This window comes from Coregonus lavaretus (assembly GCF_964263955.1).
Source record: "Coregonus lavaretus genome assembly, chromosome: 25".
Lineage (NCBI taxonomy): Eukaryota > Metazoa > Chordata > Actinopteri > Salmoniformes > Salmonidae > Coregonus > Coregonus lavaretus.
The window spans coordinates 36,515,415-36,587,503 of NC_140012.1; the positions used below are offsets into that span (position 1 = coordinate 36,515,415).

The following is a 72,089-nucleotide window of genomic DNA, read 5'->3' on the forward strand; positions in this document are numbered from 1 at the left end:
TCTTACCAGGTACAGTATTTTTCAAAAAAAATTTTACCTTTATTTAACTAGGCAAGTCAGTTAAGAACAAATTCTTATTTACAATGACGGCCTACACCGGCCAAACCCGGATGACGCTGGGCCAATTGTGCGCCGCCCTATGGGACTCCACGGCCGGTTGTGATACAGCCTGGAATCGAACCAGGGGGTCTGTAGTGACGCCTCAAGCACTGAGATGCAGTGGCTTAGACCACTGCGCCACTCGGGAGAGTATAACAGGCAGGTAGCTAGAGGTCTAGCTCTGTGTACCATAATGAACAGATTCCACAGCATATGGAAGTGACAGCCGTGAGAGTCACAGGCCAGGAGAGAGAGACAGGGGTGTAGTTGACACAGAGACGTAGGGATACAGAGATAGAGTGATACAGAGGAGATATAAAGAGAGAAAGCTGTCCCATAGAGAGAGCAGCAATATGCAGAGAGAGAGAGAGAGAAAGAGAGCCACAAGTGGTTATCTCCACCCTGCTACCACGAAAATACTTCTAACCTGCCACCATACAGCGGGTAAACACAAATATTTCCTGTGACTGTGCCTCAAAACCAAATGTTTACCTGTCCCACCACTCCACCCTGGACTTGAACAGCCTTTACGACCAGGTCCACCTATACAAGGCAGCAGTGCCCACCTTCACCAGGACCCTAAAGGACATCACCCTCAACCGCAGCCCCAACACCTAACACAGGAGCAATAGATCAACAGACACCCCGCCCAGACCAGCGAGACACTCTCCCAAACCTGCGGGACCCCCCCCCACCCACGCCGAGAGGACCTACATCCAGACCACAGCATCACCAGCCACATCCACACCCCCACCCCAACCAATCAATACACCCCAAACCAACCATGCCCACACCCCATATAGGCCCCTTCAGATCAGAGCTATGCCCCTCCTGCCCCCTCCATGCCCCCCACTCCCGCAAAGAGGGACTCAACATGAAAGTCACACATACGCCCAGGCCGTGAGCAGGCAAACAGGCCCAACCCCACTCTTACACTAGCCAAGCCAATGGCATGTACCAGATGCTCAGCAGGCTCTGCTCACACTTACTGGTATGAGGCCAAACCACACGACTAACAACATCAAATCAAATCAAATTGTATTTGTCGCATGCGCCGAATACAACAGGTGTAGACCTTACAGTGAAATGCTTACTTACAAGCCCTTAACCAACAATGCAGTTTTAAGAAAAATAAGTGTTAAGTAGAAAATTATAAGTAACAAATAATTAAAGAGCAGCAGTAAAATAACAGTAGCGAGGCTATATACAGGAGGTACTGGTACCGAGTCAATGTACGGGGGCACCGGTTAGTCAAGGTAATTGAGGTAATATGTACATGTAGGTAGAGTTAAAGTGACTACGCATAGATAATAAACAAAGAGTAGCAGCAGCGTAAAAGAGGGGGTGGGGGGACAAGGCAAATAGTATGGGTAGTCATTTGATTAGCTGTTCAGGAGTCTTATGACTTGGGGGTAGAAGCTGTTAAGAAGCCTTTTGGACCTAGACTTGGCGCTCCGGTACCGCTTGCCGTGCGGTAGCAGAGAGAACAGTCTATGACTAGGGTGGCCGAAGTCTTTGACAATTTTTAGGGCCTTCCTCTGACACCGCCTGGTATAGAGGTCCTGGATGGCAGGAAGCTTGGCCCCAGTGATGTACTGGGCCGTACACACTACCCTCTGTAGTGGCTTGCGGTCGGAGGCCGAGCAGTTGCCATACCAGGCAGTGATGCAACCATTCAGGACACTCTCGTTGGGGCAGCTGTAGAACTTTTTGAGGATCTGAGGACCCATGCCAAATCTTTTCAGTCTCCTGAGGAGGAAAAGGCTTTGTCGTGCCCTCTTCACGACTGTCTTGGTGTGCTTGTAGTTTGTTGGTGATGTGGACACCAAGGAACTTGAAGCTCTCAACCTGCTCCACTACAGCCCCGTCGATGAGAATGGGGGTGTGCTCGGTCCTCTTCTTTTTCCTGTAGTCCACAATCATCTCCTTTGTCTTTATCACGTTGAGGGAGAGGTTGTTATCCTGTCACCACATGGCCAGGTATCTGACCTCCTCCGTTGTCGGTGATCAGGCCTACCACTGTTGTGTCATCGGCAAAGTTAATGATGGTGTTGGAGTCATGGGTGAACAGGGAGTACAGGAGGGGGCTGAGCTCAGGGGCCCCCGTGTTGAGAATCAGCCTGGCAGATGTGGACACTTTATGGAACACAAAGCCCAGGCACTATCTCATCCTGGAATATTCAAGGCCTGATGTCATCTGCCAAACTTAAGGAAAGCTTTGATTATGTACAGACACAGTGAGCATAGCCTTGCTATTGAGAAAGGCCGCCGTAGGCAGACCTGGCTCTCAAGAGAAGACAGGCTATGTGCACACTGCCCAGAAAATGAGGTGGAAATTGAAATGCACTACCTAACCTCCTGCCAGATGTATGACCATATCAGAGACACATATTTCCCTGAGATTACACAGACCCTCAAACAATTTGAAAGCAAACCCAATTTTGATAAACTCCCATATCTATTGGGTGGAATACCAGTGTGCCTTCAAAGCAGCAAGACTTGTGACCTGTTGCCACAAGAAAAGGGCAACCAGTGAAGAACAAACACCACTGTAAATCAACCCATATTTATGTTTATTTATTTTCCCTTTTGTACTTTAACAATTTGCATATAATATGACATTTGAAATGTCTTTATTCTTTTGGAACTTTTGTGAGTGTAACATTTACTGTTATTTATTTATTTATTATTGTTTATTTAACTTTTGTTTATTATCAATTTCACTTGCTTTGGCAACGTAAACATATGTTTCCCATGCCAATAAAGCCCTTAAATTGAAATTGAATTGAGCGAGAGAGAAAGAAAGAGAAACCAGACCACTGAGGCCAAAATACCAGAGGAACCAAGCTGGAACATTTCAATCTACAGACAGAGGTCATGCTTCTCCCCCTCTCTCTCTCTCTTTCCCTCAAACGCTGCTTTCATTCTATCTCTTTACAAGGGACGAGGTAAAGGTCTGTCGTGTGTGTGTGTGTGTGTGTGTGTGTGTGTGTGTGTGTGTGTGTGTGTGTGTGTGTGGAGGTTAACCCCCATTAGATTATTTACGGTTCTCAATCTGTCTGGTCAGGCCTCAGGACACAGACACCTATGGTACTGATAAGGAGAAGTACATTTATCCACACACTGACACAAATATTCCAACAGAACACTCCCACAGACCACAGATTACTTTAAAATCTCATTTAACCCCCTAGAGTCGATTGAATCACCAGTGTGTCAAACAAATCTCCATCAAAATCCATCATTTTAAGTTGGAGATATCTGTGTTGGAAGAGCGGTGTTTGTCAGACCATGAGACATCCCGAAAATCGGTCTTCTCCCGAATACGTCTGTAGCGTCCGAATGGTTTGACTTACAAACTGTGACCACTCTATGGAAAGGGGAGACTCTCACAAACACGATGGTGGTCTCCACTTTGCTCTATGTCCCCCACAAGTGTCAGAGAACTCGTCTGAAGTCAGTACGTTGACTTGCCAACTTCTGTTTGTAGAGTCCAAACCATATAAACTACAAACTAATGTGACCCCACCGGTAAACATTTTCTATGGAAGTATGAAGGTAGTTTTGTGCCTACCCAAAAAAGGGGTTAAATATGTGTAAAAAAATACATACAGTACATTAGGAAAGTATTCAGACCCCTTGACTTTTTCCACATTTTGTTACATTACAGCCTTATTCTAAAATGGATAAAATAAAAATAAATCCTCATTAATCTACACACAATACCCCATAACGACAAAATGAAAAATTTCCAAATGTCTTAAAAAGAAAAAACAGAAATACCTATTTTACATAAGTATTCTGACCCTTTGCTATGAGACTCGAAACTGAGCTCAGGTGCATCCTGTTTCCATTGATCATCCTTTTGATGTTTCTACAACTTGATTGGAGTCCACCTATGGTAAATTCAATTGATTGGACATGATTTGAAAAGGCACACACCTGTCTATATAAGGTACCACAGTTGTCAGTTCATGTCAGAGCAAAAACCAAGCCATGAGGTCGAAGGAATTGTCCGTTGAGCTCCGAGACAGGATTGTGTCGAGGCACAGATCTGGGTAAGGGTTCCAAAACATTTCTGCATCATTGCAGGTCGACCAAGGACACAGTGGCATCCATCATTCTTAAATGGAAGAAGTTTTGAACCGCCAATACTCTTCCTAGAGCTGGCCGCCTGGCCAAACTGAGCAATCGGGGGAGAAGGGCCTTGCTAAGGGAGGTGACCAAGAACCCGATGGTCACTCTGACAGAGTTCCAGAGTTCCTCTGTGGAGGTGGGAGAACCTTCCAGAAGGACGATCATCTCTGCAGCAATCCATCAATCAGCCCTTTATGGTAGAGTGGCAAGACGGAAGCCACACCTCAGTAAAAGGCACATGACAGCCCGCTTGGAGTTTGCCAAAAGGCAGCTAAAGGACTCTCAGACCATGAGAAACAAGATTCTCTGGTCTGATGAAACCAAGATTGAACTCTTTGGCCTGAATGCCAAGCGTCACGTCTGGAGGAAACCTGGCACCATCCCTATGGTGAAGCATGGTGGTGGAAGTATCATGCTGTGGGGATGTTTTTCAGCGGCAGGGACTGGGAGACTAGTCAGGATCAAGGGAAAGATGAATGGAGCAAAGTACAGAGAGATCTTTGATGAAAACCTGTTCCAGAGCGCTCAGGACCTCAGACTGGTGCGAAGGTTCACCTTCCAACAGGACAACGACCCTAAGCACATAGCCAAGACATGGCAGGAGTGGCTCGAGACAAGTCTCTGAATGTCCTTGAGTGGCCCAACCAGAGCCCGGACTTCAGCCCGATCGAACATCTCTGGAAATACCTGAAAATAGCTGTGCAGCGACGCTCCAAATCCAACCTGACAAAGTTTGAGAGGATCTGCAGAGACGAATGGGAGAAATTTCTCAAATACAGGTGTGCCAAGCTTGTACCGTCATACCTAAGAAGACTTGAGGATGTAATCACTGCCAAAGGTGCTTCAACAAAGTACTGAGTAAAGGGTCTGAATACTAATGTAAATGTGATATTTCCGTTTTTTATTTGTAATAAATGTGCCAAAATTTCCACAAAACTGTTTTTGCTTTGTTATTATGAGGTATTGTGTGCACATTGATGAGTAAAAAAACAACAATTTAATCTATTTTAGAATAAAGCTGTAACGTAAAATTTTTGGGAAAAAGTCAAGGGGTGGTCTGAATACTTTCCGAATGCACTGTATATTCTCTGTGCTTTCTTATATCTCTTAGATATAGGACAAACACCTCAAAACCTTGTTTCTTATGATATATTCTTTGACTGTCTTTTTTGCCATTTATGAATGTGTTATTCAATGCGTTTTCTCTGAGCTATAGTAGTGATTGCCAAATTCAATATTTTATCAAATACATATAAAATACATTTTTTATGTTCTTTTTTCATACCGAAAGTGGTCCTAAAATTCAAAATCAAATAGCTAAATTATTTATAGTAATCTCATCTTCAAAAATTATATATGTCAGCTTAGTGCCTGAATGTATCTCACAGGAGAAAGCATTCTAGCGAGTGAAACAGCGCCCCTCTGTCTCGCTACGTGTAGGCCATCTATCTGATAATGTCTGGTCCAAACAAGTATGACTTTGTTGCCGCACGTAGCATTGAATGCAAGGGAAGCCAGAGAGCATTTGGCCTCCCTTGACAAAAAAAAGGTATAAAAACAACTTGAATTGTTGCATGTCGTTTTGTTGTCTGCTAGCTAGCTAAAATTGGGCTTTTTCTAAATTAGCCATGGATGGAGATAAAGATTTGCACTTGTGGTTTACTTAATTCTCCGCACTGGCCAATGATTATAACGGCGATTCTGATCCGAACATTAATTCCAACATTGTTGTGCCCCCTGGCCTGAGAGGATGGAAGTTCAATATGTACAGTAGCTAGATGTAGAAGGCTAATGTTAACTAGCTAACGTTGCCCATGAATGGAAGTTAGGCTAGCGAGCAAGCATTTTAGCCAGGTAAACATAAAGGCGTGTACAGTATGAAATAGTGATAGACTGTTTCATCAGCATGAAAGACAGGAGGATGGCATTGGCGTTTCTCTACAAGTAGGGTGAGTCAACATGCTTTTCTACGCGCACCCACACACACACACGCACACACACGCACACACGCACACACGCGCGCAAACTGAAATCAGAAACATGGACAGCCACATCATATTTAGCTTACGTTGATTGGACTATATAGTTTTTGGTATCTTTTAGTTGTCACTGTATTAGACTAAGCAGAGGTGATTTGATGATGTTGAAATGTTGAAGTTGAAATGGTGCTGGAATGGGGGGGGGGCTTGGCTTCCTCAGTGATTTTACCCATGCACCGCTACTGGTTCACGGTAAGAGGGTCTTTCATGGTTTACTGCTGCGTGACAGGAGATACACGCAGGCACACGCATATGGTGACAGGAGTTAAGGTTTTACACACAGTTCATATGGAGCAGGGTGCTATCAACACCAGAGTTGTGATTTTGATTTCCACATGTAACAAATATACTGGAAATGTGGTAGTGTGTTAGTTCCTTATCCAAACAGAGGGGTTAACACTATCTACACTGACTTAACCTATGAAGAGCTTCTGAACACAAAGATCTGGTCCTGTGTTACAGATGTCAACCAATGCGTTGGGCTTTGATGAGCACTGACTGATCTCTGTGTGTGTGTGTGTGTGTGTGTGTGTGTGTGTGTGTGTGTGTGTGTGTGTGTGTGTGTGTGTGTGTGTGTGTGTGTGTGTGTGTGTGTGTGTGTGTGTGTGTGTGTGTGTGTTTGTGTGTGTGTGTGTGTGTGTGTGAATTATGGATCTGATGAGCAGAGGACTGTCACTTCTACCGGCTGTGGTGTGGTACCAAAAACAGTGCAGGCATCCCTTGGCTCATCAGAAGCCTCCTTCCTAAGTTTGAGTTATTCACTGCGTTAGCACACTCCGCCAACCCTGATGTTCTAGCAGTGTCTGAATCCTGGCTTAGGAAGGCCACCAAAAATTCTGAAATGTCCCAACCCCAACTACAACATTTTCCATCTAGATAGAACTGCCAAAGGGGGTGGAGATGCAATCTACTGTAGAGATAGCCTGCAGAGCTCTATCATACTATCCAGGTCTGTGCCCAAACAGTTTGAGCTTCTACTTCTAAAAATCCACCTTTCCAGAAATAAGTCTCTCACTGTTGCCGCTTGCTACAGACCCCCCTCAGCCCCCAGCTGTGCCCTGGACACCATATGTGAATTGATTGCCCCCCATTTATCCTCAGAGTTCGTACTGCTTGGTGACCTAAATTGGGATATGCTTAACACCCCGGCCATCCTACAATCCAAACTAGATGCCCTCAATCTCACACAAATGATCAACGAACCTACCAGGTACAACCCTAAATCCGTCAACATGGGCACCCTCATAGATATCATCCTGACTAACTTACCCTCTAAATACACCTCCGCTGTCTTCAACCAGCATCTCAGCGATCACTGCCTTATTGCCTGCGTCCGTAACGGTTCCGCGGTCAAACGACCACCCCTCATCACTGTCAAAAGCTCCCTAAAACACTTTAGCGAGCAGGCCTTCCTAATTGACCTGGCCCAGGTATCCTGGATGGATATCGATCTCTTTCCGTCAGTAGAGGATGCCTGGTTGTTCTTTAAAAGTAATTTCCTCTCAATCTTAAATAAGCATGCCCCATTCAAAAAATACAGAACTAAGAACAGTTATAGCCCCTGGTTCTCCTCAGACTTAACTGCCCTTGACCAGCACAAAAACATCCTGTGGCGTACTGCATTAGCATCGAATAGCCCCCACGATATGCAACTTTTCAGGGAAGTTAGGAACCAATATACACAAGCAGTTAGGAAAGCAAATGCTAGCTTTTTCAAACAGAAATGTGCATCCTGTAGCACTAACTCCAAAATGTTTTGGGACACTGTAAAGTCCTTGGAGAATAAGAGCACCTCCTCCCAGCTGCCCACTGCACTGAGGCTAGGAAACACTATCACCACCAATAAATCTACAATAATCGAGAATTTCAACAAGCATTTTGCTACGGCTGGCCATGCTTTCCACCTGGCTACCACTACCCCGGCCACCAGCTCTGCACCCTCCGCAGCAACTTGCCCATGCCCCCCTCCCGCTTCTCCTTCACACAAATTCAGACAGCTGATGTTCTGAAAGAGCTGCAAAATCTGGACCCCTACAAATTATCTGGGCTAGACAATCTGGACCCTTTCTTTCTAAAACTAGCCACTGAAATTGTCGCAACTCCTATTACTAGCCTGTTCAACCTCTCTTTCGTAACGTCTGAGATCCCCAGAGATTGGAAAGCTGCCGCGGTCATCCCCCTCTACAAAGGGGGTGACACTCTAGATACAAACTGTTACAGACCTATATCCATCCTGCCCTGCCTCTCAAAAGTTTTTGAAAGCCAAGTTAACAAACAGATCACCGACCATTTCGAATCCCACCGTCCCTTCTCCGCTATGCAATCCGGTTTCCGAGCTGGTCATGGGTGCACCTCAGCCACGCTCAAGGTCCTAAACAATATTATAACCGCGATCGATAATAGACAGTATTGTGCAGCCGTCTTCATCGACCTGGCCAAGGCTTTCGACTCTGTCAACCACCGCATTCTTATTGGCAGTCTATATAGCCTTGGTTTCTCAAATGACTGCCTCGCCTGGTTCACCAACTACTTCTCAGATAGAGTTCAATGTATAAAATCAGAGGGCCTGTTGTCTGGAGCTATGGCAGTCTCTATGGGGGTGCCACAGGGTTCAATTCTTGGGCCGACTCTTTTCTCTGTGTATATCAATGATGTCGCTCTTGCTACTGGTGACTCTCAGATCCACCTCTACGCAGACGACACCATTTTGTATACATCTGGCCCTTCATTGGACACTGTGTTAACAAACCTCCAAACGAGCTTCAATGCCATACAACACTCCTTCAGTTGCCTCCAACTGCTCTTAAACACTAGTAAAACTAAATGCATGCTCTTCAATCGAACGCTGCTGGCACCCGCCCACCCGACTAGAATCACTACTCTCGACGGGTCTGACCTAGAGTATGTGGACAACTACAAATACCTAGGTGTCTGGTTAGACTGTAAACTCTCCTTCCAGACTCACATTAAGCATCTCCAATCCAAAGTTAAATCTAGAATCGGTTTCCTATTTCGCAACAAAGCCTCCTTCACTCATGCTGCCAAACATGCCCTCGTAAAACTGACTATTACCGATCCTTGACTTCGGCGATGTCATTTACAAAATAGCCTCCAACACTCTACTCAGCAAATTGGATGCAGTCTATCACAGTGCCATCCGTTTTGTCACCAAAGCCCCATATACTACCCACCACTGTGACCTGTACGCTCTTGTTGGCTGGTCCTCACTACATATTCGTTCCCAAACCCACTGGCTCCAGGCCATCTATAAATCACTGCTAGGCAAATCCCCGCCTTATCTTAGCTCATTGGTCACCATAGCAACACCCACCCATAGTCTGCGCTCCAGCAGGTATATCTCACTGGTCATCCCCAAAGCCAACACCTCCTTTGGCCGCCATTCCTTCCAGTTCACTGCTGCCAATGACTGGAACGAATTGCAAAAATCTCTGAAGCTGGAGACTCTTATCTCCCTCACTAACTTTAAGCATCAGTTGTCAGAGCACCTTACCGATCACCGCACCTGTACACAGCCCATCTGAAATTAGCCCACCCAACTACCTCATCCCCATATTGTTATTTATTTTGCTAATTTGCACCCCAGTATCTCTATTTGCACATCATCTCTTGCACATCTATCATTCCAGTGTAAATACTAATTGTAATTATTTTGCACTATAGCCTATTTATTGCCTTACCTCCATAACTTGCTACATTTGCACACACTGTATATATATTTTCTGTTGTATTTTTGACTTTATGTTTTGTTTTACCCCATATGTAACTCTGTGTTGTTGTTTTTATCGCACTGCTTTGCAATATCTTGGCCAGGTCGCAGTTGTAAATGAGAACTTGTTCTCAACCGGCTTACCTGGTTAAATAAAGGTGAACAAATAAAATACAAATAAAATAAAAAATAGGCTCATTACAGATACGGTCTGAGGAGTTCAGAGGTCAGGGCGGATCCAAAGCCACAGTGACAAGTGCAAATTGGACACTGCAGTCAGTGTCAACACCTCCCCCAAATCACACACACACACACACACCTTCCATCCACCGACACACACACACACTTCCCCCAAATCGCTCCAGCAGTCCAAGATTGTCCAATAAACCTTGTCCAGACAGGCTGTGTCCTCTTTTACATCTTCCCCCCTTTCCTCCCTTCTCTTCACCCTCTATTATCCCCCCTTTCCTCCCTTCTCTTCACCCTCTCTTATCCCCCCTCTCCTCCCTTCTCTTCAAGTCAATGTAAAGGCCTGTACTCTGCCCCAGTAGCTGTCTACCCTAATACCACACTAACATCAGCCTTAACGGTACTTGTTCAATCACCTTGATGACTATATAATGGTCCTGGAGTATGGAGAGTTTCTATTGTTAACTAACCTCTCCATAGAGACCAATAACCTTCTACATGATCTGCACACACAAACACACACATTTACATCATTTAGCAGATGCTCTTATCTAGAGCGACTTACAAATTGGTGCATTCAACTTATGATAGCCAGTGGGACAACCACTTTTTAATATATATATATATATTTTTTAATGGGGGGTGGGGGAAGAAGGATTACTTTTATACTAATCCAGGTATTCCTTAAAGAGGTAGGGTTTCAAGTGTCTCCGGAAGGTGGTCAGTGACTCCACTGTCCTGGCGTCGTGGGGGAGCTAGCAGGCCAGAGGTGGATGAACGTAGTGCCCTCGTTTGGGTGTAGGGTCTGATCAGAGCCTGAAGGTAAGGAGGTGCCGTTCCCCTCACAGCTCCGTAGGCAAGCACCATGGTCTTGTAGTAGATGCGAACCTTAACTGGACGCCAGTGGAGTGTGCGGAGGAGCGGGGTGACGTGAGAGAACTTGGGAAGGTTGAACACCAGACGGGCTGCAGCACACACACACACAACTTTAAACGCTTGACTATCAAATAATATAATCTACATGACATAGGCACAGACAGACAATTTACATGTCTAACCGCCAAAGAGTGAACGTCTACAAAGTACTGTACATCACACATTTAGAGATGCACAGAAATCCTTCCTGATTTAGCAAGAAGGTTTGGGGCATGAAATCACATTACAAATCCCAGGTAGATCAGCTAGTATACCTGACCTACACATGAATAAACTAAGTGAAACACATAAAACCCACTTCAGTTTAACTCTACTCACAGTGTGAACGGCCGCTCATGTAAAAGACAACCATACAATCGCCACGTGTGTGAACATACAAGCAGCCCTGACATACACTTCTGGTACAAAAAGGAGTTCTTAGAAATGAAATACGGAATGCATGAAATATGCAGTCAGTTCTGACACAAGGGTTTCTCTCCTCTTCTCTCTCCTCTATTCCCACAACATATTTTATTCATCTGAGCTATTCTAGAAGCTGATAGAACAATATATTGCGTATTTTCCACTACTCTACTCCTCACCACTGATATACAGATTAATATTTTAAAAGGACGTTCAAAAAGGGAGAAACCTATTTCTCTCTCTCTCTCTCTCTCTCTCTCTCTCTCTCTCTCTCTCTCTCTCTCTCTCTCTCTCTCTCTCTCTCTCTCTCTCTCTCTCTCTCTCTCTCTCTCTCTCTCTCTCTCTCTCTCTCTCTCTCTCAATCCCTCCAAGCTCTCCTTCCTCTTACAAGATGTCTAGCAGATCTGCTAGCAGGCAGGACACACTTAAGGAGCAGATTTTCTTAATTTTCTACTTGATTTAATAATTAGGTGAGAGAGGCTCTGCAAGAGTGAGGGAGGGCCAGTGCAGGAGAGAGAGAGAGAGAGAGAGAGAGAGAGAGAGAGAGAGAGAGAGAGAGAGAGAGAGAGAGAGAGAGAGAGAGAGAGAGAGAGAGAGAGAGAGAGAGAGAGAGAGATGATCCAGTCTGCAGAAAACCCAGTGTACCCAAACCAACAGAATGTAGGCTAACATTTCTTTACATCTCGTCTAGAGGGAGTTGAATTAACAATAGATTATTTTGCGATCCAGAAGATGCAAGTATGCAGTTAAATTCAGCTTGAATATACAAAGGCAATACCACCACATCAATTTGACATTTACTGATTGAATCATCTCACAGTAACATTTAGTCATATTAGACAGGACATACAGTCATAACGTCAACTGTTAGCTGTATTAACCTAAACTTAATCACTTGAGCATTTCATACATTTCATTCATTGTCTAGCCACATTTTACTGTGAGCATGTATAGACACACACACAAACACACACACACACACACAATACCAGCTGTAGAAATGATGGACATGTGAACGGCATGCATCTGCTCCTGCTCTTTCCAGTCCCTCATGCCTATTTATACATGACTGGAATGTCATTGCGCACACGCACACACACACACACACACACACACACACACACACACACACACACAGAGAGAGGTATGGTATAGCACAGAAGTAGATACTCACATTCTCTCTGTGTTGCGGGGTATATTCCGGGGCATGTTTTTGATGCCCAGCCCATGGCAGTCAACCGTGGTGCCACTGCAGGTACACAGGGCAGGGCATGCGCTGGCATAGCCTGTCACCAGGGCACAGAGAACCAGCACACACACCCAGTATCCAGGCAACCTCCCCACGCCTGCCCCAGAACAAGCTCCTCTCCCGGGCATGATCTCCACCACTGCAGCCTCCTGCTTCTCTAAACCTGGCTCCAAAAAAACCTTGTTTTCTCCTTCTTTCTTTCTCCCTCTTTCTCCTTCTCTCTTCAAAACCCCAAAGTCCTACTACACAGTGCAACTTTTCTACAGTCAGTGTGTAGGCTCTTGTAGAATGAGAAAGAAATCTAACTGTTCCAACAAAAAATTGGGCTAGAAATAAGTCCTCAGTTGGTAACAAAGCAGATGAGATGTTTTAAATGTGCTGCAGTCTCATTTTTCTTCTCCTGTTGGTGTTTTCTGAAAGGCTTGATTTTCTTCTCTTTTTCTCTCCTCCTTTCCTTGCAAAGTGAACTATCCACTTCTCTCTTCTCTTTGTGGAGTTGTTCTGTTCTGCACTCGTTGGCTCACGTCTCTCTCCGTCCCGCTCTACTCTGCTTGTCTGATGAGGGGGGAATGGGGAAATAGCAGAATGAAAACAAGTCTCTCTCTCTCTCTCTCTCTCTCTCTCCTACACACACAGCAGTCATCCATCACTAGGATCTACTAATAGCAGACCCCTGACTCCACCCCTCCCCCTCTTCTCCTCCCTCCCTCCTCACACACCTCCCTTCAGAACCCTGCATGAACTCTCTCATTCAATCTCTCTCACACTATCTCTCAATCTCTCTCATTCTGTCTTCTAGTCCCTCATTTTCTCTCTTATTCTCACAACTCTCTCTCCATCCTTTATTCTGTTTCATTCTCTCCCTCCTGTCTATTCTCTCTCTCCCAGGCTTGCCTCCAGGCAGCCCCTATAGAGCAGGGAGCAGTGACCTGTGTGACACTGTTCAATTTCTGTCCCCAGTGTGGGGGGGGGGGGGGGGGGGGGGGGGGGGCGGTATATACAAACAGCATTTACATTGATGACATCACCTAACAAGGACTTGGACATTAGTGGACTGTTGAAGTCCTTAGCGGTGGCAAGGAGGAGGTTAGTTTCCAACCTCTCTCCACTCAATGAAATAAACACTTCTGATTTAAATACACCACTGTCTTGGCTTGGCCTGGCTCAGCTTGGCCTGGCTCTGCACAGCTCACTGTGTCTAACCCTCCACTTCATCTCTTCCTGCCTGCGCTGTGGTGGAACCATCCTTCCCAGGCCTAGCCAGCCAGACACCACACATCGTAGAGAGAGAGAGCTCCATCTGGCCCAGAAAAAGTGTTAGTGGGGTCCTGATTACAAGGTAGAGGGTGGTGTTTAGGGAGTAATGAGGGAGTCTCTCTCTGTCCCTCTCTCTGCTCCCTCCGCTCTCTCACAGAGCTGTAAATGAAATGCACAAAGATACACAACACACACCTCTGTTTGTCTCAGACGTCAGAAGGGATGACACCAATTTGCACTTAAGAGGAGAATTGTCAAACAGCAGACAGAACCACAACTCATATAAGAAATAAAGGAAGCAAACTGGAAGTCTCAGGAACATTTGTCTAACTTTATTTTCTGTAGTAATTGTGTAGTAATTTAGTAGTAACTAGAGCTCACCAAAGAGAGAACATAGAGTGGTGTGAAGTTTTATTTTGAATCATTTTAAAATAACACTATGTATACTTTGGTGGTTGTGTGTGGATAATGCATGGTTGAATGGGTCTAACCTAGAATGTCTACAGTTAAGAACAAACTGTGTCTGGAGAACCCATTCTAAATAAAAACCCTGAGTTTGACGTGGTAACTATGTACAGTAGTGAACATTGGTATGTCCATCACGGTCGCTGCTGTCCTGTTGTGCATTTACAGGACCTGAGAGAGAGAGAGCAGGAACCTGCTATACTTACAATACACAATACAACACAGATGTCCACAACGTATACTTACCATACCAAACGTGTAACAACACAGACACCATAATGACTCACACATTCCTCTCCTCTGCATTGTGGATGACTTCTCATCTTTCTTTCATCCCCCTCTCCTTACTCACAGGGCTACCAGGAGAAAAGTCAACTGGAGACACAAATAGTCACATTCCAGGAATAAAAGTCTAAATTAAACTGAAAGGGAATGATTTGAGTCACTTCATGTTCACAATTTCATAAACTGCCAGGGACAAGATGAACACACTTATTGAGATGTATATTCACTTTTTCTCAACATCTCACAGTTATATCAAAGTAGAGACAGTGTTCTAAATATTATATACATGTTTCCAACCTGAAAAATGTATTTAAGAAAATATTGAATGCTAAACATCCAGCGGTGGATTCAGGTCATCTTTACAAAAGGCTGAGCGTTTGCATCTCAAGTCCTCCATCTTGTGGTTAACAATTCAACTGCACTCAGTCACTACAGACCAGTGACTAGTTCCAGGAAGTTCAGAAGACAAAACACATCAAACTCACTAAATACCTATAAATAAATGAAATACTCAAACATGTACATTAAAAATTACCTGGCCATGTTGTAAACTCTTCAATCACGGTCAACCTTCAGCATGACATTGTCTCAGTTTAAAACATGGCCTCTGTTGATGATCAATATTTCACACAACCAATAACAACAACAGGAAATACATATGTTTCTTTGATTATCTTGTAACGTCAGTTTGTTGCATAGCTTCACATTAGCACCAATAATGACAGACATTCTGTTGTACATGGTGCCCTCCCAGACCCAGTAGCATGTAACACATTCACAGATAACAGTTTGACACAGAGCTCTGAAGCTCAATAGCCAGATCAGTATCATGGCATCGTTTCACGTTGTAATGCTGCTGACACTGTAAGGAACATATACAGGCAAATGTTGAAACTAGAAAAGGAAATCCTGACATGGATTCAAGTTATTCATATTCCCACAACAGTCCAAAATTAATGTTAGTAGAAGATTTATGTGAAGATATGGTTGAATCTAGTCAGGAATCAGAGGTCAATATCTTTGAATTTGAAAATAGGTAGAAACAGAATACCAATGCAGATAGGCCTATACATGTAACAAAACTAGAAAACATTACATTAATATTGTAGCACAGACTGCATACCAAAACATTTGTTTGTAACAGTATCAAAACAAAGAACATAAAAAAAAGGATATTCCATAAAATATTGCATAAAACATAAGTAAAAGAACAGAATAAAACCATATGATCATTAAGACACAGTGGTTGTACTCTGAGACAGTAAAAAACACAAAGAAAAGATTTCAAATGAAAAAAGTTCAATAGAGAGAAAATCAAAGTGTTGGAAATAAAGACGTTGGCTAAAGTACTCCCAAAAAATAAACGGTGAGTTCACATTAGTTGTAATAACACTACACCATTAGCTACTTCTAGACCTCACATCTTGGGCCCAGAGGTTTTCCTTAACACGTGACCAAACCATCTAGGGCCCAGAGGATTTCCTGACCAGGAACAACCCTAGTCATTGCCCAACATTCCATGTTCCAAGACTTCCCTCATCTCTCCCTCCATCTTTCCTTCACACTCATCCCAGTCTCTCTCCTCAGTCTCAACACATTAGAACAGCAACATTGATGATTCTACTGCCTCCACAGCTACACCAACTGGAATACATTAGACTATCTCAATGAGACCTACAGGCTTAAATAAAGATTCAATAAAAGATCTTCAATCACACCTCAACGTTACTACTTTACTAATAGAATTTTAAGGCCCTCAAAACACTTTGCTTAAATTACCAAGTCTAGAGTCAATCTGAATTAAACCATCACTTTGTAATTTACTACAATGTAGCGTAAACTCCCTAGAGATCCAGCGTATTCCTACCTAACTGAGAAAATACTGCCTACAGCCAAATAATACCAATATTTGATACAAATAAAAACACTATTTGTCCACATTGCATGCTTTACACAGTAGTAACATTAACTCAAAACGCATGCAGAAGTTTAAGACAAGTAAAACACAATATATAGGTTGTAGTTTAGTTCTCATTGGTTGTTCTAGTCAGTCTTCATAACTCTTACTTGACCTGAATGACCAGGTGTAAATGAGATGTGTCGTCTCTTTCCAAACAGAACAAGGAAGAGATTAAACGAATTAAACTGTATTACATTTAGAACGTATTAAAACCTTGTAGAGCACTGTTTTGGTGCTTAGCACACTGGCCATGAATGGCAATAATGGTTTTAAGACACTTTACACATTATTTGTCTTGTACATTACTTTGTTAAAAGATTCATTTTAAAACCATGTTAGAGAAAATGTTGTTGTTTTAAAGGGGAATGGAAACACTAGGATTTAGAAAGCCAGCTAACTGTAACTCGCCATATTGGCATTGTTGCGTCACTGGCAGGAGAACATTTATGAACTCCCAAAAATGGCTGAATTTACCGAGTAGCTCAGAGTCTGAGAATTAGTTTATTACAGAGAATTAAATAATGTTAGTTAGGGAGCCAATAAACCTACTGAAGCCGTTCATGTTTGAACCGATCGTTTCCCCAGATCAAAGAGTTTGTTCTCGTATCAGTAACAACACAGACATGCCGCCTGAAACACCTCAGCTAGAGGTTGGCGTTGCCAAACACAAACTGGTGTGAGTGCGGATGCTGCCAGATAATGGCTAGAGAGTATGAGTGTGTGTGTTGTAGAGAGATGGTGGTGATACAGCACAAAATCCCAGCGGATGGTGGCTGTATTACATCCAGTCAGAGGTTCCTGTAAATCTGTCTGGATGGCGATGTATTTATTGGACGTGTCACTAATCCTTATGAAGGACTTCCTGGCAGAAGAGGTTACTCGACCAGTCAGCAGCCGATATACCAGTTAAATCATTTGTGAAATGTTGCTTGATTATAAATGGTTGAAGGTTAATATAAGTAGTGGGTAGGTGCTCAATATATATAATCAGTATCCTATAAAGATTTTTATCACCAGCGCTGTTTGGTGCGATGATAAGACATTGACCTTTTGATTAGACGACCGGAGTTCAAATCGCAGACAGCATCATGATTCATGAAATCTCATTCTAACCAATAATGGGGCGTGCTCATTATCAATAGGCTATGATTTAGTTTAGGTATCAGACTAACTTTTCGTATGATTTTGTTTGCTGAGCATACAGGCTGGCAGTTTATCGCCAGTTCACCCTATGGGCACAAGGGAGAATTGGACGAGGTGTACGGCGTCTCATCCTTGCGTGTGTCGTTTCTTCCATAAAGCGCAAATACCCAGAAGCAAAGGTATTTACATAGGGTTTGAATAAAACCAGTTCATTTAGTAAATCTTGCCTGTTGTAATTATTTTCGAGACATAGACCTAATGCCTGCGCCTTATGTAAAAATAGTATTAGTTAGCTTGTCCACTATAACAACAGGTTCACACATAACCAGATAAACTTGCTTTGAAGATAAAACTACTTTCAACGCGCACTAATCCTGTGTACCTGTTGCTAGAGTAGTGACTTCAACTAGCTTTGGCTTCCATCTATTGGAAATGAATGGTAACTACACTGGGCAGCTAGTTTTATTTATTATTTTTCATTTTTTTTAAATTATTATTATTATTATTATTTTTTTTTTTTGTCATTTAGCAGACGCTCTTATCCAGAGCGACTTACAGTTAGTGAGTTATTATTATTATTATTTATTTTTTTATCGAACCCACAACCCTGGCGTTGCAAACGCCATGCTCTACCAACTGAGCTACATCCCTGCCGGCCATTCCCTCCCCTACCCTGGACGACGCTAGGCCAATTGTGCGCCGCCCCATGGGTCTCCCGGTCGCGGCCGGCTACGACAGAGCCTGGATTCGAACCAGGATCTCTAGTGGCACAGCTAGCACTGCGATGCAGTGCCTTAGACCACTGCGCCACTCGGGGGTGACTCAAAGTTGACTTCCAAATATATACGCAATTTAGCAGACTCCTTTATCCAAAGCAAACTGGGTACATGGTAGTAAAAACATCATAGAAACATGATTACAATTTTGATATCACGGATGGTCAGTCCTTGCATTTATATCGCTGTCTATGAATTTGAGAGTGGTTACATTTCTCCAGCCCCATCCCTCAGCTTTTTACCGAAAGAGGAGCAGGGATACACTGTTGTTTCTACTGCTGATTGCCACTTTAAGAAGTCAAGATGCAGATTAAATACACACCTAAATATGTTACAGATACTATAAAAATGTCCCATCACTCAGACAGAGAATACACAGCATCCAGCACAGGAAAAAAAATCAATCAAATGTAAAGCCCTTTTTACATCAAAGTAATAACCACATTGGTTATAGAGGGTGCAACAGTTCAACACATCAGCAGCATTTGTCAGTTGGCTTTTCATAGCTGAGCATTCATAGGTTGAGAGAGAAAGTCAAAACAGCAGGACCGGGACAAGGTAGCACATACGTTGAAACGGGTAAAACAAATCAATGGAAAAACAATTCCACTCCGATTCCCTTGTTGAATGGCCTGCTCCTTGTCCATTTTCGGAAGACCAACCCGCTCACCCAATAGTAGATCTTGGCTCGCACTGTGATGATTGTGATTCTGAGCTCTCAGGTTCATACAGCGAGTTATGGTCAACACTGATCTCACGCACAAGCACAGCAAATACAGGGACATTTCATTTTCAGCAAACATTAGCTATGTCAACTTCAGTCTAACTAAATGAGGTGGCGCTAACAAAACATTACAAAAACAAGTCTGTCTATAAAATGTATTACTGTACTTGACAATCTGAGGTGCAAGCTACCTACAGTGACTACCTAATAACTGAGGTACATGCAGAAACTGTGTTGCAATTTTAGCTGCAGTTGACTTGCTTGCTAACATTATTTGTTGGGGTGTGTTACACAAAACACTTCAGACGCAATTAGCTAGTTACCTTCAACTAGAGTTGCAACAAAGTTGTCCAGTGTCTAACGCTAGCCTAGTCAACAAGTCATGACCGGTTAACGTTACCTCTGGCTCCATTGCATTGACTCGCGTCGCCTCCTCCGTTCAGTCGCTTTTCCTTGACGACAATGTGGCGATGATGGTCGGTCGGTAACCCCTACACCATAACCCTCGAAATGTCAAATGGAGGCGCAAGCAGAGGGATTCAACGTAGGCATGGAGGCGCAAGCAGAGGGCTTCAACGTAGGCATACGACTCCTTTCCATTCGGAAACTCCCGGTTGCCGCATCAAAAGTGCCCTTCATCGCGAAGTCTGCCTCCGCGAAGTGCCGTCTGCAGATCCTGCTAGCTCGAGCTGGCACGTCCTTCCTCTTCAGGACATGGAGCCACTTCTTCAAAAGTTGTGGGTCCTTGGGCAGCCGATGTAGTTTACCAAGGGGTTTTTTATGGAGCCAATTCATACAGCCTGGCTCTATACAGTTTGTCGTAGTAAATATATAATGTTATAGCTTGGTCTGACTAAAATCTTGTGCATGACCCATTTTGTGTTGGGCCTTTGTATTCAATACAATGGACAAAAGAGTCCTATCTTGTCAGCCTTGTCAGCAGGTGGCCAAGGACAACACCCACGCCATAGGTCTCTCAGTTCTTCCAACTCACGAGTTCTTGCTCTGAGGACACACACACACACACACACACACACACACACACATCATCACTGATAACACACACACACACACACACACACACACACACACACACACACACACACACATCATCACTGTTAAACACACACACACACACACACACACACACACACACACACATCACTGTTAAACACACACACACACACACACACACAAAAATCCCCTTCTCTTAGGCTGAACATCTGAAGACAGAGAACCCGACTCAGAGCCAATGCAACAGTGACACTAGCCTGGAGGGGACCTCGCCCAACTCATCAGGACCAATCAGAAGATCAGAACTACTAGATTCAACCTACTTCATTTTATTGTATAAAATGTCAGCACACAATGTTTTGGGGCTCTCTTCAGATAGCTCCCTAAGAGTTTGACGAACGGGTCCGTGCACGCGATTCCAGATATCTTTACCTCTGAATAAACTGCCTTTATTATACCATTATCCACCTTGTCCAAAAGTCTCTACTTGGTCTCAGTTCTCCAGTAAACTTGTATTATCAACAAGTTCATGTTTGAATTACTACTTGTTGTTGCCATCTTCGTTGTCCACACCTAACCTCACTCTCTTCGATTCACTCCACGTGAAATCTCAATACCACATACAATTTGCTGATTCCTGCCAGTGACGCTGTGGCGTCAGTCGTTATTATGGCAATTTAAAATGGCGCTGACCGTAGCTCAAATAAACCTTAGCTCGACGATCAAAATACTAAATATAGAGATGTTAAATGCACATGTTTAGTATTAGTTGATTGAATACATCTCTTTGCTTAGATTTACTTCCTAAAGTGTTTCCATTCCCCTTTAAGTGAGAGGAGAATGTTCTGTGGGTGAGCTGAGCTGACTGCTGGACAGACATCTCCTGCATTGGCGAGAAGTACATCCTTTTAGGAGTTAACAAATCCTGAGAAAGAGAACAAAAGAAAGACGGTGAGAACAACCCCGTGTATTTTAGAGTTATGTCCGTTCTACTTAACCTTTGAGCTAAACCCATCCGACGTCATCACTCAAATAAACCCCATTGGGGAGAGCTGAGGCAGGGAGTTCTGGCACTCCATCCATACCCCACTTCAGTAGTCATGGATTAAATAGGTCACCATGGCTGTGGGTTGGAGCCCTTAATATGTCACTCTGGATGGGTAAAAGTGTCTGCTAAATGACCATATTATGAACATATACTATAATTATTATCATATTAGTAATGGGGGGACGACGCCGTCACCCACTGGTTTATATCTGTGAATCATGAGGCCCACCATTCTAAAGGACAGTTTCATTTGTTTGGTTTGAAGCTGAGACAAAGTAACACTTCACTATACCACCCCTATTACTAACACACACACACACACACACACACACAGGATTATCTATTATAGTTCCTTGGTGTCCACATCACCAACGAACTATCATGGTCCAAACACACCAAGACAGTCGTGAAGAGGGCACGACAAAGCCTATTCCCCCTCAGGAGACTAAAAAGATTTGGCATGGGTCCTCAGATCCTCAAAAATTCTACAGCTGCACCATCGAGAGCATCCTGACTGGTTGCATCACCGCCTGGTATGGCAACTGCTTGGCCTCCGACCGCAAGGCACTACAGAGGGTAGTGCGTACGGCCCAGTACATCACTGGGGCAAAGCTTCCTGCCATCCAGGACCTCTATACCAGGCGGTGTCAGAGGAAGGCCCTCAAAATTGTCAAAGACTCCAGCCACCCTAGTCATAGACTGTTCTCTCTGCTACCGCACGGCAAGCGGTACCGGAGTGCCAAGTCTAGGTCCAAAAGACTTCTCAACAGCTTCTACCCCCAAGCCATAAGACTCCTGAACAGCTAATCATGGCTACCCGGACTATTTGCACTGCCCCCCCACCCCATCCTTTTTACGCTGCTGCTACTCTGTTAAGGATTTATGCATAGTCACTTTAACTCTACCCACATGTACATATTACCTCAACTACCTCAACTAGCCGTTGCCCCCGCACATTGACTCTGCAACGGTACCCCCCTGTATATATAGCCTCCCTACTGTCACTTTATTTTACTTCTGCTCTTTTTTTTCTCAACACTTTTTTTGTTGTTGTTTTATTTTTAAAATAAATGCACTGTTGGTTAAGGGCTGTAAGTAAGCATTTCACTGTAATGTCTGCACCTGTTGTATTCGGCGCATGTGACCAATACAATTTGATTTGATTTGATTTGATCTATGGAGAGTGTACTGACCCCTCTAAAGCTGATGTTGTCTTTCTCCTGCCTGTCCAATGTGTTTCTGGGTCCTGGAGTCACCAGTCTACTACTGCTGCTGCCCTAGCAGTTGACCTACACATGTTGTTTGTGCAGTTTTACAGATAATTTCCTGCAATTCTACACATTTTGCCATGACTCATGCCACATTAATAATAATTTCTGAGTGAGAGTGACTAACAAAATAAATGGGGGCCTGATGGAGGTCAGGGCTGGGAGGGGGGACTCAGATATTTTTGCTCATTTTATATCTACATTACATTTACTGCATATCTATACAATTTAAAAACTTGAAAATACTATATGGAGAACAGCAAAATCTACTTAAAAAGACCCAGCCATTATCACATTGGTTGCTGTAGCTTCATTCACCTCAGTCGATCTACAAATGTTTCCCCTTAAACCACTTCAGTGTTGCTTTAGCAGTATGCTTAGGGTCATTGTACTGCTGGAAGTTGAACCTCTGTCCCAGTCTCAAATCTCTGGAAGACTGAAACAGGTTTCCCTCAAGAATTTCCCTGTATTTAGAGCCGTCCATCAATCCTTCAATTCTGAGCAGTTTCCCAGTCCCTGCCGATGAAAAACATCTCACAGCATGATGCTGCCACCACCATGGGATGGTGTTCTCAGGGTGATGAGAGGTGTTGGGTTTTCCTTGATGGCCAAAAAGCTCAATTTTGGTCTCATCTGACCAGAGTATCTTCTTCCATATGTTTGGGGAGTCTCCCACATGGGTTTTGGCGAACACCAAATGTGTTTGCTTATTTTGTTCTTTAAGCGATGGCTTTTTTCTGGCCACTCTTCCATAAAGCCCAGCTCTGTGGAGTGTACGGCTTAAAGTGGTCCTATGGACAGATACTCCAATCTCCGCTGTGGAGCTTTGCAGCTCCTTCAGGGTTATATTTGGTCTCTTTGTTGCCTCTCTGATTAATGCCCTCCTTACCTGGTCCGTGAGTTTTGGTGGGCGGCCCTCTCTTTGAAGGTTTGTTGTGGTGCCATATTTTTTCCATTTTTTAATAATGGATTTAATGGTGGAATGTTCAAAGTTTTTTATAACTCAACTCTGATATGTACGTCTCCACAACTTTGTCCCTGACCTGTTTGGCGAGCTCCTTGGTCTTCATGGTGCCACTTGCTTGGTGGTGTTGCAGACTTATATACTGAGATCATGTGACAGATCATTTGACACTTAGATTGCACACAGGTGGACTTTATTTGACTAATTATGTGACTTCTGAAGGTAATTGGTTGCACCAGATCTTATTTAGGGGCTTCATAGCAAAGGGGGTGAATACATATGCAATCACCACTTTTCTGTTATTTATTTTTAAATATTTTTTTACATTTCACTTTACCAATTTGGACTATTTTGTGTATGTCCATTATATGAAATAAAAATAAAAATCCATTTAAATTACAGGTTAAATTGCAACATAATAGGAAAAACGCCAATGGGGATGAATACTTTTGCAAGGCAATGTAACTATAGAGATCATACAAAAATGATATGGTAATACAAAATGTAAGTTTACACACTCCCAGGAATGTCATACATGATGGATCATTAGCTTATACAATAACTTTCACACATCTAGATGGCCGGGCGGGATGAGTGTGGAACCAGAGACAGCAGGGGTTCAAACTGTGGAACCCAGTTCCTACATTTGAATATAAAAAGGGATTTTATCAAACAAAACTATGCTACATTTTATCTGTGGGACCCTTAGGATGATAAATCAGAGCGAGATTACTGAATGTAAGTATATTATTTACCTTCAGAGGTGAATGTATCAAGCAAGTTGCCGTGATACGTTTTTTGTTGTTGTGCACTCCACTCAAACAATAGCATGTTTTTTTTCATGGTAATAGCTACTGTAAATTGAACAGTGCAATTAGATTGACAATAATTTAAGCTTTCTGCCCATATAAGACATGTCTATGTCCTGGAAAGTTTGCTGTTAGTTACAACAGCCATGCTAATCACATTAGCGCACGTTAGCTCAACCGTCCCGTATACGGGACACTGCTCCAGTAGATGTTAACTAAGCACTGGGATTAAAAACTAAAATTGAATACGTACAGAGGGATCTGTTAACAGAAAATGTTTTTTATTAACAAAAAGAAAACATAAGTTTGCTTTACAAAACAATTATTTTGTAGTTTTACAGCTAATTTCCTGCAACTCTACACATTTTGCCATGGGATGGGGAGACATTTTGGTAGTTTAAAGCACATTTCCTGCAATTCTACACATTTAGCGATGAATTATTCAATGTTAATATGATATCTGAGTGAAAGTGACTGCAAAATCAATTGGGGCCCCCTGTAGGACAGGGCCCCTGGGCATGTGCACTGCATACCCGGTCAGCAAGTCGGCCAAGATGTCAACAAGTTTAGATAGCTGACTAGACTAAGTAGACTAATTTACCAATCAAAACATTTTTAACTGACACAGGCTAATTGAGTGACATAGAACAGGATGAAAACTGCTGATGCACAACTATAGTAAGTTTCTAAATGTCACCTTGTGTATTCTACTATTCTAACTCTCAACAGTAATTTGAGACCCCAAAAGTCCGGACCTAGGTGTCCTCATATGTAGTTACGGCCCTGTCCATATTACTTTATCACTGACAGAGAATTTGTGGAAAAAGGCTGCAAGTTGCTGATGAGGCACATTTAGAATAAAAAGTATGAGTATAGTTGACTAATGTTTCTCTCTCTCGGTCTCTCACACACACACAGAGAGAGAGGGAGAGACACAGACACACACACACACAACTTCATTGGGATGACTTCACTGTCAGAAACACCTCTGATTGGCAGATCTGTACACCAGTGCTTTTGGCATCACCAGATGATCCAATAGAGAAGTATGGGTAGAGCGTCTCAGTGAATGTGTCTTTATAAGTGTAGATGAGTGTCATGTCTTTGGAGTCGTAGAAGGACACCTCCCCCCGGTCGTAGTCCAGCTGCACTCTGATCCTCTGGGGTATCCTCTTCAGGAGGAGGGTCTCTCCCATTACATTACTATACTCACCACTCCTTTTCACTATAACCCAGATTCCATACTCTGGTGATGCATTCAGCTCCCCTTTCTTGTCAACTGACTCTTTAGCCACGCCCATAACCCAGAAAGGATGGTCCCACACCTTCACCTCCCAGCTGTGTTTACCTGAGCTGAACCCCTTAGAACCCAGAATAGATGTGTACATTGTGAATCTTTCTGGGTTTTCAGGGAGCTGCTGCTTTGGGCCAGTCTTACTCACACTTGTCAGATCATCAGACAGAGAGAGCCAGGGGGATGCAGTGTTGGGGTCCAGAATCACAGGAGCTTCAGAACAAAGGCAGAGATATTCCACACATTATACCATGTATTCTTTTTTCATATACACTAAGAATACTACTTAAAATAGCCTACTTAATTAAAATCTATATTACATTATTATCAATCATGTCCTCTCCTATCCAGTACTCACTGTGTTTGACGATCCCCTGCATCTTCTCCCAGACTCTGAACGTCAGGTTCCCCAGGTGTTTGGCCACGTCTATCAGCGCCCCTGACTCCAGTTGTGGATCCGGCATTGTGCACTGGGCTCTGGAATAACATTCAGGAGTCAGCACTTCTGTGGGGTTGGGTTCACAACCACAGAGAAGCAAGAGACGAGAAGCAGATCACTTACCTTTCCTTCATGGTCTTGAAGTTCTGGAAAGTAGAGTATATAGTCATCAATATCATTGATTAATAGATACATCTTTGAGTTAATTTATAATCTATGTTTGAGAGAGAGCAGTCCTTACCTGCAGGAATGAGATGTCTTCATCTTTCAGCTCCTCCTCTATGGCTCTGATTGTGTCTGAAAGTGATGAAATCTCTCTGTTCATCTGCTCAATCTTCTACTTCATCTTCTGACTCTTCTGCTTCTCTTCCTCTTTCAGAGCAGCTATCCTGGCCTCCTCTTCCTCTCGTAGAAACTGGTGAAGTTTCTCAAACTCCTTCTTGATCTGCTTCTCTGTGTGCTGGGCCTGGCTCTGGAGACATTGAGAAGAATATCTAATTCTATAATTATTATCAGAATAAAATCCTACATGTAGGCTACAATTCAAACAATACATGCTGTACTATTGCAACTTAGCATGATTTATACTAACCTTAATGTGCACTGCTGTTTGATCACAGGTTTGTTTAACTTCATTAAAGACCTTCAGCTTCTCCTGTAAGGGCTTCAGGTCAGTCTGGAGTTCCTCCTGGAATGAGACAGAACCTTACTGAGGAGATAACCTCTGGACTCACTTCATAGGAGAGAGTTTGTCTGTACAACACATCTCTATCACTGCAGATACTTTTTATACTTGTTTTAAGATTCAATGACAGAGATACCTATTTTTCACTCAGGATCTCTAAAACTACACTGCTCAAAAAAATAAAGGGAACACTTAAACAACACAATGTAACTCCAAGTCAATCACACTTCTGTGAAATCAAACTGTCCACTTAGGAAGCAACACTGATTGACAATAAATGTAACATGCTGTTGTGCAAATGGAATAGACAACAGGTGGAAATTATAGGCAATTAGCAAGACACCCCCAATAAAGGACTGGTTTTGCAGGTGGTGACCACAGACCACTTCTCAGTTCCTATGCTTCCTGGCTGATGTTTTGGTCACTTTTGAATATTGGCGGTGCTTTCACTCTAGTGGTAGAATGAGATGGAGTCTACAACCCACACAAGTGGCTCAGGTAGTGCAGCTCATCCAGGATGGCACATCAATGCGAGCTGTGGCAAGAAGGTTTGCTGCTGTCAGCGTAGTGTCCAGAGCATGGAGGCGCTACCAGGAGACAGGCCAGTACATCAGGAGACATGGAGGAGGCCGTAGGAGGGCAACAACCCAGCAGCAGGACTGCTACCTCCGCCTTTGTGCAAGGAGGAGCAGGAGGAGCACTGCCAGAGCCCTGCAAAATGACCTCCAGCAGGCCACAAATGTGCATGTGTCTGCTCAAACGGTCAGAAACAGACTCCATGAGGGTGGTATGAGGGCCCGATGTCCACAGGTGGGGGTTGTGTTTACAGCCCAACACCGTGCAGGACGTTTGGCATTTGCCAGAGACCACCAAGATTGGCAAATTCGCCACTGGCGCCCTGTGCTCTTCACAGATGAAAGCAGGTTCACACTGAGCACGTGACAGACGTGACAGAATCTGCAGACGCCGTGGAGAACGTTCGGCTGCCTGCAACATCCTCCAGCATGACCGGTTTGGCGGTGGGTCAGTCATGGTGTGGGGTGGCATTTTTTGGGGGGCCGCACTGCCCTCCATGTGCTCGCCAGAGGTAGCCTGACTGCCATTAGGTACCGAGATGAGATCCTCAGACCCCTTGTGAGACCATATGCTGGTGCGGTTGGACCTGGGTTCCTCCTAATGCAAGACAATGCTAGACCTCATGTGGCTGGAGTGTGTCAGCAGTTCCTGCAAGAGGAAGGCATTGATGCTATGGACTGGCCCGCCCATTCCCCAGACCTGAATCCAATTGAGCACATCTGGGACATCATGTCTCGCTCCATCCACCAACGCCACGTTGCACCACAGACTGTCCAGGAGTTGGCGGATGCTTTAGTCCAGGTCTGGGAGGAGATCCCTCAGGAGACCATCCGCCACCTCATCAGGAGCATGCCCAGGCGTTGTAGGGAGGTCATACAGGCACGTGGAGGCCACACACACTACTGAGGCTAATTTGGACTTGTTTTAAGGACATTACATCAAAGTTGGATCAGCCTGTAGTGTGGTTTTCCACTTTAATTTTGAGGGTGACTCCAAATCCAGACCTCCATGGGTTGATAAATTTGATTTCCATTGATAATTTTTGTGTGATTTTGTTGTCAGCACATTCAACTATGTAAAGAAAAAATTATTTAATAAGATTATTTCATTCATTCAGATCTAGGATGTGTTATTTTAGTGTTCCCTTTATTTTTTTGAGCAGTGTCCTTAAAATGTATCAGAAAATGAAATTCACAATCATTCAGTCAACACAATGTGTAGAAAATCAATCTATTATCTAAATGAGGAGGACTCATAAAGAAAACATTGATAACTTCACGTTCCATAGTTTTTTAGTATTGATCTATCACCTATTTTCTATCAAAACCTTTCTCCTACCTTGTGATCCTGTACAGCCTCATCTACAGTGATGCAGTCATGAGCTTTATGTTTCTTTGAGACCTGACACACCAAACAGATGGGCTCTTTATCCTCCTGACAGAACAACCTGAATTTCTCACTGTGCAGACTGCAGAGCACCTTGGACTCTGTGGTTGGACTTTTCGGATCTGTCTGTGTCCTTTCCCGTAAGGCCTCACACAGGTTCTTTAGAGAGAGGTTTGAATGGGGATGATCCTTAGACGATCTTCTCCTGCAAACTGGACATTCCCGAGATTCCTTGTCTTTCCAGCATTCCTTTAGACAGGCTTGGCAGAAGCTGTGGCTGCATGACAAGATGACAGGATCCTTAAAGATGTCTAGGCACACCGTACAGGAGAAATCCTCCTCTGGGAGAGACGAACTAGAAGCCATTTTCCACACGGTGTCACTTGTTTTTTTGTCTAGAAGGGATACAGCTTTTGTAAAAATTGACTTTTCATAGCAGGTTTAGGATAACTTATGCAGCAGGTTAGGAAAATTAACGTAGCAGGTTAGGTTAATTAGGTTAAGGTTAGGAAAAGGGTTAGGATTAGCTAAAATGCAAAAACATCTACTTTTGATGTAAATTGGACAAAAGCTATATCCCATCTAGACGTGACTGTGTCACTTCCTGTCATGGAATGATATCTGAAAGTTAGTCTTATAGAGGCACTTGTTTAAAAAAAAAAGTATAATTGCACGTAAATGTCACAGTTTTGATGATATTACCTTATATTGGTTGGTTTAACACCCTGATATTTCAGAACAATCTAAATAAAATCCCAGAGTTCCGTTGTGTCAGACAGACATGAGTCCTGGAGAGTTATTAAAGTTATAGCACTGAGATACACTTTAGTCATCAGGTGACTCGGGGGTGGAGTTTACTGTGAACCTGGGTCAGAGTTCAATAGTCTCTGATCCTGTTTGAATACTTAACATGGACCCCACCCTTGTGAAGACATGCGGAAATGTATTCAAACAGGGCCAATGACAGTGGATTTGCACAATGTGCACTTATTCCCTGTATGTTTTATTCTCTCTAAAGCATTATTATTGACCTGCATAGCAGTTTTACCCGCTACAAAATTACAAAAAAACTTCTTAATATTTGTAGACCATGGCACAACATAGCAAATGGTAACATCAACCATTTAAAATGACTTTCAAGTCCACTTTTATTTAAAAACAGAAAAGTCTAAACAGCACTAGTTTTAAATAGTTTGTCACCTGAACAAGTACAGATCATTTTTTCCTTAGTGTGGAGTAGGAAAAAAGGGCCACGTGTGAACAAAACAATCATTGACAGGGTGAGGAGATTTATAGGGGTAGTTCACAAAAAAATCACAACTGATCATTGATGTAACAGAGTCCATATTATAGAGGAGTCCATTATGACATCTTTAGTGTAAATCATTCTGTATGCCTCAATACCAAATGAATGGGAAATAGACAGGCACCATATCAACTTGAGTTACAGTACTTGGTGGATAGCTTCTATTCCATTCATTTGGGATTGAGGCCTGATTCAGAGGGGTTGGGTTAAATGTGGAAGACACATTTCAGTTGAATGCATTCAGATGTGCAACTGACTAGGTATCCCCTTTCCCTATCCTGTAGATCTTTTCCAAATGTATACAATGTTACCTACAAAACAGATGGCATAAAATATGAGCTCTCCACTAGTCAGTCAGTTTTTACAAACAATAACGCCTGACAAAACTTGTTGCAGCAAACTATCCCTTTAACATACGAGGAATGTAGTGCTGTTTTCTCATTCGTTCATATCAGGGAGAACCACCAGTGCAAAACAAAATGTCACACCAATGACGGTTCTACTTGACAACCTCATCCATCGATAGAGTAATGATACTGTACAAAACCTTGGCTTGGATTGATGATAGCTCTCCTTATACAGCAGACTACTCTGAATTCTCCCACCTCAGACGTGCTCACTGGATCTCATTCGGGTTCTTCTGGCACAAAATGGCTGCTGTCGTTTAGCACCATAGATAGAGCACTCATCATGGCTATAACCCACTTTAGCACGGGCATTGCCATCATCCACCATTTTAAAATAGTCAAGTAGTCAACTGGGTGGGGATTCCTATGGGTTGTAGCCTCAATGGAGCTGCCCATGCTGTCAGACGCTATAATGGGACAGGTATAAAGATGCGGCCTTTATCTATATCTATATCTATGTTTAGTACCTTGGAGGATGGTCCATGTTAGCCGAGCTACCAAAACACAATATAAACTAAATGTGTTGTCCTAGTGAGGATTTGAGCTGTATAGATGCAATGTGTTGTTACCATTTACAACCTGCAGGGTTTATGGCAACAGCCATGTCCTCTTTAAGGACAATAACCATCATCTTCACCACCATCATCGTCTTCAGACATATTGTTCCATATTTCTGATCAAGGCAAACAGACGCACATTATTTGGATAAATATTTATGACCAGTTACCAGGGTTCAGTCCATGACAAAATATTCTGATTCCATTGGTCCACAGTTTGTAGAGTCCATTCATCCAAATGTTGATCAATAGGATAGAGATGTCATACCCTTGGTGAACCAATCCTTCAGGAGTAAAATTCTACTGGGGAGCGTAGAAAGTGTGTTTGTTTGTGCTAGTCCAGCCAAAGTCCTGTAACAGCTGATTGTAGTGTGTGTGTGTGTGTGTGTGTGTGTATGTATGTGTGTGTGTGTGTAAATGTGTGTGTGTGTGTGTGTGTGTGTGTGTTAGTCCAGTCTGAGGGCCTCTCTGTGCTGCTATGTTCTCCTAGATGTTGTCCCGTGTTGGGGAGAAGAGAGCTGCTAGTGCTCCACTCTCACTGGGCTCCACAATGTCCCTTTTCTCCGGCTTGGGCTTCTTAAAGAGAGACGGAAGATTTTTGATATGTACCTCATTTTTAAACTGCTGGCCCAGAGCTTTCTGTGGGGAGGAGAGATCAAATACAGTTTGGAATCTGTTTGGATTGAATGGTTGTCATATTATATTTGAGTGTGCAGGACCCATTTAATTCAACTTATATGAAAAATACTGCCAGCATTCACCAATAAAGTATAACGTATATCCTATAAGTAATATCCATTTCAACAGTCACAATGGACACATTTCGGACATTATTTTTTAATTAAAGAATTAAAGGTATTTTCTGCAGGTCTTTTTTAAAGCAAAACATACGTAGTAAAACACCGCCATCTATTTGCGGGCGGCGGTATTACCCCCACGGTGACTGTGTGGTGTCAATTCTATCCATTGGAATAAGGCTTTTTTATTTTCTTAAACAAACAAATATCAACAAACAAAAGAGGAATAGTCACAAGCAAACAAGCATACATACAAACAATTTAGATTGCCAAACAAACTTGCTAAACAAACTAATCATATTTATTAATAATATACGTTTTAATTGCCTTTTTATTTTTCATTTGAGTTAAAGTAGTGCCATATTGTTAAAATTCATTTATAAAGTGAAAAAAGTTAGGTTTTGAATTAGACCATTTGCATTTGTGAATATGACATTTCCTTAATATTATTAGCAGTTTAATTAAATATACTACATCTTTATCAATGTCAGAATTTCTGAAATAAATCATTATATCAAAACCTTTAAATTGTACAACCTGTCCTGTTTTCTTTGTAACATAGTTCTGTATGTCAATCCCAAAAAAGTATACTATAAATACAGGTAAAAAACTAATGAAAAAGGGTCTCGTTCTCCATTCCACAGAAATCACAGTTATAGTCAATATTCAGCTTGAATCTTTCCAAAACACATTTCACAGGATAAATTCTACGTAAAATGTTAAATGAAACTTCCTTTACCTTGTTACTGATACAATATTTGTTAGGAATTTTCCATGCTTTCCCCCATTGTATATCCATATTGGAAGTTGTCTGGGCTGATGTATACAGATTCTGATAAAACTGGGCAACATGCTGGAAATTTATTTTGGATTTTCATTGGGAGTATTATTGATCATTAATTTACATATAGAAGTCATTTCGCCTGCCCTTTTTTCTAAATTAAAGAAAAATACAAAATATATCTCCATCTATTTTCATCTTGATCTTACAAACGCCTTTTCCTCGTAGATACAGTCTAACTGCATTTACAGTGATGATAGCTCCAGTAATTCCTGATTAATTAGATCTGTTTTTTTTTGTATAATCCATTATTCCCATTATGATGCTATATTCTTTCTCTCTCTTGGCATGAGCAATTTCTTTCCCCATTGAAATAGCCAAAAGCCTTATATCAAATTTCATTAGTTCCCAGTTACTTCCAAACATATTCTTAACACACGCACAGTTCCAATATTGGTCAACAATTCCTGCTACTTCCTTCTTAAATACAGCATTCTCTAGTAAAGTCTTATTCAATTTCCAGTGACTTTTACTAACTTTTTTTGTTGACAAACCATGCATATTTATCTTCATTGAAATCCCTTTGTGGTCTGTTAAAATTGATGTTTCAATTGAGACTGTATCAACCTTGTCAGCTTCAGATATCAGCCAGAAATCAATATGGGATTCTATAGATACAGCTTTGATACACCATGTAAACGTAATCTTATCTGGGTTCTTATGTCTCCAAATATCTAGTACACCTAACCTTAGACATATATTCCTTATCTCACAATCAGAGTTGCTATTCTTAGGAGGCCATCTATGTAGATGATCATGTAATACTGTATTAAAATCTCCACCCCATATTACTTTGGCCAACAGAAATGTAGACACCATTTAACTTATTTTCCTCTAATGTCTCTAAATAAAATACAGTTACTTTACTTGTTATTGGTAGCATAAGTATCCACAACAATTCATTGAATATGGTAGACATCTACCAATTTGGAGGCGAAAGAAATGCACACCTGTTTAGGCGAGGTGCTGGCTAGCGGAGTAGAAAACTTGAAAAAGAAAAGGAGAGTCTCACATTCTAGGAGCTCAGATGCAATAATTTAATAACCAACATTTCGACAGACAAGATGTCTTCATCAGGGTATAATGTCAAACACTGCAGGTCACTGGTTCATATAGTGTCAAAGGACACACACAGGTGTCTGTGATTATGGCCAGGTGTGGCCTGATATCATTGGTTAATTCACAGATAAACAAAAAACATACAAAACATGTATATAAACTAGTGACCCGCAGTGTTGGGCATTATACCCTGATGAAGACAGCTTGTCTGTCGAAACGTTGGTTATTATGTTATAAAATTATTGCATCTGAGCTCCTAGAGTGTGTGCACACCCGTCGCTATGGGCGGGCCATAGGGGGCCGGGCCCGCCCCCAAAAATGCTTGTGCCCCCCCCCCACTTGAGGGAATTTATTATGAAATATATGTACTGTAGGCTAATAATAATTGTGTACTGCCCTCCCATGCATTTCATATGCCCCCCCTTAAGACTGAGGTCTGGCGACCCTGTGTGTGGCTCTCCTTTTCTTTTTCAAACGACATCTACCAAAAGCATAATCCATTTCCCTGCATTGTCTGCTTCACGATGGCGTAGTAGTGCAGTTCTGTTTTTGTCGTGTGTCTGTAAATAGCCTGTAAATACCCTGTTTTTTTGTATTTTTTGTACATATTTCCCTATCAGACTTTTCATCCTTCTACAAAATATACTTTCCTGCAACCCGCCTCACTCAATGTGGAACGGATTCTATTATTGACTTACCTTTTATCTAGAATCTCCAGTTGAAACTAGCTAGCCAGCTAACTAGCTACTTGCTATTAGCCACAGTTAGCGGTATTTCACCCAGAACATTGGATTTTTTTTTTCTGCTGGATTAATTTAATCACTGGACAGTAATCACCGGATCGCAACTAGCTAGCCGCAACCGAATGGATGTTGCTGTCTGGCTAATCACCACTGCCCCCGATGCAAGCACCAGTTAGCCTCGAGCCAGGCTCATATCTACCTCTAGGTCTACCGGACGGGTAGCTAACTAGCTACTTGCTATCAGCTACCGTTAGCGGTTTTTCACCATTGTCCGTGGCCTGCACCACTCACCAGCCAGCTCTAGTCTGGACTAATATTCGGCCAGTCTGCACAGCGCGTTATCGACCCAGAACATATCAGTTTTTCTGCCGGAATCACTGAATCACTGGACCTTTAACTCCGGATTCATCGCTACCAGCTAGCTGCAACAAAATGGACGTTGTGGTCTGGCTAATCATCCTGAGCTAGGCCCATCTCCCGGCTATCTACCTCTCTGTCAACCGGACGGGACCACCTAGTGTTGACACGGAGCCCCGCCGATCCTACACGACTGGTCTGCCGACGAAATTGTCTGATGTGGTTACGACGTCGACCACGAAGATTCCATCTGCTAGCCCCGGCCCGCTAGCACACGCTAGCCGTGGCCTCTTACTCGCTAGTGCTTTAGCAGCCTCCGAACTATCCTATTGCTGTTCACCGGACCTTATGATAACTCAGCTATACAGCTGATGTCTGCTGGACTGTTCCTTTTTATGGTACTGCATCCTGTTTATGTTTAGCCTCAGCCCAAACTGTGTCGTCATTACCAGCTGTTGTCTTAGCTCTCTCAAATTACACCTGTGATTGCTTTATGCCTCTCTCCCTTGTCAACATGGTTAGCTTATTGTTGTTTCGGTTATTTCTAATTGTACTATTTCACTGTAGATCCCCCAGCCCAGCTAAACCTGCCTTAGATAGCTCCTTTGTCCCACCCCACATACACGCGGAGACCGACTCAATTGGTGCCTCCAGTGATGCTATCTCTTTCATTGTTACCCAACGCTTAGGTTTACCTCCACTTTACTCATATCCTTCCATATCCTTGTCTGTACATAATACCCTGAATCTTTTCTACAACGCCCGGAAATCTGCCCCCTTTGTTCTATGTACCCAACGCACTAGAAGACTAGTTCTTAAAGCCTTTAGCCGTATCCTTATTCTAGTCCTCCTCTGTTCCTCTGGTGATGTAGAGGCTAACCCAGGCCCTGCAGCCCTCAGTATCACTCCTACTCCCCAGGCGCTATCATTTGCTGACTTCTGTAATCGCAAAAGTCTTGGTTTCTTGCACATAAATATCAGAAGTCTACTTCCTAAGTTTGAGTTATTCACTGCGTTAGCACACTCCGCCAACCCTGATGTTCTAGCAGTGTCTGAACCCTGGCTTAGGAAGGCCACCAAAAATTCTGAAATTTCCATCCCCAACTATAACATTTTCCGTCTAGATAGAACTGCCAAAGGGGGTGGAGTTGCAATCTACTGTAGAGATAGCCTGCAGAGCTCTATCATACTATCCAGGTCTGTGCCCAAACAGTTTGAGCTTCTACTTCAAAAAATCCACCTTTCCAGAAATAAGTCTCTCACTGTTGCCGCTTGCTACAGACCCCCCTCAGCCCCCAGCTGTGCCCTGGACACCATATGTGAATTGATTGCCCCCCATTTATCCTCAGAGTTCGTACTGCTTGGTGACCTAAATTGGGATATGCTTAATACCCCGGCCATCCTACAATCCAAACTAGATGCCCTCAATCTCACGCAAATTATCAACGAACCTACCAGGTACAACCCTAAATCCGTAAACATGGGTACCCTCATTGATATCATCCTGACTAACTTACCCGCTAAATACACCTCAGCTGTCTTCAACCAGGATCTCAGCGATCACTGCCTTATTGCCTGCGTCCGTAACGGGTCCACGGTCAAACGACCAACCCTCATCACTGTCAAACGCTCCCTAAAACACTTTAGCGAGCAGGCCTTCCTAATTGACCTGGCCCAGGTATCCTGGATGGATATAGATCTCATTCCGTCAGTAGAGGATGCCTGGTTGTTCCTTAAAAGTAATTTCCTCTCAATCTTAAATAAACATGCCCCATTCAAAAAATACAGAACTAAGAACAGTTATAGCCCCTGGTTCTCCTCAGACTTGACTGCCCTTGACCAGCACAAAAACATCCTGTGGCGTACTGCATTAGCATCAAATAGCCCCCGCGATATGCAACTTTTCAGGGAAGTTAGGAACCAATATACACAAGCAGTCAGGTAAGCAAAGGCTAACTTTTTCAAACAGAAATTTGCATCCTGTAGCACTAACTCCAAACAGTTTTGGGACACTGTAAAGTCCATGGAGAATAAGAGCACTTCCTCCCAGCTGCCCACTGCACTGAGGCTAGGAAACACTATCACCACCGATAAATCGACAATAATCGAGAATTTCAACAAGCATTTTGCTACGGCTGGCCATGCTTTCCACCTGGCTACCACTACCCCGGCCACCAACTCTGCACCCTCCGCTGCAACTTGCCCATGCCCCCCCCGCTTCTCCTTCACACAAATTCAGACAGCTGATGTTCTGAAAGAGCTGCAAAATCTGGACCCCTACAAATCAGCTGGGCTAGACAATCTGGACCCTTTCTTTCTAAAACTAGCTGCCGAAATTGTCGCAACCCCTATTACTAGTCTGTTCAACCTCTCTTTCGTAACGTCTGAGATCCCCAGAGATTGGAAAGCTGCCGCGGTCATCCCCCTCTTCAAAGGGGGTGACACTCTAGATCCAAACTGCTACAGACCTATATCCATCCTGCCCTGCCTTTCGAAAGTATTTGAAAGCCAAGTTAACAAACAGATCACCGACCATTTCGAATACCACCGTACCTTCTCCGCTATGCAATCCGGTTTCCGAGCTGGTCATGGGTGCACTTCAGCCACGCTCAAGGTCCTAAACGATATTATAACCGAGATTGATAATAGACAGTACTGTGCAGCCGTCTTCATCGACCTGGCCAAGGCTTTCGACTCTGTCAACCACCGCATTCTTATTGGCAGACTAAATAGCCTTGGTTTCTCAAATGACTGCCTCGCCTGGTTCACCAACTACTTCTCAGATAGAGTTCAGTGTGTCAAATCGGAGGGCCTGTTGTCTGGACCTATGGCAGTCTCTATGGGGGTGCCACAGGGTTCAATTCTTGGGCCGACACTTTTCTCCGTGTATATCAATGATGTCGCTCTTGCTGCTGGTGACTCTCAGATCCACCTCTACGCAGACGACACCATTTTGTATACATCTGGCCCTTAATTGGACACTGTGTTAACAAACCTCCAAACGAGCTTCAATGCCATACAACACTCCTTCAGTAGCCTCCAACTGCTCTTAAACACTAGTAAAACTAAATGCATGCTTTTCAATCGAACGCTGCTGGCACCCGCCCACCCGACTAGAATCACCACTCTCGACAGGTCTGACCTAGAGTATGTGGACAACTACAAATACCTAGGTGTCTGGTTAGACTGTAAACTCTCCTTCCAGACTCACATTAAGAATCTCCAATCCAAAGTTAAATCTAGAATCGGTTTCCTATTTCGCAACAAAGCCTCCTTCACTCATGCTGCCAAACATGCCCTCGTAAAACTGACTATCCTACCGATCCTTGACTTCGGCGATGTCATTTACAAAATAGCCTCCAACACTCTACTCAGCAAATTGGATGTAGTCTATCACAGTGCCATCCGTTTTGTCTCCAAAGCCCCATACACTACCCACCACTGTGACCTGTACGCTCTTGTTGGCTGGTCCTCACTACATGTTCGTCGTCAAACCCACTGGCTCCAGGCCATCTATAAATCACTGCTAGGCAAATCCCCGCCTTATCTTAGCTCATTGGTCACTATAGCAGCACCCACCCGTAGTCTGCACTCCAGCAGGTATATATCACTGGTCATTCCCAAAGCCAACACCTCCTTTGGCCGCCATTCCTTCCAGTTCTCTGCTGCCAATGACTGGAACGAATTGCAAAAATCTCTGAAGCTGGAGACTCTTATCTCCCTCACTAACTTTAAGCATCAGTTGTCAGAGCACCTTACCGATCACTGCACCTGTACACAGCCCATCTGAAATTAGCCCACCCAACTACCTCATCCCTATATTGTTATTTATTTTGCTCTTTTGCACCCCAGTATCTCTATTTGCACATAATCTCTTGCACATCTAGCATTCCAGTGTTAATACTAATTGTAATTATTTTGCACTATAGCCTATTTATTGCCTTACCTCCATAACTTGCTACATTTGCACACACTGTATATATATTTTCTGTTGTATTTTTGACTTTATGTTTTTTTTACCCCATATGTAACTCTGTGTTGTTGTTTTTATCACACTGCTTTGCTTTATTTTGGCCAGGTCGCAGTTGTAAATGAGAACTTGTTCTCAACTGGCTTACCTGGTTAAATAAAGGTGAAAAAAAAAAAATAGTATATGACCCTTAAAGTAGCCTTTTAAAATAGCGACACCTGCTGACCGATTGATACCAAATGATGCCAAATATCATTCCCCCCTTGACACTTTCAAAACGCAATATCTGTGGAACAGGCATGAGTTTCTTGAATGAAATAAAAGTCGGCACTCTTACCCTTACAATACAAAAATAAAGATTTCCTTTTCAAAATATTACAGATTCCCTGGCATTAATAGTTAAAACAGAAATAAACATTTACCATCACAGTCTATCACAATATATGAAGAATATTAAACTTGTATACGTTCACATGAACCGGGATCTCACAAAATGAAATGTTCTTACTAGTTGCAAATAAAAACAGTCCTTTGCACCATGAAGGTGGTAGACCTAAAGTTTTATTTGTTACAATCGCAAATAACATCTGCGCCATGCTTTGATAAAACGAATAGCGATCAAGCTAACATTATGTCAGTGCGAAAAACGAACGAAAAAAACTTGACTCACACAAATAATGCTCTTTCCTCACAAAATAAAACGTTTTACCAGTTGCAAATAAATATCAGTCCTGCACAACTCACTTGGTAAATCCACTAGCCATCAAGCTAGGCGTCAGCGCGATTTTCCCTTCCATTTCCAAAAGCCTTGGCTCCCGCAAAGTATGCTCTTTTCCCCTCCTTCCTTGCTCTCTCAATCACAGACTATTCCGAGCTTCTTTATCAAATGCTGTCAGGTCCTCCTTGAACCTCAGGTTGTTGTTCTTTAAATAGTCATTTTTCTATGCACATGTCAGATCCCTCGCTGTCCTGGAGATAAATCTCATGATCACTGGTCGCGGTGGCTGGTTGTTTCACCATCTTTCAGCCTACCCAGGCGGTGCACTACATCCAGAGAACCTGCAACAACATTTCACTCGTTCAGACCGGAGTACAACTCCCTTATATTTTGCTTGAAAAATAAAATAAAGAAATACCCTACCATCTAACACTACACTCACAAATTCAAAACTATTATTAATAATTATCACCACCCATCTCCACTATTTAAATATATTCATTCCCACCTCATGCCCTCAACCTGAAATGATGGAACATCACCACTTAACACTCCCTGTAACTCTTCTGATGTCAAGTCTCTCACACCCAAATATCTCTCTGCAGCTGCCACCACCACCTCAAATTTCATCGATTTACGTTCCATCCCTGCAGTACAATTAATAACCATTGCTATAAACGCTAAAAATCCAATCTTACTGAAACATATATAACTTGTTGGCCTATCCCTCTATACTGGTACATATCTACTACTCTCACCACTCTTCTGATCCCCAGCCCCATGGCCACCCCTACAATTAGCACATACAGTGGGGGAAAAAAGTATTTAGTCAACCACCAATTGTGCAAGTTCTCCCACTTAAAAAGATGAGAGAGGCCTGTAATTTCCATTACATTTACATTACATTTACGTCATTTAGCAGACGCTCTTATCCAGAGCGACTTACAAATTGGTGCATTCACCTTATAGCCAGTGGGATCACCACTTTACAATGTATTTTTTATATTTTTTATATTTTTTTGTTATTTTCACTCTTAATTTGTTTTTTTTTGATATTTTTTTGTTTGATTATTTATCTTTTTTTTCATTTTTTAAATATGTTTTTATATATATATATGTATATTTTTTTTTTTTTGGGGGGGGGGGGTGGGGGTTGAAGGATTACTTTATCCTATCCCAGGTATTCCTTAAAGAGGTGGGGTTTCAAATGTCTCCGGAAGGTGCTGAGTGACTCGCTGTTCTGGCGTCATGAGGGAGCTTGTTCCACCATTGGGGTGCCAGAGCAGCGAACAGTTTTGACTGGGCTGAGCGGGAAATGTGCTTCCGCAGAGGTAGGGGGGCCAGCAGGCCAGAGGTGGATGAACGCAATGCCCTCGTTTGGGTGTAGGGACTGATCAGAGCCTGAAGGTACGGAGGTGCCGTTCCCCTCACAGCTCTGTAGGCAAGCACCATGGTCTTGTAACAGATGCGAGCTTCAACTGGAAGCCAGTGGAGTGTGCGGAGGAGCGGGGTGACGTGAGAGAACTTGGGAAGGTTGAACACCAGACGGGCTGCGGCATTCTGGATGAGTTGTAGGGGTTTAATGGCACAGGCAGGGAGCCCAGCCAACAGCGAGTTGCAGTAATCCAGACGGGAGATGACAAGTGCCTGGATTAGGACCTGTGCCGCTTCCTGTGTAAGGCAGGGTCGTACTCTCCGAATGTTGTAGAGCATGAACCTACAGGATCGGGTCACCGCCTTGATGTTAGCGGAGAACGAAAAAAGTATTTTGTCAACAACCAATTGTGCAAGTTCTCCCACTTAAAAAGATGAGAGAGGCCTGTAATTTTCATCATAGGTACACGTCAACTATGACAGACAAAATGAGGAAAATAAATCCAGAAAATCACATTGTAGGATTTTTTATGAATTTATTTGCAAATTATGGTGGAAAATAAGTATTTGGTCAATAACAAAAGTTTCTCAATACTTTGTTATATACCCTTTGTTGGCAATGACACAGGTCAAATGTTTTCTATAAGTCTTCACAAGGTTTTCACACACTGTTGCTGGTATTTTGGCCCATTCCTCCATGCAGATCTCCTCTAGAGCAGTAAAATTCCACTGGGGAGCGTAGAAAGTGTGTTTGTTTGTGCTAGTCCAGCCAAAGTCATGTAACAGCTGATTGTAGTGTGTGTATGTATGTGTTAGTCCAGTCTGAGAGCCTCTCTGTGTTGCCATGTTCTCCTAGATGTTGTCCCGTGTTGGGGAGAAGAGAGCTGCTAGTGCTCCACTCTCACTGGGCTCCACAATGTCCCTTTTCTCCGGCTTGGGCTTCTTAAAGAGAGACGGAAGATTTTTGATATGTACCTCATTTTTAAACTGCTGGCCCAGAGCTTTCTGTGGGGAGAAGAGATCAAATACAGTTTGGAATCTGTTTGGATTGAATGGTTGTCATATTATATTTGAGTGTGCAGGACCCATTTAATTAAACTTATATGAAAAATACTGCCAGCTATAAGTTATATCCATTTCAACAGTCACAATGGACACATTTCGGACATTATTTTTTAATTAAAGAATTAAAGGTATTTTCTGCAGGTCTTTTTTAAAGCAAAACATAAGTAGTAAAACACCGCCATCTATTGGCGGGCGGCGGTATTACCCCCACGGTGACTGTGTGGTGTCAATTCTATCCATTGGAATAAGGCTTTTTTATTTTCTTAAACAAACAAATATCAACAAACAAAAGAGGAATAGTCACAAGCAAACAAGCATACATACAAACAATTTAGATTGCCAAACAAACTTGCTAAACAAACTAATCATATTTATTAATAATATACGTTTTAATTGCCTTTTTATTTTTCATTTGAGTTAAAGTAGTGCCATATTGTTAAAATTCATTTATAAAGTGAAAAAAGTTAGGTTTTGAATTAGACCATTTGCATTTGTGAATATGACATTTCCTTAATATTATTAGCAGTTTAATTAAATATACTACATCTTTATCAATGTCAGAATTTCTGAAATAAATAATTATATCAAAACCATTAAATTGTACAACCTGTCCTGTTTTCTTTGTAACAGAGTTCTGTATGTCAATCCCAAAAAAGTATACTATATATACAGGTAAAAAACTAATGAAAAAGGGTCTCCTTCTCCATTCCACAGAAATCACAGTTATAGTCAATATTCAGCTTGAATCTTTCCAAAACACATTTCACAGGATAAATTCTACGTAAAATGTTAAATGAAACTTCCTTTACCTTGTTACTGATACAATATTTGTTAGGAATTTTCCATGCTTTCCCCCATTGTATATCCATATTGGAAGTTGTCTGGGCTGATGTATACAGATTCTGATAAAACTGGGCAACATGCTGGGAGATTTGTTTTGGATTTTCATTGGGAGTATTATTGATCATTAATTTACATTTAGAAGTCATTTCGCCTGCCCTTTTTTCTAAATTAAAGAAAAATACAAAATATATCTCCATCTATTTTCATCTTGATCTTACAAACACTCCCCGGGCCTTTTCCTCGTAGATACAGTCTAACTGCATTTACAGTGATGATAGCTCCAGTAATTCCTGATTAATTAGATCTGTTTTTTTTTGTATAATCCATTATTCCCTTTATGATGCTATATTCTTTCTCTCTCTTGGCATGAGCAATTTCTTTCCCCATTGAAATAGCCAAAAGCCTTATATCAAATTGCATTAGTTCCCAGTAACTTCCAAACATATTCTTAACACACGCACAGTTCCAATATTTGTCAACAATTCCTGCTACTTCCTTCATAAATACTGCATTCTCTAGTAAAGTCTTATTCAATTTCCAGTGACTTTTACTAACTTTTTTTGTTGACAAACCATGCATATTTATCTTCATTGAAATCCCTTTGTGGTCTGTTAAAATTGATGTTTCAATTAAGACTGTATCAACCTTGTCAGCTTCAGATATCAGCCAGAAATCAATACGGGATTCTATAGATACAGCTTTGGTACTCCATGTAAACATAATCTTATCTGGGTTCTTATGTCTCCAAATATCTAGTACACCTAACCTTAGACATATATTCCTTATCTCACAATCAGAGTTGCTATTCTTAGGAGGCCATCTATGTAGATTATCATGTAATACTGTATTAAAATCTCCACCCCATATTACTTTGGCCAACGGAAATGTAGACACCATTTAACTTATTTTCCTCTAATGTCTCTAAATAAAATACAGTTACTTTACTTGTTATTGGTAGCATAAGAATCCACAACAATTCCTTGAATATGGTAGACATCTACCAATTTGGAGGCGAAAGAAATGCACACCTGTTTAGGCGAGGTGCTGGCTAGCGGAGTAGAAAACTTGAAAAAGAAAAGGAGAGTCTCACATTCTAGGAGCTCAGATGCAATAATTTAATAACCAACATTTCGACAGACAAGATGTCTTCATCAGGGTATAATGTCAAACACTGCAGGTCACTGGTTCATATAGTGTCAAAGGACACACACAGGTGTCTGTGATTATGGCCAGGTGTGGCCTGATATCATTGGTTAATTCACAGATAAACAAAAAACATACAAAACATGTATATAAACTAGTGACCCGCAGTGTTGGGCATTATACCCTGATGAAGACAGCTTGTCTGTCGAAACGTTGGTTATTATGTTATAAAATTATTGCATCTGAGCTCCTAGAGTGTGTGCACACCCGTCGCTATGGGCGGGCCATAGGGGGCCGGGCCCGCCCCCAAAAATGCTTGTGCCCCCCCCCCCACTTGAGGGAATTTATTATGAAATATATGTACTGTAGGCTAATAATAATTGTGTACTGCCCTCCCATGCATTTCATATGCCCCCCCTTAAGACTGAGGTCTGGCGACCCTGTGTGTGGCTCTCCTTTTCTTTTTCAAACGACATCTACCAAAAGCATAATCCATTTCCCTGCATTGTCTGCTTCACGATGGCGTAGTAGTGCAGTTCTGTTTTTGTCGTGTGTCTGTAAATAGCCTGTAAATACCCTGTTTTTTTGTATTTTTCGTACATATTTCCCTATCAGACTTTTCATCCTTCTACAAAATATACTTTCCTGCAACCCGCCTCACTCAATGTGGAACGGATTCTATTATTGACTTACCTTTTATCTAGAATCTCCAGTTGAAACTAGCTAGCCAGCTAACTAGCTACTTGCTATTAGCCACAGTTAGCGGTATTTCACCCAGAACATTGGATTTTTTTTTCTGCTGGATTAATTTAATCACTGGACAGTAATCACCGGATCGCAACTAGCTAGCCGCAACCGAATGGATGTTGCTGTCTGGCTAATCACCACTGCCCCCGATGCAAGCACCAGTTAGCCTCGAGCCAGGCTCATATCTACCTCTAGGTCTACCGGACGGGTAGCTAACTAGCTACTTGCTATCAGCTACCGTTAGCGGTTTTTCACCATTGTCCGTGGCCTGCACCACTCACCAGCCAGCTCTAGTCTGGACTAATATTCGGCCAGTCTGCACAGCGCGTTATCGACCCAGAACATATCAGTTTTTCTGCCGGAATCACTGAATCACTGGACCTTTAACTCCGGATTCATCGCTACCAGCTAGCTGCAACAAAATGGACGTTGTGGTCTGGCTAATCATCCTAAGCTAGGCCCATCTCCCGGCTATCTACCTCTCTGTCAACCGGACGGGACCACCTAGTGTTGACACGGAGCCCCGCCGATCCTACACGACTGGTCTGCCGACGAAATTGTCTGATGTGGTTACGACGTCGACCACGAAGATTCCATCTGCTAGCCCCGGCCCGCTAGCACACGCTAGCCGTGGCCTCTTACTCGCTAGTGCTTTAGCAGCCTCCGAACTATCCTATTGCTGTTCACCGGACCTTATGATAACTCAGCTATACAGCTGATGTCTGCTGGACTGTTCCTTTTTATGGTACTGCATCCTGTTTATGTTTAGCCTCAGCCCAAACTGTGTCGTCATTACCAGCTGTTGTCTTAGCTCTCTCAAATTACACCTGTGATTGCTTTATGCCTCTCTCCCTTGTCAACATGGTTAGCTTATTGTTGTTTCGGTTATTTCTAATTGTACTATTTCACTGTAGATCCCCCAGCCCAGCTAAACCTGCCTTAGATAGCTCCTTTGTCCCACCCCACATACACGCGGAGACCGACTCAATTGGTGCCTCCAGTGATGCTATCTCTTTCATTGTTACCCAACGCTTAGGTTTACCTCCACTTTACTCATATCCTTCCATATCCTTGTCTGTACATAATACCCTGAATCTTTTCTACAACGCCCGGAAATCTGCCACCTTTGTTCTATGTACCCAACGCACTAGAAGACTAGTTCTTAAAGCCTTTAGCCGTATCCTTATTCTAGTCCTCCTCTGTTCCTCTGGTGATGTAGAGGCTAACCCAGGCCCTGCAGCCCTCAGTATCACTCCTACTCCCCAGGCGCTATCATTTGCTGACTTCTGTAATCGCAAAAGTCTTGGTTTCTTGCACATAAATATCAGAAGTCTACTTCCTAAGTTTGAGTTATTCACTGCGTTAGCACACTCCGCCAACCCTGATGTTCTAGCAGTGTCTGAACCCTGGCTTAGGAAGGCCACCAAAAATTCTGAAATTTCCATCCCCAACTATAACATTTTCCGTCTAGATAGAACTGCCAAAGGGGGTGGAGTTGCAATCTACTGTAGAGATAGCCTGCAGAGCTCTATCATACTATCCAGGTCTGTGCCCAAACAGTTTGAGCTTCTACTTCAAAAAATCCACCTTTCCAGAAATAAATATCTCACTGTTGCCGCTTGCTACAGACCCCCCTCAGCCCCCAGCTTTGCCCTGGACACCATATGTGAATTGATTGCCCCCCATTTATCCTCAGAGTTTGTACTGCTTGGTGACCTAAATTGGGATATGCTTAATACCCCGGCCATCCTACAATCCAAACTAGATGCCCTCAATCTCACGCAAATTATCAACGAACCTACCAGGTACAACCCTAAATCCGTAAACATGGGTACCCTCATAGATATCATCCTGACTAACTTACCCGCTAAATACACCTCAGCTGTCTTCAACCAGGATCTCAGCGATCACTGCCTTATTGCCTGCGTCCGTAACGGGTCCGCGGTCAAACGACCAACCCTCATCACTGTCAAACGCTCCCTAAAACACTTTAGCGAGCAGGCCTTCCTAATTGACCTGGCCCAGGTATCCTGGATGGATATAGATCTCATTCCGTCAGTAGAGGATGCCTGGTTGTTCCTTAAAAGTAATTTCCTCTCAATCTTAAATAAACATGCCCCATTCAAAAAATACAGAACTAAGAACAGTTATAGCCCCTGGTTCTCCTCAGACTTGACTGCCCTTGACCAGCACAAGAACATCCTGTGGCGTACTGCATTAGCATCAAATAGCCCCCGCGATATGCAACTTTTCAGGGAAGTTAGGAACCAATATACACAAGCAGTCAGGAAAGCAAAGGCTAACTTTTTCAAACAGAAATTTGCATCCTGTAGCACTAACTCCAAACAGTTTTGGGACACTGTAAAGTCCATGGAGAATAAGAGCACTTCCTCCCAGCTGCCCACTGCACTGAGGCTAGGAAACACTATCACCACCGATAAATCGACAATAATCGAGAATTTCAACAAGCATTTTGCTACGGCTGGCCATGCTTTCCACCTGGCTACCACTACCCCGGCCACCAACTCTGCACCCTCCGCTGCAACTTGCCCATGCCCCCCCCGCTTCTCCTTCACACAAATTCAGACAGCTGATGTTCTGAAAGAGCTGCAAAATCTGGACCCCTACAAATCAGCTGGGCTAGACAATCTGGACCCTTTCTTTCTAAAACTAGCTGCCGAAATTGTCGCAACCCCTATTACTAGTCTGTTCAACCTCTCTTTCGTAACGTCTGAGATCCCCAGAGATTGGAAAGCTGCCGCGGTCATCCCCCTCTTCAAAGGGGGTGACACTCTAGATCCAAACTGCTACAGACCTATATCCATCCTGCCCTGCCTTTCGAAAGTATTTGAAAGCCAAGTTAACAAACAGATCACCGACCATTTCGAATACCACCGTACCTTCTCCGCTATGCAATCCGGTTTCCGAGCTGGTCATGGGTGCACTTCAGCCACGCTCAAGGTCCTAAACGATATTATAACCGAGATTGATAATAGACAGTACTGTGCAGCCGTCTTCATCGACCTGGCCAAGGCTTTCGACTCTGTCAACCACCGCATTCTTATTGGCAGACTAAATAGCCTTGGTTTCTCAAATGACTGCCTCGCCTGGTTCACCAACTACTTCTCAGATAGAGTTCAGTGTGTCAAATCGGAGGGCCTGTTGTCTGGACCTATGGCAGTCTCTATGGTGGTGCCACAGGGTTCAATTCTTGGGCCGACACTTTTCTCCGTGTATATCAATGATGTCGCTCTTGCTGCTGGTGACTCTCAGATCCACCTCTACGCAGACGACACCATTTTGTATACATCTGGCCCTTAATTGGACACTGTGTTAACAAACCTCCAAACGAGCTTCAATGCCATACAACACTCCTTCAGTAGCCTCCAACTGCTCTTAAACACTAGTAAAACTAAATGCATGCTTTTCAATCGAACGCTGCTGGCACCCGCCCACCCGACTAGAATCACCACTCTCGACAGGTCTGACCTAGAGTATGTGGACAACTACAAATACCTAGGTGTCTGGTTAGACTGTAAACTCTCCTTCCAGACTCACATTAAGAATCTCCAATCCAAAGTTAAATCTAGAATCGGTTTCCTATTTCGCAACAAAGCCTCCTTCACTCATGCTGCCAAACATGCCCTCGTAAAACTGACTATCCTACCGATCCTTGACTTCGGCGATGTCATTTACAAAATAGCCTCCAACACTCTACTCAGCAAATTGGATGTAGTCTATCACAGTGCCATCCGTTTTGTCTCCAAAGCCCCATACACTACCCACCACTGTGACCTGTACGCTCTTGTTGGCTGGTCCTCACTACATGTTTGTCGTCAAACCCACTGGCTCCAGGCCATCTATAAATCACTGCTAGGCAAATCCCCGCCTTATCTTAGCTCATTGGTCACTATAGCAGCACCCACCCGTAGTCTGCACTCCAGCAGGTATATATCACTGGTCATTCCCAAAGCCAACACCTCCTTTGGCCGCCATTCCTTCCAGTTCTCTGCTGCCAATGACTGGAACGAATTGCAAAAATCTCTGAAGCTGGAGACTCTTATCTCCCTCACTAACTTTAAGCATCAGTTGTCAGAGCACCTTACCGATCACTGCACCTGTACACAGCCCATCTGAAATTAGCCCACCCTACTACCTCATCCCTATATTGTTATTTATTTTGCTCTTTTGCACCCCAGTATCTCTATTTGCACATAATCTCTTGCACATCTAGCATTCCAGTGTTAATACTAATTGTAATTATTTTGCACTATAGCCTATTTATTGCCTTACCTCCATAACTTGCTACATTTGCACACACTGTATATATATTTTCTGTTGTATTTTTGACTTTATGTTTTTTTTACCCCATATGTAACTCTGTGTTGTTGTTTTTATCACACTGCTTTGCTTTATTTTGGCCAGGTCGCAGTTGTAAATGAGAACTTGTTCTCAACTGGCTTACCTGGTTAAATAAAGGTGAAAAAAAAAAAAAAGTATATGACCCTTAAAGTAGCCTTTTAAAATAGCGACACCTGCTGACCGATTGATACCAAATGATGCCAAATATCATTCCCCCCTTGACACTTTCAAAAAGCAATATCTGTGGAACAGGCATGAGTTTCTTGAATGAAATAAAAGTCGGCACTCTTACCCTTACAATACAAAAATAAAGATTTCCTTTTCAAAATATTACAGATTCCCTGGCATTAATAGTTAAAACAGAAATAAACATTTACCATCACAGTCTATCACAATATATGAAGAATATTAAACTTGTATACGTTCACATGAACCGGGATCTCACAAAATGAAATGTTCTTACTAGTTGCAAATAAAAACAGTCCTTTGCACCATGAAGGTGGTAGACCTAAAGTTTTATTTGTTATGTCGTATCGGGTGAATGCTGGCAATTATTGCTGATAAACAAAGGAGTCCGCTCATACTGAACTTTGATCATAAGGTTTATTCATATCACAAGCTTTCAGCATGAGCTTACAGGTGTCAAGATCACCCGGAGAACGGCATCCCCCGAATTGCAATGGCCGCTCTGCCCTCTCCTTCGTTTTTCCCCCAGTATATATAATCTCCCCAAGATGTGGGTGGCTCCCTCTACTGTCCAATCCCCTGTCTACAACACACTTCCTGTCTGTTGTATGTGGCGTTACACTAAAACATTCCCTCTTGATACTAAAATCAACATTCTTTCAGTTACACTTAAAAACCATTAACAAAGACATAATCCTAATACACTACATTTCCCCCCTTCGAGACTAACTAAAAGTCTCGAAAACAAACAGAATAGGATTATGACAAGTACCAATTTATCTTATTGAGTATTTTTAACCTTGAACCAAAAAACATTCTTCTCTAGAGTGTATATACCTTTCTATGAAATATGAATAAATGTTTATGAAGTGTGAATACATTACTATGAAATAGGAACAAATCTTTATGGAGTGTGAGAGCGAAAAACTGTCCGGCAACCTTCGTTATCAATCAAGACAGTAAAATTCTCTCACGGTCCCTCTGCCCCAGGCAACCACCTAGGTACTCCCAATGAATTCATAACTCTTTATAAATGCATTTGAAACTATGATGCAATTAAATACACATGTAAGGCCCTGTAAACAAAATACTATCAAAAAAATGTCCACTCTAAGGCTGGTCAACCCATTGGACCCTACAGTGGACCTCTCCCTGCCTAGACTCCCTGTCCCTAAGCATCAACGAAATAAACAAAAACATCTAAGTTCCCCACATGTATCCAATAACATCAAATATCATTCTACAAAAATTAATACCAAAGAATATGACACAAATTATGTATTACACATGCAAATATGTCTATATTTCATTGCAGACACTGGAATGTAGTCCACTACACTTCATCTCCCCCGTAGTCCCGACTTCCAATGCATTGTTGATGATGAAATCAGAACCTTTCCACTCCTTCCTGGTTCCATCTCCTCCAGTCATTGTCCTTTCATATTGTCCCTTCATATTGTCCTTGTTTGAGTATTTCAATCTCCACATATTCCCCCAAATGCTTCTGGAAGAAAAGAAAATACCAAACAGTATCTTTTGCAAAACAAACACTTTCAAATTAAACATCAAGATCCACTAAGAATATAAAAATTATATATAAATGATGTATGAATCACATTAACCCATTTCCCCCCTTTGATTCATAAAATCATACTAAAATCACACTAATATTGAAAAAAAAAAATTTGAAAAATGATCAAATATTCAAAAAGGATATTTATCATCCAGTCCCACTTGTCCATCTTCATCCAGATCAGGAACAGTCAACAACGGCATCTGAGTGTTATCTCCAGGCCTCCTCTCAAAGGTTATCTCCAACCTATCTCAAAATCATAGCTTTCTCAAAGGTCAGTAACACATTACAAACATCACACACAGTGCTATCAAAACTGCTTATTAAAATGTAATCCATCACTGCTCCTACTGGCCTACCTGATCTTGCAACCAAGTCTTCGCTGACCATCCAGCTCCTACCAAATGCATCCCTTATATTCTTCAATGCATATATAACCCTAGTGATAATATCTGAACTATCTGGACTCAAAGTATAACTAATATTATCAATATGATCTTCCCAAATGTTACACCATACCATGGAAAAAGTCCCCCCTTCTCCTTTAGATGTATCCTTCAATGATAGGCTTGAAGACTATGACATGCCGCCATGTCTCTTTTCACCCTATTTCCAAACCTAGATTCAGATTTATCTGTGTCCGGTGCTACCCCTCTTTTAATGGTAAAAGCCTCATATGGAAGCTTCAACGTTGACATGTAACAACATCCTATCCATCCATAGGGTAAGAATATATATGCTTCATCACCACAACCCCTCAAAATATCTCTAAAATTCCCCATAGTCACATTGTCAGGCAAAAGCTAATCTTTTAACCATCAAAGTCCTGCTCTTCTTACTAACTGGAACATAAAAAGTTACATTATATTTGTCATCTCTAACCTTATGTTCATGCTTATCCAAAGTCATCATATAATCATCACAATCTGATATTCCCATAAACATACCCTTTCCATTATATGTTTTATTAGAACAAAAACAACTTTTAGCCCTCAATGGTTTCACCTCCAATGCTTCAGGGTTTGCTGTTACCTGATTTTTCTTACCATCCAACAAATTCCCATAGGGTAATTCATTTAACCCAAGAACACTTAAACCTAGGCTTAAACAAATGTTTTGACAACGACATTATTTTATCTGTTACTGATTGTTGTTGCTGATACAACAGTCATGACAAAGCATAAGATTGACACATACTTGATAGAGGTCGAGCGACCGTCTCTAAAATGTTTGGCTGGAATTCTCAACAGACATGGACCCTCAAGATTCCTCACTGATCTTACAGAATGAGCTGCTGGAACCAAAGATTCCTACCTGCCCATCTATCTCTAATTTCCACAACAGAAGAATCAAACCCATCCATTTAGTTTCTCTCTTCCCTAACGAGCGGTACTGATCAGATACCTCTCCTTGTCTGTCATTAAAATCAAAGACCTCATCCTGTACCTCCATGATAGTATCCTTCACTATTTCAGATGAATCTATATTGTTCTCTACTACTATCTGCTCTCCTATTTTAACCCTATTCGTACTATCATTGACAGCACTCTCCATCCGTAACATAAACCCCTGAGTCCTTCTTGCTACCCCCTTTAATTTCAGAAAAGTTGTTGTCGGTGTCATACTTCCTACATTTGCTATTGCCATCGTATCATTAATCCCTTTCCAAAGTTACCATTACAGTTTTTTTTGATTGCTTAAGCACGATTTTCAAAACAGGGCCCGTGTTTTCAAAACACTACACACAATTAGCACAACCACACACCCAATTAGCAAAACACTACAGATCCTTTGCAAAATTAAACACTCTTGTAAAAACTATACACTTCTTTTTAAAAACCACACTTTGTTACCATATGAAACACACACGTTTCACATTACTATACTCTGTTTGCACGAGTTACACTCTGCTGTGATCAACCAAAAACACTTTTAGCACTTCTACTTCCCTATGATTAGAGTAGGCTACTATCAACAAAGTACAAATATAATGTAAATTCACCAAACACTACACAAGACCAATGTTGCAGACTGAAGAAACTCATTTATTTCTCAACACGCCCAAAATGTTGACATGGAGATTCATAATACTGTAACCAAACGTCACTTTACGTATTGTAAGTTCAAAAAATTAAAAAAAAAAATAACTAGACATTGTCTCTTCGCCTAGCTGGATCTGGCCAGAGAATTTCATCAACATCGCAGGCAATGTTGTCATTAGCAAGACACCTTGGAAAGAAACGTCTTGAATGACGAATCCATCCTTGCATTGCTGCAACCTCCATCTGGTCACAGGCCTCCTCCATGGCTTGGATGAGGGGTACCTCAGCCTGGAGACGGAGATCATATACCTTCCACCGCCATGCCGAGAAAAACTCTTCTATAGGGTTGAGGAATGGAGAGTATGGTGGAAGATATAGGACGGTGAAATGTGGATGTTGCTGAAACCAGTTCTGAACCAGAGCAGAGCGGTGGAAAGACACATTGTCCCAGACAACAATGTATTGCATATGATCGATTTGATTTGCTGCTGTTATGTTGTGCAATTGGTCCAAGAATGTAAGTATGAGTGCTGTGTTGTAAGGGCCCATATGGGCATGGCGGTGGAGGACCCCATTCTGTGTAATGGCTGCACAGAGTGTTATATTACCCCCACGTTGCCCTGGGACATTGACTATAGCCCTGTGGCCAATGATGTTTCTTCCCCTCCTTCGTGTTCTCGTCAGGTTGAACCCAGCCTCATCTACGTAAATGAACTCATGCTGGATCTCCTCTCCATCCATTCGTAAAACTCTCTGAAAAACAGTGTCAGGCAAAATTGTGTAGTTCAGTGTAGATCTAGTATACATATTACAGTACAGTAAAAGATTATGAGACAGTATGCAAGATCACACTGCTAAAGTGAATACATACCTCTGCATAATCATGCCGCAGTCGTTTCACCCTTTCGGAATTGCGCTCGAAAGGCACTCGATAAATTTGCTTCATTTGAATATGTTTTTTTTTTAGGATGCGTGCCAGTGTTGATGTTGAGACCTGATGGATATCGTTGAAAATGGCGTGGTTATTGACAATGTTAGCTTGGAGCTGCTTGAGTGTTATAGCATTGTTGGCCAAAACCATGTTTACTATCTCCCTCTCTTGCTGTTCTGTGAACATAGGAGGCCTTCCCCCTTGTCGTCCCTGACCCTCAATCCTATGTAGAAAAAAAAACAGTATACAATAGTACAGTAATTTCACAGGAAAAGGTAACAGAAGTGCTGATAGTGCATAGAATATAGTACTGTAAGCAGTTACTGAAACCGTGCAGAAGTTTTTGATATGATGATATTTTTACAATATCTATTTTCCAGTCGAAATGTTCTCATCACACTTGCCACTGTATATCGGCTTAGATTTGGCTGTACTCGCAGTCCAGCCTCCCTCAGGGTCAGGCCGTGGTTGACAATGTGGTCAACCAGTGTTGCGCGGATCTCATTTGTCAGATTCGGTCCTCTTTGAGCACCTTCTTGTCTTCCTCTTCCTCTTCCTCTTCCTCTTCCTCTTCCTCCCCTTCCTCCTCCTCCTCGTCCTCCTCCTCCTCCTCGTCCTCCTCGTTCTCCTCGTCCTCCTCGTTCTCCTCGTTCTCCTCCTCGTCCTCCTCGTTCTCCTCGTCCTCCTCGTTCTCCTCCTCGTTCTCCTCGTTCTCCTCGTCCTCCTCCTCGTTCTCCTCGTCGTCCTCCTCCTCCTCCTCCTCCTCCTCGTCTTACTCTTTCTCTGACTCTTTCCATTGTGCTTGAAGACCGATGAACTCACCTGCTGCTTTTTATAGTGCTTATACACCTGATTGGTGTGTCTACAATTAAGCAAACGAGTGTTTGCACACCTGATGACTGTGTTGAACCAATTGGTTGGACGGTGTGGTAATTTGACAGTCAGTGCTTTGGTATTGCAAGGACGTGACTTCATGATAGATTTTTGTGTGTAATGTATGTTAACTGTGTTTAGTGTTTTGCAAATCACTGTGTGTAGAGTTTTGCAACAAGTGTAAGGTTGACAATGTGCTTATAGTTGTGCAAATATGGGCTGATGTTTTGCTTCTTGAGTGTAAGGTTTTGCTAATAGTGTACTACTTTTAATTTTAGTGTGTAAGCAATCCAAAAAAACTGTAAAGTAGTTGATTTAGTTGATGTATTAACACTCTTAACTACTTCTAGTGGGAAAGTTACCGATATCCTATGTGTATTATTTACTGTTGGAGTGGCTACTGTAATAATATACTTCTCCTGACCTCCTTTGGTGACTGCGGAAGCTTCGACAGACTTCAAATCTTCCATTATAAGCGTCACTTTATGAATTACATAGCCCTTTAACCAATAATTCTTAACCGGAACAAATTTTAATGCTTGCACTAGATAAGTACACATATATTCTCCCTGATCTTTCTCTGTAACATTACGCAAAATAAAAGAACAATCACTCATAACCCTCTTCCACTTCATATTGTTGTACAAACTATACCTCCTTTGACTAGGTGCAACAGCTTCTACTTCTGGTCCTGATAACACTACTTCTTCTCTATAATTATCTCTCCATGTGGGAGGAACGTCCCCTCTCCACTCCATCTCTCACATCTACAATGAAGATGAGCTGGATCACTCATCCTAACCCTAATAACAGTATTTTCCTCTAAAATTGGTGCTGGAGCTATTGGTTCCCTTATAATCAAATGCGATATATTTATGGCTTTAATAACTATCAATGTTGAAAGAGTTAAATTGCTTCTCACTGTTGTTATAATAGACTGACGTGTTAATGTCCTTATTGTTACTTCATCTAGTTTCCCCAAAGCTTTGAACTCTTTGCTTGTACTTCCATCTATTACCACTAGTGTCAAATGACGTAAATGTAACTTACATTCACTCTCTCTTCCTACTCTAAACCCTAACTTTCAAACTTTTGATTATAAAAATACACCTACAATTACCTTGATCTTCCTACTCTAACATGTCCTTCACCACTGTTCTCTCTCTTACTACTAACTTTGAAACTTAGCTTACTGTCTTAGAGTTCCTTCAACCTAGTTCTCCTAACTTATTTTAATCTAATCTTTTCTCCTAACCTTTAAAAACCTTTTCCCACTGATCTATTCACAAAATCCCTTTAACACCAAATTTTTTGAATATGTGATTGGGAAGTCCCCACTTGCTTCTGACTTCTTTACACACAGACTTGGCAAACGACTAAACACCTTTTAGCCTAGCCTGAAATCTCTTGGTGTAAGAATGTAACCCAGAATAACAGTCACCTCTTTTAACTTTATTTTTCAGACAGATTGTCTAATAGGCAGTCTAATAGATTATCATCCTTCCTATGATATTATCTTTTCAAGCCAATATGCTTCCCAAAAACACTATTTTTAAAAAATCTTCTACCAGACAGCCGTCTAGTGTACATCTTATTGTACAATTCAATTTAAACAATGCATCTCTTCTCAACACTGCAATAGGTATATGTTCTAATATTAGTATGTCTATTTTAATTTCTCTTTGATTTTTATAGCATAGCTCAATTGGTTCCTTAAGAGTAATTAACTGTTTTACTACCTCAAATCCCTATCCTAATTAGTTAATTTTACATAGTGAGATGTTTAACCTCTTTAGGCTGAACACAGATAAAAGTTTTCCCACTATTCACTATCACTTCTCATAGTCCTCTGTTTTTACTTCAATTGTTAGATATTTTCTCTTCTTCTCTAATCGGTGCTATCAGCTGACACCCCCCTTCGTATCTTCTAGGCTCTAGAATCCTTAGGGTTCACCTGCAGAACAGGTGATCTTCACTTGCTCCTTTATCTTCCTCTGAAATGTCCTCTGTTGTTTCCTCCTGACTTATTGCACTCACAGGTAAAGTGACCAACCTGTCCACAATTATAACACTCTTCTGAAAGTTGCTGGAAGTGTAGCTGAAATCTTCCTCCTCCTTCTAAGCCTTCTCGTCCTCTTCCTCTCCAATTCTGTGTCTGTCCAGAAACTGGCTGTGGATATGAAACACCTGGTACCCCCCTTGGTGGCTGGTACAATTGCATTTGATCTTGTTCAGTTGAAGCTGTAACAGTGATTGTTGATTTGGTTCACTCTGATTCTTCATAACCAAAGCTTCTCTTCTCCACCAGTTGTATGATTGAGCTTTCTGAGAGTTTCTTGATCCTGTTCTTTCTTGCTGTTGACATATCAGGATTCTTCAAAAGCTTATATTCTAAGTTCTGTCCTCGAAATATCATCTTCCATCATCTTCTTACTATTGGCCTTTCCTTGACCTCAATGTATTCTTCTCCTCCAATGCTTGGGATTATTTTCTCAGCAGGTGTTCTCCTTCTGTATCTTCTCTTCTTGAGTTGTTCATCCAGTTGTGTTACTTCTTCTAAACTAGTCGCTTTATCCAGGCATGATAAGCATCGGTCTATATCTTCTTCTATTTCTTCTGTGCCAGTCCTTGTAGGACAAACTCCTTTTGAATACACAGCACCTTTAGTCTCCTCTTTATCGCTGTCTTCATCTGAACTCGAATCTCTTGTATCCTTCTTCCTTCAACTTTCCGAACCTCATTCTTCTCTTAGTTTCCAGACATCTCGGTTTTTCTTACTTCTGGAGTTTTGGATTCATCTTCATTGTCGTTTCTGCTTGTCCTCTATCTATTATTCGTTCATCTTCATCTCTGATGCAATAATCACCCTGCTAGAGGATCACTGGAAGCTGAGGATAAACATCCCTAAGCTCTACTTCCTTCTCGTAAGGTGGGTGTCTTTTTGCTGAATCCGTATGTGAGAAAGGTGTACTAACTTCTGCCATTAGTTTTTCTGTCGCCTTTCCTTCCTTTAGCATTTTCCTCTATACCTTTGTTTATCTTATCGCTGGAATCTTTTATCAGTTTTTGTTTGAGAATGAAGGGCAACTTTTGTTTCATTTGCTGGATAACCTAACAATACTTTAGTTAAAGGATTACTATTTTGTACTATACCAACCGGTGTAATCACTTTCATAGCCTTGCTGTCCTTTCTCCCCATTGTAACAACCCTTTTATATTCCTTTATTGTGAATTATTTTATTTTAGACTATATAGCCTATGGCTTCCCCCCTTTAATTATTAATATAAACTAAACAACCCAACAAAAAACAAAAAAAAACATTTTTTTTTTTTTTTTTTAATCAACCAATAAAAATATGAATATGAAAAAATTCAATTAACATTTCTATTCAAAAACCATTTCTAATTAAAATAAAAAATCAATTAAAAAATCAATTAAAAATTATGAATAATTAAAACCAATTTTTATTTCTATATCCTATCTTACCCATTTATCAATTAGTGGCTATCTTACCACAACCCATCAGGAAAGAAAATGCAAGTAGTCAACTTCAGACTACAATCCTAAAACCAAAGCCTCTAACCTTACCATCACTACAATTCCCATAAACCCCCTTGCTCTATAAGCACCTAATTATTTAAATTTTACAGAATAATGTCAGTCCTTGATTCCCAACACAACTCCAATCACCCCAAGTGATGAACATAGCCTCCAAAATGCAATTTTTAATGAATCAGTATTTGCCAAGCCTATGTGAAATTGTCATAACATCAAATATCCTGTAGGGGAAGATTTTGTAACCAGACCAGTACCAAAACCTTTTTGACTTGATCCTCTGTCGCGTCACGTGACGTGTACGTCAGCACCCCCTCTCTTTCTCTCTCTCTCTCCTGTCGTATCGTCCTATTGCTCCTCTCATATGACAAAAGAACAGACACAGAAAAAGATTTTAGTAGTTAATGCAATACTGAGTTATCTCAACCATATTCAATATTCCTTCGTTCACATTCGCTCTAAGACTAAACTCAGGCCTAAATAAATCGCTCAAAAATATTTTTATTTTATTTTAATCCGTCATTTAATTTAATTCATTATAATTCGTCAACATATATCTAATTTATAAATTCACTACATCTCAACAAATAGTTTCATTTTCAAACAGCCGCTTTAAACCTAGAAGATTCAATTCATTTTCAAATCTTTCCTCTTTGTTCCCTCGTCTGTGTCTCTGTCTCCCCCTGCAGCAAAGCCCAACAGAAATATGACACTTTACCCACAATCCCCCTGTTGTAGTTTTAGTACCCACCGTGTTGTAGTTTAGTACCGTAAACCAACGTCTCATAATCTCGTGCAATAAACTCCAACTCCCACGTTTTGTAGTGTAGTGTCGTAAAATTAAACGCATGCGCAATACATTAAAAAATCATTTTTCACCGTGGAAGGGAGATTCTTAGATCTCTCCCCAACCCCAAATAGACAGTTAACAGTCCTGCTGTACCTCCGTTTTCCCCTCATAGTCAACAACATTTAACAGCGCTCACAAAACATAGAACCTGAATTACACAGACAAACATAATTTAAGAGGCTTTATCCCATCGCAGTGGACCTCCACGGTCACATGTTAGCATGCAGCATATTAGCATTTAGCATTAGCATTTAGCCTTAGCCTGTATGCACCATGTAGCATGAAAACAATGCACCTGACATTGCGTCTTTAATTACTTTTTCCTTTTTCCTAACTTTAGGCTGCCGTGAGTATGGATATTTTATGAGAGGTTACTCCCAAGCAGATACCCCGTCGGATAGAAGATGAGCAGCAACTTACAATAAATCTATAACCCAACCCCAGTCCAAGACTGACCTGACAACACATAGCGCGTTACCAGGATTTATGGCCCACCATAGGGGTCGCCCCGTTTGTTCCGAGGGATTATCAAATCCTGCAATGTCCTAACTTGTATACATATCCTGGCCCCGATTGTTATTGACTTCCTATTCAAGCAACACATCTCTATAGCCAATATATAGGCTCCAGCCACTTTTGCGCTGTTTTAAAATTTTTATAATGATTAGCCAGACCCCCCGTTCTCAGCAATAACGCCACACGAGGCACATTTCGGTCCTAATGGTACATCCCTCCAGTGTACAATCACATAGCATCCAAACTAACAACTTCCAAAGCTGTGAGGAAAACTCACCCTTGTCTGGCCATGACTTCAAAACGAGTTAGCTTGGCGGCAACGAATGCAACAAAGAAGATTTGCAGACCAGCCCCACGTTGGGCGCCATTTGTCGTATCGGGTGAATGCTGGCAATTATTGCTGATAAACAAAGGAGTCCGCTCATACTGAACTTTGATCATAAGGTTTATTCATATCACAAGCTTTCAGCATGAGCTTACAGGTGTCAAGATCACCCGGAGAACGGCATCCCCCGAATTGCAATGGCCGCTCTGCCCTCTCCTTCGTTTTTCCCCCAGTATATATAATCTCCCCAAGATGTGGGTGGCTCCCTCTACTGTCCAATCCCCTGTCTACAACACACTTCCTGTCTGTTGTATGTGGCGTTACACTAAAACATTCCCTCTTGATACTAAAATCAACATTCTTTCAGTTACACTTAAAAACCATTAACAAAGACATAATCCTAATACACTACAGTTACAATCGCAAATAAAATCTGCGCCATGCTTTGATAAAACGAATAGCGAGCTAACATTATGTCAGTGCGAATTTCCCTGCATTAAAAAAACGAACGAAAAAAACTTGACTCACACAAATAATGCTCTTTCCTCACAAAATAAAACGTTTTAACAGTTGCAAATAAATATCAGTCCTGCACAACTCACTTGGTAAATCCAGTAGCCATCAAGCTAGGCGTCAGATTTTCCCTTCCATTTCTGTCATAGTTTCTGTCATAGTTGACGTGTACCTATGATGAAAATTACAGGACTCTCTCATCTTTTTAAGTGGGAGAACTTGCACAATTGGTGGCTGACTAAATACTTTTTTCCCCCACTGTACATATATATACAAACACATACACATACATACACATACACACACACATACATACACATACATATCCTTTAAAAATATATATATATTCCCCTTTATTACTTTCCAACCCTTTCCCCACTTGGAGTAAACTAGTGAACAACAATGCTTAGGCCTCTACTTCCAGCCCATACCCACTATCTACATTTTATGGACACAGTCAATTTTACAGTAATTACATTTTGTTTGTTTTTTCTCCTGAACTTCTTCTACTCTCAACCTCTACGCTCATTTTCATGATGTCCATCCGGTTTGCTTCTATATGCCATATCTTTCTAACTGTGCTCCTTCACAAAAGCTCCCAACCTACAACCCATACACTTATTATGGACACAGCGTGCCTACATTATTAGTTATCTTGTTATTGTTTGTTGTTAGTTGTTATTAGTCCCATCCTTCAATTCCATTCAACACCTCCCATCTATCATTTAACACCATCCATATAGGATTTATATTTGCCATATATATTTCAACTGTACTGTGATGTCTTACAAAAGTTCTGAACATTTCTATTCTCATTGTTTCTACAGATTGTGAATTGAAAATAAAATTTTTTGCTAATAGTATTATTATGTTATTGATCGATTGACTTTGACTTTTCAGATCACCCAGTAGTGCTATCTGCAGGGTTAGCTCCAGGTAAATATTGCAATCCTTTAGCCATTCCTGGACCTGTGTCCAAAAACAGGCTACAAATGGACAGTACCAAAACAAATGATCTAATGATTCTGTCTCTTCGCAGCAAAATCTGCAGAGCTGGGAAGATTGTATCCCCCATATAAATAACATTCTATTGGTAGCAAGAATTTTATATAATAATTTAAATTGAAAGATTCTAAGTTTTGAATCCGGTGTCGTTTTGCGTATCAGTTCATAAACAATGTGCCATGGGATCGGTACGTCAAAAATCTCTTCCCAACTATTTTGCAATCTATATAGGACGGCTGTCAATCCTTTGGTCCTTAAATGAAACTGATATACCTTTTTATTTATCACAGTTTTCCTTAACCAATTATGTTCTTTAATGCAAGGCCGACAGACAAGTTCCTTACTTTCTCCTCCTTCCACTTTCCTCTTCCATTTTTGCGGTAAGGCTGCAATTATTTGGTTGTAATTTTGGGTAGAGCAGACATTTCCATGTGTTTTTGTTAGCTGCATGTGCGACAACTCCACCAGTCCTACCGATGATATCATTTACAAAGATTATAACTTTTTTAAATATTTTGTCCAAAAAAAAAGTTTTTTTGTCAATTAGTATATTTGAGTTTAACCACAATATTTGTTGCATTATTTGTTCTGTCGTTTCTGGAGGATTAAATTGAAATTGCAACCAACTTTCTATGGCTTGTTTTAGAAATAGTGATATCTGGGAGATTATTTCCTTTTCAAATAACTGAAAGTGAGTGGTTATAATCTGAATAAAGGGGAAAAGGCCATTCTTGAACATTGGGTGAGACAATCTTACTAATTTGCTAGAGAACCAGTTCGGATTTAAGTATAACTTTTGTATGACTGAAGCTTTTAGTGATAGGTCTAATGCTTTAATAATTTTTGCTTCCAGTTTGCTTTATTTTTATAATATATTACACTTGATCTTTCTTGAATAAGTTTCTCCATTTCTTTTTGTTTTTCCTCTAATTTATTTTGAGCCTCTATGTTACAGTTTTTATTGCCATCTATCTGTTCTGTTAGACTTTCTATTTCCTTTGTTAGTATAAACTTTTTTGACCTGAATTGCTTTTGTTTTCGAGATGAGTACTGAATTGCATGGCCTCTAAAGGCACATTTAAAGGTGTCCCATACAATAAGGGGATTTGCTGTACCTATGTTATGTCGGAAAAAGTCAGTTATAAATTCCTTTGTCCTAGTTAAAAATAAATGATCATCCAATAGGCTTTGATTACATTTCCAATATCCTCGCCCACGTGGAAATTCAGTAAGAGTAATGTATATGCCAATTATATGATGGTCCGACCACATTCTGTCCGCTATCAACACTTATAAAAACTTTTGGTGCCAACGAGAATGAGATAAGAAAGAAGTCAAGACGACTAGCTTGATTGAGTCTCTGCCATGTATATCTCACTAGATCAGGATATTTAAGCCTCCATATATCTACTAGTTCTAATGTATCCATGACATTCACGATTTCCTTAAGAGCATGTGGTTGATTGTTTGTGGTGTGATTTCCTTTACGGTCCATTGAGCTATTTAAAATAGTATTATAATCCCCCACCATAATAATATTGTCTTGAATTGCTTGCAGGGTTGATAATTTATTAAATATATTTTCAAAGAAGTGTGGATCATCATTATTTGGTCCGTAAATGTTAATGAGCCATATCTGTTTTTTGTCCAATAACATATTTAAAATAATCCATCTACCTTGCGTATCTATTTGGACAATTTGCACATTCGGATCGAAATTACTATTAATTAATATCATCACACCTTTTGAATTTCTTTGCCCATGGGAGAAGTATATTTCGCCCCCCCCATTCCTTTTTCCACGCAACTTCATCTAGAATTGTTGAATGAGTTTCCTGTAAACAATAGATATTATATTCCTTCTCTTTGAGCCATGTAAATATTGTTCTTCTTTTGTTATTATCAGCTAAGCCATTACAATTATAACTGGCTATACTTATTTCACCATACACCATAATGAGATACAAGTTTCAAGTCTATTTATCATTATATATGTTTGTAAATTTACCATTAAAAAAAAAACGTAATGATTGAGTGTCCATATAGCTGTACCATGATATTTGCATTGCTACTAAGTATCCCTTCAATTGTTCTCCACTAATTCCCTCGCTAAGGCCCCTCCCCATCCCAAGTTGAGCCGTCATCCCAGTGATCGGCATTCCCACCCACATTCCACCGGATCCCTAGGGCCCCAAGAGGCCAGGACCCATCCATCGAAAACAGCACACATTGCCACGCACAAAACAGAAGCAGATTAACCACCAAAAGCATTTCCAATGTTGTCACCTATATATAACTATTAAAAAGATATATCTATTAAAATATCTTGCATATCTTATTTTCCATCATTATCAATTAATATGCGTAATAATGTCAGCAGTTCATACTCCCTCAAAACTTGAGACATCTGTGGCATTGTGTTGTGTGACAAAACTGCACATCTTAGAGTGGCCTTTTATTGTCCCCAGCACAAGGTGCACCTGTGTAATGATCATGCTGTTTAATCAGCTTCTTGATATGCCACACTTGTCAGGTGGATGGATTATCTTGGCAAAGGAGAAATGCTCACTAACAGGGATGGAAACAAATTTGTGCCCAAAATTTGAGAGAAATCAGATTTTTGTGTGTATGGAAAATTCCTGGGATCTTTTTTTTCAACTCATGAAACATGGGACCAATACTTTACATGTGTTTATATTTTTGTTCAGTGTAGTTCTAAAATCCAAGATGGAAAAATGAATCCTGAAAAAAACGATTGGAACCATTTTCGGGTTTTATGGCTCCGTAAGCCACGCCCCAGTGGGCAGAGCTAGGCATTTTGGACTGGAACGTGTTTTAATACAAAACAAAAGCCTCTCATTTTACAATGGGTCAGCCTTGGTTCCGTGTAGCCTAGTTATGCTAACATAATGTGAGACCAATGTATTGCAGTAAATGTCGTCTTTGACTTAATAAGTAAAATATATTTGAGTTGTAAACAGGGAAACAACAATGAAGGTAAAGGGGATACCTCGGGAGTTGAACAACTGAATGCATTCAACCTAAATGTGTCTGCTGCATTTAACCCAACCCCTCTGGGTCCCAGACAGTTAGAAATAGAACATACCAGAGGGGGGCATCATTTACTAGGCTATCTACATTATTGGGATCCTCTGTAGCTCAATTGGTAGAGCATTGCGCTTGTAACGCCAGGGTAGTGGGTTCGATCCCCGGGACCACCCATACGTAAAAATGTATGCACACATGACTGTAAGTCGCTTTGGATAAAAGCGTCTGCTAAATGGCATATTAAATATTAAAAATCTGGTTACCACCAGTATTTGGAATACATTGAGTTTGCTGACAAAACAGACCATAGGATGCCTTTTCACACAGATATTTATTTGTCAAAGGTCCGCGGTGGGTCTGTGTAAAATGTGATTTTATTGGAGACAGCTTTATAGCAGTGAATGTCATCTAACATTTACTGTCATAGTATTTCTAAGTAGCAGCCATATCAGCCAGGGAATCTACTGTAATTGTTTTTCTGCCTGACTGGCTCTTTTTACCTGAATTGTTAGAGTTGTCTTGTGATCACAACACTACTTATTTTGCCTGAGGCTCCTGGACCACGACAGAGGACACCCTGGCCTGACACCAGGACCGTTACTGAGGACACCATGGCCTGACACCTGGACCGTTACTGAGGACACCCTGGACTGACACCTGGACCGTTACTGAGGACACCCTGGCCTGACACCTGGACCGCGACTGAGGACACCCTGGCCTGACACCTGGACCGTTACTGAGGACACCATGGCCTGACACCTGGACCGTTACTGAGGACACCCTGGCCTGACACCTGGACCGTTACTGAGGACACCCTGGCCTGACACCTGGACCGTTACTGAGGACACCCTGGCCTGACACCTGGACCGTTACTGAGGACACCCTGGCCTGACACCTGGACCGCGACTGAGGACACCCTGGCCTGACACCAGGACCGTTACTGAGGACACCCTGGCCTGACACCTGGACCGTTACTGAGGACACCCTGGCTTGACACCTGGACCGCGACTGAGGACACCCTGGCCTGACACCTGGACCGTTACTGAGGACACCCTGGCCTGACACCTGGACGTGCCTGGCCCAATCCCACCTTGTTCCCCTCTACCTGCTACCTGCCTGTTACTGCCTCCACTAGTACTTTCTCCCCATCAAGTCACTGACCCCACTCCCCACACACCCAGAAACTTGGATTCCATGACTTACCATGATGTCTTTATGAAAAGCCATCTGACCATAGGGTCTTGAATGTCTGCTTTTATACAGTCTGTATCTCTGTATTACAGCAAGTCAAATGCTGTCAAACATGAAGTGACTTCTTTCCCCAATGATTTCCTATGGCTGAGGTATTTATCAGTCATCACATACCAAGGCTAGATGAGTCTAAATGGTAACAACATCACACACAATTGCAATGAAACTAATTCATCTCATTGTTGAATATTCCATCAATGAAAATATGGATTTCTTGGCTGAATAAAGGTTTTATCAAACCGTCAAAAGGGACACACATACACAATAAAGGAAGTTTATAAAATACTGTAATTGACAGGAAAAGTAATTTACTACATCAATTCTAGTCACAGCCTCTCCAATTCATTTGATTAACTGGGGGAATGGAATGGAGAAATGGTTTACAATAGGCAGGGTGGGGCTCGACAGGCAGAACCCCTATAACTTTTACCTGTATAATACCAATTGTCCATCCCTCTCCTCATGGATATCCAAGCATTGGATAGGTGGAAGCATTGGCTTGAGTTACTTTACACCATTGTTAAATCCCTGAGTTGAGAAGAAATGTGCAAGTCCACACTTTAGGAGAAGGACAATGGATTTGAGTCATTAGTAAAAAAATATATATACAGTGGGGAAAAAAAAGTATTTAGTCAGCCACCAATTGTGCAAGTTCTCCCACTTAAAAAGATGAGAGAGGCCTGTAATTTTCATCATAGGTACACATCAACTATGACAGACAAAATGAGGAAAAAAAATCCAGAAAATCACATTGTAGGATTTTTAATGAATTTATTTGCAAATTATGGTGGAAAATAAGTATTTGGTCAATAACAAAAGTTTCTCAATATTTTGTTATATACCCTTTGATGGCAATGACACAGGTCAAATGTTTTCTGTAAGTCTTCACAAGGTTTTCACACACTGTTGCTGGTATTTTGGCCCATTCCTCCATGCAGATCTCCTCTAGAGCAGTGATGTTTTGGGGCTGTCGCTGGGCAACACGGACTTTCAACTCCCTCCAAAGATTTTCTATGGGGTTGAGATCTGGAGACTGGCTAGGCCACTCCAGGACCTTGAAATGCTTCTTACGAAGCCACTCCTTCGTTGCCCGGGCGGTGTGTTTGGGATCATTGTCATGCTGAAAGACCCAGCCACGTTTCATCTTCAATGCCCTTGCTGATGGAAGGAGGTTTTCACTCAAAATCTCACGATACATGGCCCCATTCATTCTTTCCTTTACACGGATCAGTCGTCCTGGTCCCTTTGCAGAAAAACAGCCCCGAAGCATGATGTTTTCACCCCCATGCTTCACAGTAGGTATGGTGTTCTTTGGATGCAACTCAGCATTCTTTGTCCTCCAAACACGACGAGTTGAGTTTTTACCAAAAAGTTATATTTTGGTTTCATCTGACCATATGACATTCTCCCAATCTTCTTCTGGATCATCCAAATGCACTCTAGCAAACTTCAGAAGGGCCTGGACATGTACTGGCTAAAGCAGGGGGACGCGTCTGGCACTGCAGGATTTGATTCCCTGGCGGCGTAGTGTGTTACTGATGGTAGGCTTTGTTACTTTGGTCCCAGCTCTCTGCAGGTCATTCACTAGGTCCCCCCGTGTGGTTCTGGGATTTTTGCTCACCGTTCTTGTGATCATTTTGACCCCACGGGGTGAGATCTTGCGTGGAGCCCCAGATCGAGGGAGATTATCAGTGGTCTTGTATGTCTTCCATTTCCTAATAATTGATCCCACAGTTGATTTCTTCAAACCAAGCTGCTTACCTATTGCATATTCAGTCTTCCCAGCCTGGTGCAGGTCTACAATTTTGTTTCTGGTGTCCTTTGACAGCTCTTTGGTCTTGGCCATAGTGGAGTTTGGAGTGTGACTGTTTGAGGTTGTGGACAGGTGTCTTTTATACTGATAACAAGCTCAAACAGGTGCCATTAATACAGGTAACGTGTGGAGGACAGAGGAGCCTCTTAAAGAAGAAGTTACAGGTCTGTGAGAGCCAGAAATCTTGCTTGTTTGTAGGTGACCAAATACTTATTTTCCACCATAATTTGCAAATAAATTCATAAAAAATCCTACAATGTGATTTTCTGGAAAAAAAATTCTCAATTTGTCTGTCATAGTTGACGTGTACCTATGATGAAAATTACAGGCCTCTCTCATCTTTTTAAGTGGGAGAACTTGCACAATTGGTGGCTGACTAAATACTTTTTTTCCCCACTGTATATTCTATAAAAGGAGAAATAATTGACACAAGTTGTTGCAGTAGTAGGTAAGACAATGGATCCAGAGCCGTATAGGTTAATTATGGACTTTAAAGTAACAGGCAGGTAACAGGTAGAGGGGGGCCAGGTGTGATTGGGCCAGGAAAGTCCAGGTGTCAGGCCAGGGTGTCCTCAGTCGTGGTCCAGGTGTCAGGCCAGGGTTTCCTCAGTCGTGGTCCAGGTGTCAGGCCAGGGTGTCCTCAGTCGTGGTCCAGGTGTCAGGCCAGGGTGTCCTCAGTCATGTTCCAAGAGCCTCAGGCCCTCTGGAAGGGGAGACAGAGGAAATATGAAGTTTAGTGAGAGCATGGCTTAGACCATAGTACACCACATGCACTGTGGACACTGGATAATCTGACCAACACACACTAGTTTGACCTCGCTGTGATACTGTTGGACTACGTATGTTACTTTTCTGAGTCAATTCAGGTAGCATTCAATGTCCTGCATTTGTGTTACCATGGCAGCCATCATTATAAAGAGATGTGCAGAAAGATAATCAGCCTCTGTGGATAATTTCGCCTTAATATATTTTTCATGTCAGCTAGTCCCATCTTTTCAAAGAAACACCATTTATTTAAATATCTAGTTTAGTAAAATAAGCAGTCTATTGCTTCAGTCCTGGTATAGTTTTCACTTCTTGTTACCTGGTAAATAACCAACAACCATGGATAACCACAAGGAGTATAAGGTGAGGAAAGAGTCCATGTCAGCCAGGCCCATCTTTTTAATGAAACAACATTTATTTCAATCTCGTTGAGTAAAATAAGTAGTTTTGTTCCGGTCACAAGATAATCCAGAAAATTGCACTGACCCCACTACACACAGGGTTATCTACAGAGAGGTGTAGTGGTGTATAGTACTGACCCCACTACACACAGGGTTATCTATGGAGAGGTGTAGTGGTGTATAGTACTGACCCCACTACACACAGGGTTATCTATAGAGAGGTGTAGTGGTGTATAGTACTGACCCCACTACACACAGGGTTATCTAGAGAGAGGTGTAGTGGTGTATAGTACTGACCCCACTACACACAGGGTTATCTACAGAGAGGTGTAGTGGTGTATAGTACTGACCCCACTACACACAGGATTATCTATGGAGAGGTGTAGTGGTGTATAGTACTGACCCCACTAAAGCTGATGTTCTCTTTCTCCTGCCTGTCCAATGTGTTTCTGGGTCCTGGAGTCACCAGACTACTGCTGCTGCTGCCCTATCAGTTGATCTACACATTTTGTTTGTGCAGTTTTACAGCTAATTTCCTGCTATTCTTCCCATGACTTATGTCACGTTAATAATTATATCTGAGTGATAGTGACTAACAAAATCAATGGGGGCCTCCTGGAGGTCAGGGCAGGCAGGGGGTTCATTGATTTGTTTAAGGTCATTTACTACATTTTTATACAATTTAAAAACTCTAAAATGCTATTTGGACAACAGCAGAAACAACTAAAAATGACCCCAGCCATTATCACATTGGTAGTTGACTCATGTTTCTCTCTCTCGGTCTCACACACACACACACACACACACACACACACACACACACACACACACACACACACACACACACACACAGAGAGAGAGAGAGAGAGAGAGAGAGAGAGAGAGAGAGAGAGACAGACAAACACACACAAAACCTCATTGGGATGACATATCTGTCAGAAACACCTCTGATTGGCAGATCTGTACACCAGTGCTTTTGGCATCACCAGATGATCCAATAGAGAAGTATGGGTAGAGCGTCTCAGTGAATGTGTCTTTATGAGTGTAGATGAGTGTCATGTCTTTGGAGTCGTAGAAGGACACCTCCCCCCGGTAGTAGTCCAGCTGCACTCTGATCCTCTTGGGTATCCTCTTCAGGAGGAGGGTCTCTCCCATTACATTACTATACTCACCACTCCTATTCATTATAACCCAGATTCCATTCTCTGGTGATGCATTCCGCTCCCCTTTCTTGTCAGCTGACTCTTTAGCCACGCCCAGGTTCCAGTCAGGATGGTCCCCCACCTCCACCTCCCAGCTGTGTTTACCTGAGCTGAACCCCTTAGAGCCCAGAATAGATGGGTACATTGTGAATCTCTCTGGGTTGTCAGGGAGCTGCTGCTTTGGGCCAGTCTGACTCACACTGGTCAGATCATCAGACAGAGAGAGCCAGGGGGATGCAGTGTTGGGGTCCAGAATCACAGGAGCTTCAGAACAAAGGCAGAGATATTCCACACATTATACAATGTATTCTTTTTTCATATACACTAAGAATACTACTTAAAATAGCCTACTTAATTCAAATCTATCTTACATTATTCTCAATCATGTCCTCTCCTATCCAGTACTCACTGTGTTTGACGATCCCCTGCATCTTCTCCCAGACTCTGAACTTCAGGTTGCCTAGGTGTTTGGCCACGTCTTTCAGTGAACCTGACACCAGCTGTGGATCCGTCATTGTGCACTGGGCTCTGGAATAACATTCAGGAGTCAGCACTTCTGTGGGGTTGGGTTCACAACCACAGAGAAGCGAGAGACGAGAAGCAGATCACTTACCTTTCCTTCATGGTCTTGAAGTTCTGGAAATTAGAGTATATAGTCATCAATATCATTGATTAATCTATAGGTCTTTGAGTTCATTTATAATCTATGTCTGAGAGAGAGCAGTCCTTACCTGCAGGAATGAGATGTCTTCATCTTTCAGCTCCCCCTCTATGGCTCTGATTGTGTCTGAAAGTGATGATATCTCTCTGTTCATCTGCTCAATCTTCTCCTTCATCTTCTGACTCTTCTGCTTCTCTTCCTCTTTCAGAGCAGCTATCCTGGCCTCCTCTTCCTCTCGTAGAAACTGGTGAAGTTTCTCAAACTCCTTCTTAATCTGCTTATCAGTGTGCTGGGCCTGGCTCTGGAGAAAGTGAGAAGAATATCTCATTTTATAATTATTATCAGAATTAAATCCTACATGTAGGCTACAATTGAAACAATATATGCTGTACTATTGCAACTTAGCATGGTTTATACTAACCTTAATGTGCACTGCTGTTTGATCACAGGTTTGTTTAACTTCATTAAAGACCTTCAGCTTCTCCTGTAAGGGCTTCAGGTCAGTCTGGAGTTCCTCCTGGAATGAGACAGAACCTCACTGAGGAGACAACCTCTGGACTCACTTCATAGGAGAGAGCATGTCTGTACAACACATCTCTATCACTGCAGATACCTTGTATCTTTGTTTTAAGATTCAATGTCAGAGATACCTATGTTTTCACTCAGGATCTCTAAGACTATTTAGAATGTATCAGAAAATGAAATTCACAATCAGTCACACAATGTGCAGAAAATCTAATATTATATTATTATTATATATTATTATTATTATTATTATTATATTATCTAAATTAAGCAGACTCATTAAGAAAACATTGATAAATCCATGTTTCATAGATTTATTGAGTATTGATCTATCACATATTTTCTCTCAGAATCTTTCTCCTACCTTGTGATCCTGTACAGCCTCATCTACAGGGATGCAGTCATGAGCTTTATGTTTCTTTGAGACCTGACACACCAAACAGATGGGCTCTTTATCCTCCAGACAGAACAGCCTGAGTTTCTCACTGTGCAGACTGCAGAGCACCTTGGACCCTGTGGTTGGACATATCGGATCTGTCTGTCTCCTTTCCCGTAAGGAAAAGAGAGGTTTGAATGGGGATGATCATTAGAGGATCTTCTCCTGCAAACTGGACATTCCCGAGATTCCTTGTCTTTCCAGCATTCCTTTAGACAGGCTTGGCAGAAGCTGTGGCTGCATGACAACATGACTGGATCCTTGAAGATGTCAATGTACACCGTACAGGAGAAATTCTCCTCTGGGAGAGACGAACTAGAAGCCATTTTCTCACGCTGTGTCACTCTGTTTTGTCTAGAAAGGATACAGCTTTGTCAAAATTGACTTTTCATAGCAGGTTTAGGATAACTTACGCAGCAGGTTAGGAAAATTAACATAGCAGGTTAGGTTAATTAGG

General features: G+C 41.9%; 1 protein-coding gene and 2 pseudogenes across 3 annotated transcripts in view; all 3 read right to left on the minus strand.

The window, feature by feature from the left end:
- The window catches only part of LOC311100898 (slit homolog 1 protein-like), a gene marked incomplete at both ends in the record, with an annotated part of 199,253 nt that extends 186,347 nt beyond the window's left edge, over positions 1-12,906 (minus strand). The window contains one exon of the mRNA XM_084141886.1: positions 12,704-12,906. Within this exon, the coding sequence (XP_083998012.1) occupies positions 12,704-12,906 (203 nt within the window). The remainder of the gene's footprint in view (positions 1-12,703) is intronic.
- An 11,845-nt stretch (positions 12,907-24,751) lies between these two features.
- On the minus strand, positions 24,752-29,237 carry LOC311100985 (E3 ubiquitin-protein ligase TRIM35-like; annotated as a pseudogene). Its single transcript, XR_014615741.1, has 6 exons — positions 28,824-29,237; positions 26,817-26,912; positions 26,466-26,696; positions 26,348-26,370; positions 26,144-26,262; positions 24,752-25,998 (listed from the first exon to the last, which is right to left on the minus strand). The product of XR_014615741.1 is annotated as an E3 ubiquitin-protein ligase TRIM35-like (transcript).
- A 39,230-nt stretch (positions 29,238-68,467) lies between these two features.
- The window catches only part of LOC311100983 (E3 ubiquitin-protein ligase TRIM35-like), a 3,940-nt pseudogene continuing 318 nt past the window's right edge, over positions 68,468-72,089 (minus strand). Inside the window, exons 1-6 of the transcript XR_014615742.1 lie at positions 71,561-72,089; positions 71,093-71,188; positions 70,742-70,972; positions 70,624-70,646; positions 70,420-70,538; positions 68,468-70,274 (exon numbers count right to left, since the gene is read on the minus strand). The exon at positions 71,561-72,089 is cut by the window's right edge and continues 318 nt beyond it. The product of XR_014615742.1 is annotated as an E3 ubiquitin-protein ligase TRIM35-like (transcript). The remainder of the gene's footprint in view (positions 70,275-70,419; positions 70,539-70,623; positions 70,647-70,741; positions 70,973-71,092; positions 71,189-71,560) is intronic.